The 56,295-nt window shown below is 35.6% G+C and overlaps 7 protein-coding genes and 1 pseudogene across 8 annotated transcripts; 5 read left to right on the top strand and 3 right to left on the bottom strand.

Annotated features, from left to right (window-relative positions):
* Positions 1-521: 521 nt before the first annotated feature.
* On the top strand, positions 522-4,316 carry LOC145638371 (uncharacterized). The gene is made up of 3 exons (XM_081689338.1): positions 522-2,437; positions 3,649-3,796; positions 3,902-4,316. The coding sequence occupies exon 1, from the start codon at positions 946-948 to the stop codon at positions 2,233-2,235; it is 1,290 nt and encodes a 429-aa protein (XP_081545464.1). The 5' UTR covers positions 522-945; the 3' UTR covers positions 2,236-2,437; positions 3,649-3,796; positions 3,902-4,316.
* Positions 4,317-6,170: 1,854 nt separating this feature from the next.
* On the top strand, positions 6,171-7,869 carry LOC145638370 (heavy metal-associated isoprenylated plant protein 4-like). The gene is made up of 4 exons (XM_081689337.1): positions 6,171-6,337; positions 6,829-7,010; positions 7,190-7,277; positions 7,369-7,869. The coding sequence occupies exons 1-4, from the start codon at positions 6,241-6,243 to the stop codon at positions 7,692-7,694; spliced, it is 693 nt and encodes a 230-aa protein (XP_081545463.1). The 5' UTR covers positions 6,171-6,240; the 3' UTR covers positions 7,695-7,869.
* Positions 7,870-8,145: 276 nt separating this feature from the next.
* On the bottom strand, positions 8,146-12,037 carry LOC145639417 (SEC12-like protein 2). Its single transcript, XM_081690658.1, has 10 exons — positions 11,717-12,037; positions 11,422-11,516; positions 10,780-10,930; positions 10,305-10,396; positions 10,109-10,208; positions 9,728-9,803; positions 9,501-9,621; positions 8,822-8,938; positions 8,667-8,734; positions 8,146-8,541 (listed from the first exon to the last, which is right to left on the bottom strand). The coding sequence occupies exons 1-10, from the start codon at positions 11,963-11,965 to the stop codon at positions 8,441-8,443; spliced, it is 1,170 nt and encodes a 389-aa protein (XP_081546784.1). The 5' UTR covers positions 11,966-12,037; the 3' UTR covers positions 8,146-8,440.
* Positions 12,038-16,030: 3,993 nt separating this feature from the next.
* LOC145639419 (large ribosomal subunit protein uL3c) lies at positions 16,031-18,940 on the top strand. The gene is made up of 3 exons (XM_081690659.1): positions 16,031-16,140; positions 16,779-17,407; positions 18,387-18,940. The coding sequence occupies exons 2-3, from the start codon at positions 16,786-16,788 to the stop codon at positions 18,674-18,676; spliced, it is 912 nt and encodes a 303-aa protein (XP_081546785.1). The 5' UTR covers positions 16,031-16,140; positions 16,779-16,785; the 3' UTR covers positions 18,677-18,940.
* Positions 18,941-19,339: 399 nt separating this feature from the next.
* LOC145640624 (agamous-like MADS-box protein AGL62 pseudogene) lies at positions 19,340-20,020 on the bottom strand (annotated as a pseudogene).
* A 1,772-nt stretch (positions 20,021-21,792) lies between these two features.
* On the top strand, positions 21,793-22,800 carry LOC145638368 (17.3 kDa class II heat shock protein-like). Its single transcript, XM_081689336.1, has 2 exons — positions 21,793-22,023; positions 22,427-22,800. The coding sequence occupies exons 1-2, from the start codon at positions 21,796-21,798 to the stop codon at positions 22,718-22,720; spliced, it is 522 nt and encodes a 173-aa protein (XP_081545462.1). The 5' UTR covers positions 21,793-21,795; the 3' UTR covers positions 22,721-22,800.
* Positions 22,801-24,274: 1,474 nt separating this feature from the next.
* LOC145638367 (uncharacterized) lies at positions 24,275-33,372 on the bottom strand. The gene is made up of 10 exons (XM_081689334.1): positions 33,094-33,372; positions 30,525-30,912; positions 28,963-29,169; positions 28,558-28,776; positions 28,320-28,380; positions 28,009-28,215; positions 27,109-27,200; positions 25,880-26,062; positions 25,658-25,794; positions 24,275-25,082 (listed from the first exon to the last, which is right to left on the bottom strand). The coding sequence occupies exons 1-10, from the start codon at positions 33,204-33,206 to the stop codon at positions 24,860-24,862; spliced, it is 1,830 nt and encodes a 609-aa protein (XP_081545460.1). The 5' UTR covers positions 33,207-33,372; the 3' UTR covers positions 24,275-24,859.
* A 1,181-nt stretch (positions 33,373-34,553) lies between these two features.
* On the top strand, positions 34,554-52,881 carry LOC145638366 (uncharacterized). 2 transcript variants are annotated; one of them, XM_081689332.1, is made up of 20 exons: positions 34,554-34,671; positions 34,830-34,889; positions 36,367-36,507; positions 36,762-36,834; positions 36,928-37,005; positions 37,098-37,157; positions 37,261-37,365; positions 37,588-37,698; positions 38,361-38,393; positions 45,157-45,255; positions 45,816-45,912; positions 46,850-46,959; positions 47,056-47,098; positions 47,244-47,335; positions 48,391-48,439; positions 48,529-48,599; positions 49,518-49,637; positions 50,890-50,978; positions 51,559-51,604; positions 52,555-52,881. In XM_081689332.1, the coding sequence occupies exons 3-20, from the start codon at positions 36,473-36,475 to the stop codon at positions 52,591-52,593; spliced, it is 1,350 nt and encodes a 449-aa protein (XP_081545458.1). In that variant the 5' UTR covers positions 34,554-34,671; positions 34,830-34,889; positions 36,367-36,472; the 3' UTR covers positions 52,594-52,881. The 2 variants fall into 2 exon arrangements, with proteins under 2 accessions (XP_081545458.1, XP_081545459.1); XM_081689333.1 differs by lacking the exon at positions 37,588-37,698.
* Positions 52,882-56,295: the final 3,414 nt, after the last annotated feature.

The following is a 56,295-nucleotide window of genomic DNA, read 5'->3' as shown; positions in this document are numbered from 1 at the left end:
ACAAGCGTCTTATTTTGTGGAATGCTCTCTCAAACACTCTCTCCTTGAAACCCAATAATAGTAGAAAACGGGTTTGAATTTGTTGAGATTGCCATTATAACCTATAAGTCTTATAACCAGCATTAATAAATTGGAGGATTCACAAAGTATGCATGTCAATTAGGGTCGTTACGGGCACGTTAAAAACTCAAAACTGACTCGAGCAAGTTAATTTCCAAAAGGTTTTGAAATCTGAATACTAAAGTGACATGAACAAATTGGCAGAATAACATATCCTTGCCAAACACAAACACGAACTTGTTGCTCATAATCATCCAATGATTGGTTTTTGCCTTCTTATTTTCCATTCATCACTAACAAACTTCTTTCGACACAGATGTCGTGCGTCTTATGACTTCACGATATCATTCCACTTACTAAACAAATCCAAATTTTAAACCCAAACATAATACATATATGACCTTAAATTCTCAATTTATACTATCGTTTAAAAAACTTGCATACAATGAGTCTATTCGGCATCAAGCCGATTTAATTTCTTCTCCTCTTGCTTGGGTAAGGGAACAAAGTTGATAGTTGGATTGTCTTGATTCAATTTTTAGGGGTTTAAACCAAAACAACGTCATCCACCTCCCTAAACGAGCGTTCTTCCGCTCCCAAAACCCCCCACGTCTCAGTCTTCCCCGATAATGGCCCACCGCCGCCATTAACAACCCCACCTCCACTACCTTCTTCAGAAATACATTCACTCCAAATTTGGGTTTCAAGGTATGCTCCCAATAATCTATGTTAATCCCATTAAATACATGATTTTTTACTTATAATTTCTGCCAATTTTCAAGTTTCAATCGAAAAATTTGATCCCCATTTTCCCCAAATTAGCATGAACTAACAAGATTGTGAATAACCCTTTTTGGATTTTGAATTCAAGAGCTTATATTAGCAATGATTCAAAGATTTTGTCTTTCATTTCGACCCATTCGTCGGTTTTCTGTAGTTGGTCGTAATCTTTCTTGTTCATCCTTTAACGCGGTTGATACGCCAATAATTAGCAATTCAAGTAGTTGTGTTAGCAGTAATCATGATATTAATCGTGGTAGTAATTGTAGTGTTAATGCTAATTCAAGGATTAAACCTAAGCTGGAAGAACCAGCTCTTATTAAGCTTAAGAAAGAGAGAGACCCAGATAAGCTATTTAAACTGTTCAAAGATAATGCCCACAATCGTCTTGTTATTGAAAACAAGTATGCTTTCGAGGATACGGTTTCGAGGTTGGCAGGTGCTAAGAGATATGATTACATTGAGCATTTGCTTGAGCATCAGAAGTCCTTACCTCAAGGTAGGAGGGAGGGATTTATTGTTAGGATTATAATGTTGTATGGAAGGGCGGGTATGGTTAAACAAGCCGTCGATACGTTCTATAATATGCATTTGTTTGGTTCTAAAAGGACTGTAAAATCTGTCAATGCTGCCCTGAAAGTATTGAGTCAGACCTGTGATTTGGAGGCTATTAATTCGTTCCTTATGAAGGTACCTTGGGAGTTTGGGGTTCAGCTTGATGTGATTTCAGTTAATATTGTGATTAATGCTTTTTGTGGGATGGGAATATTGGATAAGGCTTATTTAGTGATGGTAGAGATGGAAAAGGCAGGGATAAAGCCTGATGTTGTTTCGTATACGACTCTTATATCAGCTTTCTACAAGTATGGTCGTTGGGAGATTGGAAATGGACTGTGGAATCTCATGGTTTATAAGGGATGTTATCCTAACATTGCTACGTTTAATGCTAGAATCCAATTTTTAGTAAGTAGAGGACGAGCATGGGAAGCAAATGACTTGCTGGGTCTGATGGAAAATCTAGAGATGCAACCAGATGAAGTTACTTATAATTTGGTAATCAAAGGGTTTTGTCGGGCTGGGTTTTTTGATATGGCCAAAAGGATTTTCTCGGCCTTACATGGTCGGGGTTATAAAGCTAATGCTAAAATTTATCAGACTATGGTACATTACTTATGCATGGCAGGGGATTTTAATTGTGCATATTTCATGTGCAAAGAATGCATGAAGAAAAACTGGACTCTGAATGTAGACACCATTTGTACATTACTTCAGGGTTTAAAGAGTATTGGAGAAGTAGATAAGGCTGCAATGATATATTATTTGGCTCAAAGAAGACATCCTCCTTTTCCTGCGAGGCAGTTGGATGTTTTTAAAGCTATATTAGCAAGAAGTTGACATTTGATGGGTTGAAGTGCTCATATCATATCATCTTCCTAAGCTACATTGGCTGGTTGGTGTTATTTACTATCTTTGGTATTGAGAATTTGAACGGCATGAGACATTGTATGGGTCAGGCATCCAAGGGACAATAAAATTATGTTCTTTCGTGTCCTATAGCTTTTGATGAACTGGCTGTAAATGTTGCCTCCCAATTGTGGTAAGTTGCTCCTTTTCTTTTAATTAACAAATTTTTCTCCCTTTCTTTTTTGCTGCATTTATAAATGATTGCATGACATACACATAATTTGCTAGCTTTCCTCTTTTCAAATAGGATAAAACAGTCCATGTAATGCATATTGTGAAATTCTTTCATCTTTATTGTATATTTACACATGTGATTACGGGTCCTAAGATGAATCTTGTGTAATGACTTTTTTTATGTTTTGCTGGCTAAGAGGAAAGTTGCCGCTTATTTTTGCACTAGAAAGTGGCTTCTTTCTTGTGAAATTGGGTTTTCAGTGTGGCTGGGGTGCATTTTCTATGCTCTTAGACTCTTTTAATACACTGGCAAAATTTATGAGTGATTTTTGAAATAAAAAGGTGACAAAAGGTATTGCTGATGCCGTTCTTACTTTGGTCTCCTATGGGTGATTTGGTTGATAAGTAATCAAGGATTGATTAAACCATCTGTAATCAGGTGACTTATTAAGATTTCTTTGTTAGGTTGTGGAATTAGTTGCATATTAATGTACAAAGGGACACTTGAGTGCTTTTTTTTTTTTTTTTTTTGGTTAAAAATTGACCACCTTCAAATAGGTTAAATTGCTCCTTGTGTTCCAAAGACATTGCCCTAGTTTGATTTTCAGGGATGTAATCAGAAATGTTGACCTAGAATTTATGTAGAAAACTGGAGTGGAAAGTTGCAGCACTTACTAGAGAAGTCCAAGTCTGAGAGAAAACATAGGTTAAATGATGCATGTTAGAGACTTCAAAAACTTGGCTTGGATAAAATCTTTGAAGAAGACTCAGAGGAGGTATAAGAAACCACTTTGTAAGATACTTATAAATCATTGTAACCCCATATTGTTGCAGACTTACACTAGTCCAGCCATCTTAGGCTCTTAGCCACCTAAGTGAACATCAATGATGTCTCTTGTTTTTTCTGGATAGCATGATCTGTTTTCTAGGTTTTCAGTAAGATTTGTCTTCATATGCTAGTTGTCAATTTTCTTTATCCGGAGCTGTTTATTATGAATGACTGCTTCTTTGAATCTATGTGTAGTCTTTTGTTTAATGAACCTTTAATTAGTGCTGTGTAAATTGATTGGAGCATTACACTTATCTGTTGTGGAGTGTCAATGCTTTCGTTTTGCAAAACGTCCAAGTCCCTATAAGACTTTTTATAAAAACTGCTTTTCTCTATTGCAGCATGAGGGAAGTATATAGACAGGAGTAACTTCAGAGGGTGTAAAGTGATTCCAGAAAACCCTCTGTCAGTCCAAGAATGAAGTTGATAATTAGGATATCATTGTCAAATTGCTGCCATTGTTCTGCTTTTGGTATTAACAGGAAGAAAGTGAGTATGAAAATGTAATTAGGGTTCATTATTTTTTTTTTATTCCTATTTAATGCTAAGGATTTTAAGATTACAACTGATACAGATAGCTACACTGTCTTTCAGGAAATCCCAGTTATGCAGAAGTCTAAGCTGCCTGTGGCATTAGTCTCTCATTTTTCTCCCGTGGGAAGTTTTGGCTTTCCTTTTTTGGCTTTTTTCGGGCAAGTTTTCCTGCAAGCCTCATATGGATAGGGTATTTGAGCACAACTTTGAGAAGCTTCAAAGTTATTGATTCTTTAATTCATTTATAGATCAATTGTTCTTAGAAATTGGTATACAATGGGAAAATACGATACGCCTCTCTGTAATTCTTTCCACTCTATAGCTGATTTTTCAAGCAATAAAAAAAGTTGCATTTGGCCTAAGAATTTCTATCTCCATTTCACTTCCCTCTTCTGCGGTGTTACTGTCTCTTCTTGTCTGTTGTCACCCCACTGAATATTCATTATGACAATATCAAAGGTTTGGATTTGATGTTTCTGAGGTAATTGGATAGATGTTCATAGTCAATTAGTCAAATGTGTTTTATCTTCTCCATGTGTATGTTCAGGTTTGGAAGTTTGTCTTCATGTTATCATCAATTTTTTGTGTTCCTTCTAGACATGCGATGCATCAGAAACTCCATTAGGTGAAAATTATTTCTGTTACAGGCCCTTGGAAATCCTATTGCCACTTGCAAGTTACTTCATACACACAAATTAACTAAATGAGTGTGAGCATATGCTTAATTAAGTTTCTTGATGTTTCATGCTGTTGTTCCAAACACGACTGCTTACACTGTAACATGCCCAAAGATTGACTCATGTTCTTTTTATGGTGATTTTGATTTCTGAGTTCTGTAACAAAAAGAAGGACGTGCTACCACATCCCTTTATTTTTACATCTGGAAGATGGACATATCGAATATTTACTATATTTAGATATGGGTCTGTATTGTTTATGTGTGCCTGATCAAGCTGGACATGCTGGGCAGCTGGAGTCTGAACTGTGTTTAATTCTACTAGTCAGGATTTTTAGAGCACTTATCACTTGATCAGCTTCCAATGCATTGATCTGTTCATTCAATATATTATGATACATCCTTTCTGTTTAGCTATATTAATATCTGCCATGCTTTTCTTCAGAAGCTCAGAGTGTGCCACCACATCGTACTTCAATTGTTCTAAAAGGTTATGGTTGGCTCGTAGTTTTTTGTCCGTCCAAGACTAGTTCTATACTTGGTTTTCTCATTGTCTATTTGCATATTGAACAGTTTTGTGACATTATGTTTAAGATCAAGGGATGACTTTGCTCTTTCTGGTAGTAGGTATGTCGGCTTTGACGTGACTGTTTCCCTGGTTTTACGAGACTCATTCTCTAACATGTGGCCCTTCATTGATCATCGCTTTTTATCTTTGTAAATGGATCGGGCTCTTTTATCAGAAAGTTAAGTTGTAGCAGGTCGAGTTACCAAAATGGATCACTCATAAATTATGCTGTCATTGGGTTGATAGTTGCAATAGCACAAGCGAGGTGGTTTGTTGGTAGGTTTGTTACTGCTACTGTTGACATATCATTTTCAATTTATTTGGTGTATTCTTTGTTGCAATTATTGGTTGGACTTGAGAACGTCAATGTTTTTCCAATGTAATAAATGTTGACTATGTTATACAATTCCAAGGAAAAGTTAGTTCCTTTTCCTTACATTTTTTTTGGTGAATTTATTTAAAAATTAAAATTTTGTGTAACACAATTTTCTGAACAAGCTGAAGTGTATGCAAAAACTAAGCACAGATGTATTCGTTCATTAGCCTTGCTCTGTACTTGTTTGCGATTTTTCTCAAGTGTTGAGATGCTTTGTTCTTGATCTCGATTTAGCTTATGATCATTCCATGGACGGACTGTCATGTTGGTTCGTGGTCATTGACCTGGTTGGCCCGTGTTGACTAAACCATATGGTTGCCTCTACCTTTTGTTTAGTTCACCACATTAATTAATCTCTTAAAGACCCTAGTGACAGGAAATTCAAATGTAAGTTGCCCACAACCAACTACTTCTGATTCTCACAGTTAGCCACTTTGACAAACTTAAAGTGGTTAATATTTTGACCAAGTGTGTTAATGTATGGTGTAAAACAAATTTTTGGGTTTGTAAGAATGTTCTGGTACTAGTTTTGTTTACAGAAGCCATTGTTGCTGTAAGTTTAAGTTTCCAGAAGCAAGTGAGCTACCCACAGCAAATTCCCACCCACCGTTTTCCCAAACATTGCTAACATTTTGAGTATCTGTCTACTAAGGTGGCAACAAAATCAGGAATAGTCTTCTGCAATTGTTATCTATACATAGGATCACTGTGTTTTCATTTACTAATTATCCCTGATTATCATAAATCGCCAGGGCCTGTTCTGTGCAGAGCAAACGTAAATGGCGAAAGGAGGTGTCTCTGCAGCCTTCTATAAACTTAATCTGCATTGTCCTGAATGTGCTCATAAGATCAGGAGCCCCCTTTTGAAAATCCAAGGTACATGTTGCTGTTCCCTTGTGATTTAAAGGTAAGAAATTATGAATAGATATCCAAAGTAGTGTTGTGTATCAAATAAAAGCAATGTAGATTTGTAGAACTGATGCCATATGGTCTAGCCTGATTAGAATTCGACAGCCTATTTGCCAACCCGATTGGTTAAGCCATCTGGTACGGGCCAGCCTGATTTACCAGGTTTGGGTGCACCTCCTTTGCCATGAGGTGTCGGCTAAATGGTCCAGACTTCTTTTGGCTATGGCCTGCCCTTACGGCTTTACCATGCTGAGATCAATGAAGCACCAAGGCCAATTTTACAGTAATATGTAGTCTTCAAAACTAATGAGCACTTACCAAATATTGCAACCTGCATCACAAATTCCACCACAACAGCCTGTGCCATTTTCCTTTGCATTTTTAGTAATTAAATGCCACGATGTGTCATTCAATGCTCTTTTTTCTGAACCAATTGCCATGTATTGATGAACATGCAGGAGTTCGTGCTGTGGATGTGAACTTCGAGAAAAGTGAACTAAAGATTGTTGGAGCATTCGATTCGAAGAAGATCCATCAGAAGCTAGAGAGGTTGAGCAAGAGGAAGGTGGAGGTACTAAAAGTTGAAGAAAACTACAAACACACAGTTGTGGTAGAGAAAGTTGTCAAGGAGACCAAAGAAGTAAGTAATTTGTAGGTTTTATTCTGAGGCATATCTAAAGTAGTCCTAATTAATTAGAAATTTCATATTCTATACATATGTATTTTATGCAAAATATATTATAATAGTGATAACTATGAACTCCCTTTGCACCGCGAAAAAAAAAAACACTAAGAACTTCCTCCTTGTGGATTTTGCAGGTGGCTGTATTCACCCATACTGTGAAGGTACATCTGCATTGTGAGCAGTGCGAGGCTGATCTTCGTAGGAAGCTATTAAGACATAAAGGTATAACGCGGACTATTTTTGGATGAAAGCAATATAAACGTCCCTTGTAATCTTGTATAGTTTTATTTATCTTTTCCTGTGTTATTAACAGGGATCTATAATGTTAAATCTGATATGAAAGCTCAGACTCTTGCTGTTGAGGGTACAATTGAAAGTGAGAAGTTGGTTAAACACATACGAAGTAAATTCCACAAACATGCAGAACTCGTAACTGCCAAGGAAATAAAGAAGGAAGAGAAGAAAGAAGAGATCAAGAAGGTAGAGGAAACGAAAACCACAAAAAAAGTCATTGACGTTGAAGAAGTGAAAGATGTGCAAGAGAAGCTTAAAGCAAGTAATACTCCTTACATTATTCACTACGTCTATGCTCCTCAGTGGTTCAGCGACGAAGATCCAAATGCTTGCTCTATAATGTAAGAACACACTCCTACACGATGTGTGTAATTTCATGATTAACGCGATATATTCTTAAATCATTTACACCATGATTATACTTGTAAAATGCCCCCAGTATGTTTTTGTATATAATACCAAAGGCTATATAAGGGTTCAATTTCCACTCCCTTGCCCAGTTTATGTTTATTTTAGGTTTAATTGGCAAAACCGTACATTTCATGAGGGGAAAAAAATCATAAATATCATTTGTCACAACCTGTATAAAAACGGAACTTTTTTTTTTGGGGTTATATTAGTATTATACTCGAAATTGCACCAAAACAATTAAAGAAAAGAATACTCTAAGATTGAAGGATTAATTCATATGCCAAGTTTATAATTTTGATTGGAACATAAATAGAGTATGCATATATATTCACCCTTGACTCTCATCAGCTATATGAAAACTTGTATGTACTTGTCAAAAAATAAATAAAATAAAAAATTATATGTAAACTTGTTTAGGAATAAGGACATATCATGTTTTACTTATTATGTTTTTTTTCTGTCACAAAAATTCAATTGTCTAATAGAATAATATAAATACATTATCGAGGTTTGTCTGTGCCACGCTTCCATCCTTCAGAATTCTTAAACAACATATAAAGCAGTTCGTACAAAGCAATCTTGGATGAATTCTAGACATGTTCTACATGAAAGTGAGGCTTCAATGTATCTCAACCATGATGCATCATTGTGAAACTTTTTCGACTTGTCAAAAAAATCCATTAGTCAGACTTGGTTACGTATCCTGGAATCAATCCTTGACTCATCAAGTAGTACATGGCAATAGCTAGTAAAATGAAGATGATGATCCAATAGTTGAAACCTGCATCCACCAAAATAAAGTTCAGGGCTCGAACATATTAGAGTGATTTTGATGAAGGAAAAATTTCAATGCACTTTTGATGAATAGAGGTGTAATTTAAGCTTTGAATCAGAGTAAGGACAAACCATTGGTGCTTTTGTCTTGAACCAGTGTCACTCTGACACTTGAATCCATGGAAGCAGAACCCAAAGCCCTGGACATAGAGCAATAACTTCAATATTAACTCTAAACTCGTAAAAACAGATGATTTAAATAGGATGAAAGGCAAATGGTTCCTAACCTTGAATCATGTGAGAATGTCAAAGCAGTTACCAGACCCAAGTGTGCTTTCTTTACATTCATCTGGACTTGCATCTTTGACAAATTTATAACCAGAAGGTCCCCTTCATTGGTCCCACTACAAGTATACATCAAATGGAAAGTCTTAAGCAAACATACAATATATACACATACAATTATACAAGCATATGTTGTAGGACCTTCAACCAGCCCAAAATTTCCCAACTTGCCCTCTACCAGTACACCAACCTAGCTTCATTCAAAAGAGCACAAGTGCATAACCACATAACAAATTACTGTATTCAATTCAGTGCTTCAAAAAAAGGTTGATCCAAATATTTCAGTAGTAATCTCATTTTTGGACAGCTGATACACACACACACACAAAAGCAAGAACACAAAGGCAGAACAGTCTTTGACTCCTTAGAGGAGTTTTAATTTCATAATGACAGTATATATTATATTAAGAAGAGAATGGATCCAAAAGTTCTCAAATTAATCAATCAGACACAGGGGTCTTCACAAACGATTAGCCCTACACATTCTACAAATATGTATTCCAAATTATAACACAGAGAAACTGATCAATAGTGCAAAAGCTCAGTGAGTCTACAGGGAAGGGAAATAATAGGGGAGGTTGGGGAGGAAGAAAAATGAAAGAACAAAAATTTAACAATTACATGGCAAGGAGCTTTCCATCAACTGAGACATTAAATGCTGTAACTGCATCCCGGACAATATGCTTCGAAGTTATTCTTTTCCAGGATTTGGTGTTCCAGGATATAATACTCCCACCTTTACCTACATTTTAAAAGAAAAGTCTGCTAACCATTAAAAGATATCTCTTCTGGAAGATCACAAGAGTACAGTGGTAAATGCCAAAATAAAATAAATAAATAAACATTACCTCGCATAGCAAGTGTGTAAAGAACCTGGTCCCTTTCACTACTTTGAGAAAATCTACAAAACCTAAAAATTTCGTCCTGCACCAAACATTACCAACTCAGAAACAAATGCAGGTTAAAGTGCTAGAACCATATTGAAAACCTAAATTATAAACCAAGAGAAACATATATGAGGTACTTGACACCATTATTCAAAAAAAAAAAAAAAAGGGGGGGGGGGGGGGGGGGGTACTTGACATCATTATTCAAAAAAAAAAAAAAAAGGGGTACAGGCCCACATGCAGGTCTGAATCAACAGTCTTATAGTTGAATATATAAGACACAAGTGCTACTACAACTTACAAAGAGAATTGAAACATAATAAAAAGGGTTACAATTCTCACATTCTCCTTGGCTAAAGAAGCTACGGCTTTTGATGAGGTTACATCCCAAACCTTGCAAGGACCACCACTTCCTATAGAGACCAAATACTTTCCATCTATACTGCAAAATAGAAATGCAACAAAATATAAAGTTCACATACATGATTTATAGTTCTAAGATTTGACCATATATAATTAAAGCAGCAAGAATATAAACCTGAAATGTAGATCCTTCACAGAAGTATATGCTTTCTCCTCAATAAATAGAACTTCCAAGCTAGGCCACTTGAAGACCCTTATTTTGCCATCCTGTACTGCAAAAAAATCGGAAAATCATATCATTTTGTATCATAAGAACTCTTGACATACGAAAACCATGAAGTTAAAATATCGATTCTTTCTGCACATTTAAAATGGTTACATATCCCAATGCAATGATAAGCGAGACTCCTTACACTCAATAATCATGAAACTTTTCTTTAATTAGCAATACACTAAAGGAACCGAGGAGGTGAGGAGAAGAAGAACAGCAGAATATTTTCATGAAGAATAAAGAGAGCTCGCTAATAAAGAAGCATAAACAGTACTACGTACATGAACAAAGAAGTTACCAATTTAAGCAAAGAAAATCAGAGTACATACTACTCAATTATTTATTCAACATGAGCAGAAATGTAAAGAATCATATTTACCTCACCGCCAGCAGCAAGTAAAGAGCCATCCTCACTGAATGTTAAAGCCAATTGTTGGCCAACATCTTCCAACTTAGTACTCACTTTGTTGGATGAGACTAAACCCAGTTTTCCATTTTCATTATCATTAGTCATGTCCCAATCAAACCACCTATGGAAATCAAAGCAGGTTTAGATTAGCTATCTGTTGGACACACAAGATTAATCCACCCTTTTACATATAGTTGCAAAGAGACAGCACTGTGCAATTCTTTATGTACACAAAAACGGATAAGCTGCGAGTACAACTCATATGAAAATGACCAATGTCATCTCGAAAACCAAAGGTCACAGCTATGACTAAATGTAAATGTAAGTTAGATAATACTTCCCAAGTTTTGATTGCCTCACTTCTTCAAAGAAATTTGATTTAATATACAAATGATGTCGTAACAACATAATCAAATTGCAAATACAAAACTTTTTTTAAATCAAATTGAAACTGTCCAACATAAATTGCTCACAATGAGTCTAATGTACAACTTCATTGATCCACTTTTTCAAACAAATGATCAAAAGTTCATCCAAATTCAAGATCTTTACATCAAATAATTCAAAATAAATCTTCTAAATAGCAAAATTAGGCCTCGGATATTAGATTACCTGCAACTATTAGGAAAGGAACAAATAAGACCGTCGCCTCGAGGATGAACAGCCATTCTGTAAGGCAATTCATTAGCAGTTCCAACTCTGAAAACCTAAATCACACACAAAAATACCAAAATCAACCACCTCCACATCACACTAAAACCCCTAAACCATAAATTCAATCAATTAATCATCTAATTCAGAATCCAATCACACGAATTCACAATTTCCAGATGAAAACACGATCAATTCCAATCCTTCACAAACAAAATTTCGAAAATCGTGATTCAGAAAATGGCGATAATCTTACAGGTTCCGGGGAGAGAGAATTAGCAGCGAAGTCGAATTCGGAAAGGAGAACAGCATTGGGAATACCACTACGGCCTTCACCGCCGCCGCCGGCGAGGACGAGAAATTCCGACGGATTGTCGACGGGTTTATCGGCGTCGGAGTCGTCGGATTTAGGGTCGGCGGAATTGGTGGATCTGATGGAGTGGGATGGGACCCAGGAAGCTCCGTAGAGAGGAACACCGTATCTCTGGGTGTTGGGAAGCTCCATTATTTTCTCTCTCTACTTTCTCGCTCTGCTAGTCTGCTTTGTGGAGTCGATTTTTTAGCTTTCAAGTCTTTCAACGCAATTCAAGCTCGAGTATTCAACTTAAACTGTAGTTTTTTTTTTTTTTTTTTTTTTTTTTTTGGTAATATTAAAAGAAATTTTTTAGGACTTCTTTTCTTTGACATCGTTTTTGGGTTTTTGTTTTTTTTTTTTTTTTTTTTTTGTGTGTGTTTTTTAACTTTTTAGATTTCAGTTTCCAAATTTATCATGAATTTAACTTTAAACGATCAATTTACAGATTTACAACTTGCACCGATTTCATTAATATAAGCCTACCACGAAAATTTATAACAACATACGTAATATAATGATTATATATGATTCCAAACGGCATTATATAACCCCAAGATGTGTCCCCTAAAATCTCGAGTCTTTTAGTCAACGAGCCCCGAAACCTCCAAAATTTCTCAAAAACCGTGGAATAGATTTCAATTTAAAATTTTTTTTTACTTTTTATCACCCGAAAATAAAAATTGACGTAACGTTTACCATGGTCCCTAATACCCTATGAGAGTCCAATTGGGTGGGTTGTGAGTGAAACCATCCAATTTGCCTTTAAACGACCAATTTACCGGTTTACAACTTGCACCGATAATTCAAGTCTACCACGAACATTTATGACAACAAATAATGATCATATATTGTTCCAAATGGCATTATATGACGCCGAGATATATCCCCTAGAATTTCAAGACTTTTTGACACCGGTCCCGAAACCTCCAAAATTTCTCAAAAAGTGTGGATATTAACCTTCAATTGTGGAATTTTTTGACCTTTTTTCGCTCGGAAATAAAAATTGCTTAATTCTTTACCATGGTCTCTAATACTCTCCGGGTGTCCAATTGGATGGATGGAACCATCCAATTTGCCTTTAAACGACTAATTTATCAGTATACAACTTGCACCGATTTCATTAACTCAAGCCTACCACGAACATTTATGACAACATATAATGATTATATATAATTCCAAACGGCATTATATGACCCCCATATGTATTCCCAAAAGTCTCAAGACTTTTTGACACCGGGTTCCAAAACCTCCAAATTTCTCAAAAAGCGTGGACATTAACCTTCAATTTTGGAAATTTTTTACTTTTTTTCGCCCAAAAATAAAAATTGCCGAAATGTTTACCATGGTCCTTAATACCCTCCGATAGTCCAATTGGGTGGGTGGAACCATCCAATTTGCCTTTAAACGGCCAACTTACCGGTTTACAACTTGCACCGATTTTATTAATTCAAGCATACCACGAACATTTATGACAACATATAATGATCATATATGGTTCCAAACGTCATTATATGACCCTGAAATGTATTCCCTAAAATCTCAAGGATTTTCGACACCGTGCCCCGAAACCTCCAAAATTTCTCAAAAAGCGTGTATATAAGTCTTCAATTTTGGAATTTTATGACTTATTTTCGCCCGGAAATAAAAATTGCCGAAATTTTTACCATGATTCCTAATATCGTCCGGGAGTCCCATTGGGTGGGTGGAACCTTCCAATTTGCCTTTAAATGACCAATTTACCGGTTTACAACTTGCACCGATTTCAGTAATTCAAGCCTACCACGAACATTTATGACAACAAATAATGATCATATATGGTTCCAAACGGCATTATATGACCCCAATATATACCCCCTAAAATTTCAAGACTTTTCGACACCGGCCCCGAAACCTCCAAAATTCCTTAAAAAGCGTGGATATTAGTCTTCAATTTTGGAATTTTTGGACTTTTTTTCGCCCGGAAATAAAAATTGCCGAAATTTTTACCGTGGTCCCTAATGTCGTTCGAGAGTCCAATTGGGTTAGTGGAACCATCCAATTTACCTTTAAACGACCAATTTACCGATTTACAACTTGCACGGATTTCATTAACTCAAGCATACTACGAACATTTATGACAACATGTAATGATCATATATGGTTCCAAACGGCATTATATGACCCCGAGATTTATCTCCTAAAATATCAAGACTTTTCTACACTGGTCCCTGAAACCTCCAAACTTTCTCAAAAAATGTAGATATATTAGCCTTCAATTTTGGATTTTTTTGACTTTTTTCCGTCCAGAAATAAAAATTGCCGATCTGTTTACCATGATCCCTAATACATTCTGGGAGTCCAATTGGGTGGGTGCAACCATCCAATTTGCCTTTAAACGACCTATTTACCGGTTTATAACTTGCACAGATTTCATTAAGTCAAGCCTACCAGGAACATTTATGACAACATATAATAATCATATATGGTTCCAAACGTCATTATATGACCCCGAGATGTATTCCCCTAAAATCTCAAGGCTTTTCGACACCGGGCCCTGAAACCTCAAAAGTTTCTAAAAAAGCGTGGATATTTAGGTTTCAATTTTGAAATTTTTTGACTTTTTTTTGCCCGAAAATAAAAATTGTCAAAATGTTTACCAAGGTCATTAATACCATACGAGAGTCTAGTTGGGTGTGTGGAACCATTCAATTTGCTGTTAAACGACCAATTTACCGGTTTACAACTTGCACCGATTTACCGGTTTACAACAGCCAATTTAATTAACTTGCACCGAACTCGGCTTGAACCAAAATTGACCCTAACCCGTTTTAACCCGTCAAAACCTGAATTTAACCCTACTTGTTACAAACCTGACCTGTATTCAGCCCGACCCATTCCTAACCCAACCCGAATTCAACACAACATGTTACAAACTCGACTCGAAATCAACCCAAATTGTTATTGGCCTGACCCAAATTCAACCCGATTTGTTATTGACCCGACCCGAATTTTACCAGACCTACTTGTATTACTTACCCGACCCAAAAAATCAATCCGACCTGTTACTAACCCGACTCGAAATTAACACGACTTGTTATTGACTCGACCTAAATTCAACCCCAATTGTTCCTGACCCGATTTCAAATCACCTTAATTAAATGCAATTTAGACCACCTTATTATTGTTGATCAAAGCATTTTGTCTAGCTTAGGGAGACCAAGTCGGTTTAGGCCAGCAAAAGAAAGGAGCATCATCTTCAAATTTAAGAGTTAAATATAATATATTATTTGTTGTATGGTCAAAGGAGATAATTATCTTCCTAAATTATAGACTATAGTTCCCTAGTATATTGTCATATATATTACAATCAAAGGAAATAATTAGTTTGGTAAAAATGATAATTATCTATTTATAGTTAGTTGAACCCGAATATGACCTGACTTAGAAATGATCCGACCTATTGTAACCCGCAAATTATTGACTTGAACATAACCCGACTTGAATCCGAGAATGACCTGACTTGAAAATGACCCAACTTGATTATAACCCGCAAATTATTGACTTGAACCGAGCCCAACTTGAACCCGAGAATGACCCGAATTGAAAATGACCCGATCTGATTATAATCCGCAAATTATTGACTTGAACCGAACCCGACTCAAACCCGAGAATGACCCGACCTGATTCTAACCCGCAAATTATTGACTTGAACCGAGCCCGAGAATTACCCTAACCTGTTTTAACCCGTGAAAACCCGAATTAAACCCGACCTGAATGTAACCCGACCTGTTATTTACCAGACCTAAACCCGACCCAAACTCGGTAAGAAGTATGACCCGACGTGACCCGACTCAAGCATGACTCGACCCAAACCCGAACCGCATAGGTTATGGAATTAATCTGAATTGACCCGACCCGACCCACTCTTACCCGACCCAACCCAACCCGTTTACCCGAATTGACAGCTCTACCTGGGTGTACGGTACACTCGGATAATTTGTTCATCAGTTTTTGCTCATTTAATAAATAAGCATAAAAATGCTCATTTATTAAATGAGCAACAATTAATGAGTAAATTACCCGGATATACCGTACACCCGAATGTACAAAACAGGTTCTCCTCTTCCCAAGTTAAGTTCACCAATACCTTTCAAAATGACAAAATTATAATTCAACCACTAGCCCAATACAAATAACCAAAAGTCCAAAACACAAAGTAAAGTAATTGGGCTAGACCGATACAAAACCACGTGCAAATCACGAGACATATTATTCCTTATCTATCTTCATTATCCTCTTCCTTCTCTCATTTCTCTTCAACTTCCAAAGTTGCTCACTGCAGAAAGGTATGCCTCCTCCATTTCTTCCTGCTTTCTGCATTTTTTTTCTTGCTTTTTTTCTCTCTCCTACTTCCCATTTTTGATTTTTTACTTCTAGAATTATAATTTGTAAGCTCTAAATTTTCAATTTCTTGTTAATGTAATTCTCTATTGGGTCATTAAAATTTATAGTTACTGGCAAAATTTCTCGAATTTGGGATCTTTTTAATTGATTCTATCATTCTATGCTTGAATTTTTTATCTGGGTGTTACGAAATTTTCTTTTATCTTTTTAGAACATGGGTAATTCTATATATTTTTAGTGGGAGTTGTTGAAATTGTGCATATTTCACCTAATTGATGGGGTAGTTTGTATTAATTTCCTGAAAATTTGTTATTTCTATCAGCTCAGATGATTATTAAGGTTCAATTTAGTTTGAAATGTGGGATAACTATTGTTTGTTTGAATAATTTTGTTAAGTAGTTTGGTTTTCTAATTATAATTTACCCATTTTGTTGTTCTATATACTTGTATACAGTTTGTGATATTGTCTGCTTCAAGACTTAGATTTTCGTGTTCAAATCGAATTTGACATCTTGCTGCATTTTCCTTGGAACATTAATTGATTTGGGTTCAATTTTTGTGGGTTTTTCTGTGTTTACAGTGCCATCATGGCAGCAATCTCACCCACATTGTCTGTAAAAAGTAGTAGCTGCACTTATTCAAGCAGTAAACGGAGCTTGTACAATTCAAAATCTGTATCTTCGTCATGTTCGGTCATGGGTACTCCTAAGTTTCAGTCCTTGCGTCTGTCTTCGTCGTTTCTTTGCTCCCCCAATCAGATTATCAAACTAAAATCTGTCAGCCCTAGGTCTACACCACTAAGAAGAGCAATTGGGGGTTTGGAGATTAAGATGAGTGTGGAGGCTGGGGTTGGTGTCATGGGTACTAAGCTAGGAATGATGAGTTTTTTCGAGGAGGATGGTACTGTAGTTCCTGTCACTGTGGTAGGGTTCAAGGAGGGAAACATAGTGACTCAGGTGAAGACGGAGTCGACAGATGGGTACAATGCAGTGCAAGTGGGTTACGAGAGGGTTAGGGATCGTAAGCTCACCATGCCTGAGCTTGGGCACCTGAACAAGTCTGGTATCATTCCCATGCGTCATCTTCAGGAGTTTCGGCTTGTATCTGTAGATGACTTCACTCCTAGTCAGAAAATATTGTTTGAGGATCTCTTCAAGGAAGGTGATCTGGTGGATGTTTCTGGTACAACCATCGGAAAAGGGTTCCAAGGTTCTCTCTCTCTCTCACTCATGCTCTCTCCAATATATTTATCTTGTTGCCAATTGTCTTTAGTATGTTTTACAATTGCTGATAAGGTTAATTGATGAGTGCAAGTAATTACTGGTCTACCTTTAAAACTTGTTGAACATTTTGACATTTGTCTGAAATTTACCTTCAACAAGGAAGTCTGTTTTATAGGTTTTTCAGTCCAAAGATGGGCTTCAGAATGTAACAACATAGCCTATACATGTTTTTGTCTTCGAGTGGTTCTTAGGGCTTTGATGCGACTAGGACGCGTCTAGTCTAGGAATAATGATAACTCTTTTCTGATTCAAAAAATGGAGCTAGGTACTTAGAATGTAACAACAAGGAAGGCTTTATATTCTCCCCTCATGAATTTCCTAGGAAGGACACCAAACACAAATAACTTACCTGATACTGATGCCACTTATATTTCACAATATATAGCAATAGCATACCATAGCAACTGTTGAAGATTCAATACACCTGGGTGCAATGGTGCACCCAAGGCTATTTTTTGATCATCTGATGATGAAATGTGTAAACCAGTGTGCTCTAAAGTAACAGCATTAGCAGCTTGTTCTTCCACACAAGCAGCTTAAACACTCAACCAAACCTTCTAGTTTACCTACATGTAGCAGCTGGCAACAGAACCTCCTAAATCTGCATACACGCTGTCTGCTTTGTTCCCAGATCCAAGTTGCATCTGTACACAATATCGTCAAATACCAAAAACCAGAAACCAAAAGACTTGATAGATAATAGATTTTCTGTACGTAGTACTTGGTTTGGCGTCGTTGGTAATTGTTGACTTGATATCTCATGTATCTCTTATCAGTTAATCAGTTATCATATTGTCTCTCTGCCTGTGTATTAGCTGTCTATTATTGATATGAGTTCATCATGCTACCCTGGTCACAAAGATGCAGAGTAAATTTGCATTGCTCTGAATATGTTATGTACACAGGTGGAATCAAAAGGCACAACTTCAAGAGAGGTCTTATGACTCACGGATCGAAAAGTCATAGAGCCTTAGGATCCATTGGAGCTGGAACAACTCCAGGTCACGTATACAAAGGCAAGAAAATGCCTGGAAGGATGGGAGGAACAAAAACAAAGATCCGTAAGCTGAAGATCATGAAGGTTGACACTGATCTTCGTGTTGTCATGATCAAAGGGGCCTTACCTGGTAAACCAGGAAACCTCTTGCGGCTAGCACCAGCAAAGATTGTCGGCAAAAACATTCCAAAGAATTAGACCATGTAGAAGGTTATTTTTTTTAGTTATGTTTTTTACGGCTGTAGATCTTTTGCTGATCTTATGTTAAAACAAAGAGCATGCTGTAATTTTCGCTGTATATCTCATGAGTCTTGTCTGTTAACATTGGTTTATTGTCATTCCCGTTTTCTGTATTTATTGATCTTCTTCATTTAGCAATATCAGTTAAACACATGAAATTCGGAGATTCAAACAATTTCGATGACAGTAAGATATTTTTATGACACTACTTTTCTGATTGCACATGCCATTAGCTTGTATATTTAAGTTTCAATACTTTATGGCCTTGATATAAATCATTGCAATAATAATCATAGCAAAATAAGGTGACCGAAAAATGGTAATTAATATGAGTAGCTGTCAGTAAATGATAGATTTAGGCAAAATGTAACAGTAGGAGTGATATATAGACAGCCAAAACCAAATAGAAGAATCTCTGCTACTTTTATTGCATGAAGAAAATTTATTACATACTGAACTTGTAGATAGTTTCCTGATATGAAATTATTTCAACATGGAAGAACAAAAAAAAACATCCATAGCATAAGAGAGGAAAAAACAACCATAGCGAAAATGAGGAAACAAAACCAGTAGGTAGGACTAGTGAGATTCTAGTCAATAAACAGAAAAACAGAGGCAATATCAGAAGAATTTTGGTGCATGAAAGGTGCCAATTAGATGATCAGGAAGAGCAAACCCTTCAATTTTGGCCTCAATAGATTTAAGGTCAAAATGTTGTTGATCAGAAACTCCGGCGCCATTACCTTTATTCATGCCTAAAGCTGATGAAGAAGAAAGTGTTTTCTCAAGAAACATAGATTGATTAGCTATATTTTTCTTAAGATCTTCCATTGAAGCACTCAAAATTTCGAGTTCATGCAAGCCAAGTTTATCGATAGGCGCCTCCCACCAACATTGGTTAGGCTTCCTCTTTAAGTTGTTAAACACATCTCCCCTACTCTTTTCAGTCTCTAGGAGATCAAGAATTTTGGTTAACTGCAAGTTGAGTTCGCGCATAGTAGAGCTTTGTTGACCACCAACGCCTTCAGATTTGGTACCATTGCTCGATGTTTGTCGACTTGTAGGGTTACGACTAAGGTAACGATCAACTATAGAATCAACATTTGGGTATCCAAAAGAGAAAATTTTTTGGCCAGGGGAAAAAACAATTATAATGGCTTCTACACCACAAAGAGTGCATATTTCACTAGCCTTCTTAAACAACCCTAGACGGCGTTTTGAGAAGGTAACTTGTCTATGACTCGGGTTTTTAATCCTAGCCATTTTTATCTTTTGGCGACCTCTTGATTCCTTCTTTGCCATGTTAGAAGAATTGGAAAGAATAGACATGACAAAGCTAATTTGTGTAAGTGGTAAGAAATGAGGTTAACTTGAAGGGGTATTTAAAGGGTAATGTGTGGTTCTTAATGAGGCTTTAAAATTAATTTCATTACTTCTTTACCAATTATTGCAGATTTAGGAGTTTAAAATATCTTATCTAATTAATATTTTTCTCATTATGGAGATTTAATAATATCATTTAGTCTGTAAGCATTGTGCATCAAATGTTCACTGTGAATTAAACCAGATAGATTTAATCATAAAACAACCAAAACACATAGAGAAGCATTTGACCTTTAAAAGTCAATTATGTTTCAATTATGTGTGTATTTATTTCAGTTATTAGAAATAACATATTACTATGTTTGAACTTGGGATTCCCCTTAATTCTAGTATTATAAATACTTTTTTTTTCCCCCCTTCGTTACCTTGTAAATTCTTTATTGCTTTTATTGTATGTAGGTGTTACTACATGACTATATGAGACATATTCAACTTTTAATTTTGGTTTTTGTGTAAAACAACATAGTTACATTTGTACAACTAAGCCATGAAAGTTTCATATTTAGACAATGACATTGAATTTGAAGTTATTAGAATCCTATGTTAGGATCTATCGGCTAAACTATGCTTTATATATGTATATACAAGTAATTCATTTTGGGTAATAATATATGTAGCCTTAAGGGTGAATGTACATTAATATTGATTAATTATTCAAACAATTTCTAAGGTTTTTTTTAAGGCGTGTGTGTTTTAAGCCATTAAAAGTGGTTCAATTTTTTTTTACTATAAATCTCGTATCTTGTTAATATGTTTCTTATTGTGTTGAGATAATAAATATTCGCTAGCTTAGATTTTACTCGGTACGTAAAACTTTGGGAGTTAATATTCTAACCGTGCAATTGTATTTCATCTTATTCATTACCTATCCTTTACAACCCTCTAAACAACTTCCGTCGTTGGATTGTGGTCTATACTCTATACCATTGCCGGTTGACTTCAATAGAAACATTTTTCCAATTGCTTTAAATGTATTCCCATCCTTGTTTTAGAGATCGCACCTTCTTAATACAATGATACGATAAATAAAATATTACTCTGTATTACATATGTAAGCGAATAATATTTATAGGAATTATATGATGTGAAAACATACATAAATCGCGGTTCACATTGAATAGTACAAGAGAAAGATGATTAAAAATTTTAAACGAGTAAAATCATTTTTTTTTTTTTTGGTGGACATTGAACTTGGATAATATAGCATCAAAATTAAAATTTTCTTTTTCATTTAATTATTGGCCCGTCTAATATTAACCCGCTCCAACCCACCCAATAAGCTGACTTTGCATTATTGCAATGCTAAGGCCCGCCTGTTTAGGAAAAATAAATTCTAATAATGATGATATATAAGAGATACACGAGTTGCAACTAAAATAAATTCTAATAAGGTCTAACGGATTCTAACACAAGTTCATATAAAATAAATTCTAATAAGTTAAGTAAAAATCAAATACATAAAAAAGTGATGATATTTTGGAGAAAAATGCTTTTCAAAAACCAAGTCTTCACAAAGGTGAAAGCTAAGCATAGAACATGGCAGCATATCACAATTTGATGTAACATTATTTAGAAGCATATATAGAACAGGCCAACTTATAAAATAATATATTCTAGATACCTCTATTAAACTTGCCTATATATGATGATGATGTTGTACACTAATCCTAAGTCAAATAATAATAATAAGATTAATGGAGGAAGTGGCAAAAGAAATGGAGAAAATAGGATTAGTGAATGATAATCATGATTATGTAAGGGAAGATAATGAAGCAGAAGGAGATAATCAAGGGAAGATGAATGGTGGAAAGAAGAATGATCAACAGAAGACAACATTGAGAACACCAGCTGATATTTATGAACACCCTTCTTTTTACTCCTTTATTCTTGATATGCCTGGTCTTGATGCTCACAACATTAAGGTATGTAACCACTCTTGTTACATTAATTATTATTACCCGTTTTCGATCTCGTTTTTTTGTTCATGTAATAGGATATATTCATTCCTTGATTTCTCAAATGTATCAAGTATAAAAACATATGCATGACAATTTACGCGTGTCTATTTGGAGACATCTGATAGATAAAATTGAAACGATACACGTTACTTTCTGTAAAGTCACAAAGATATTATATAGGTTGTAGAATTGGTCCACTTCAATAATTCATCAATAGAATTCTGTACTTAACTATAGAGCAATAGATCACCCCATCAAAAATATAATCAAAATATAGATTATGTTGTGTTGAAATTATTATTAAGCCAAGAATTACTTGGGCACATATTTGACAAATGTAAATATCAACACATATTTGCATTGACAGGTGAAGGTAGAAAAAGGGATACTTCATGTATCAGGAAAGAAGAAAAAGAAGCAGATCATCGGCGAACCGACGACAACGGGGAACGAGGGGGTGAAGGTGATAAGGATAGAAAGGAGGAGAGCAAGGTACATGAGGAAGTTTACATTGTCAGCAGATGCTAACCATGAAGATATCAAGGCAGCTTACAAAGATGGAGTGCTTTCCATTATTGTTGCCAAGACTAACAAGCAGCTGTCTTTTGCTGATGTTGAACAGTCCAATCCCAACTCTCTTACAAATATTACCATTACTTGATAAATTGACATAACATTCTTTGTTTATGTATACAACAGTATTCTTGAAATCATTGAATTATTGGTTTTGTAATGTATGTATTGTGTTTTATTACATGGATGTATTTTATTGATGTAACATGTTGTGGATTGATAATAGACGATAGTACATCTTATTACAATAGTACATGCTTTAGGGGCGAATTCCATGCTTTTTATTTGGACTTGATTATTATGGACTCCATCTCAACGGGTTAATTTCTTCCTTTATGACATAAAAACTCTAATAAAAAAAATACTGTAAAAAATAAAAAAAATTCGAAGTATATCTTTTGTATAATTATAGGAAATTAAATCTAATGTATGGTTTTAAGGAAAATATTAATATTTCCTTTTTTAAGTGAAGGGTTTAGGGTAAAAGTCTTATATATAGGAGTTTATTACATAACATGTAAACAATTTGTACCTCTTAATTATCTCACTACTCAAGAAAAGAAAAAAAAAAAAAACCAATATTTTAAGGTGGTAATCGTGAAAAATGTCTGTATTTATACTTATGCTTGCCGTAGTGGTGGCATGTCTAATATTTGTGCCGGTGATCTTGCCAAAACTGCTGTCGCCGGTGATATTTCTCCTTGTTCCTTTTATTATCTATGTCTTGGTATTATATGCGGCTTACATGTAGCCTAAGATGTATGTACCCAATTTTTTTTTTTTTTTTTATTTTTATTTTTTTTTGGTAGTAACTAGTCCCGTATTTGCATCAACTTTCCTGCCCCCGGCTTTGCATCAAAAACTAGTCCCGTATTGAATAAACAATTTATCAAAATACAATAAGTATTGCAATTTGTTACTTTTAAAGATATATATATATATATATATATATATATATATATATATATATATATATATATTATTTTTTATTTATTATTATTTAGTTCTTATTGTATTGATGCACATTTTCTCTTCATTCTAATTAATCAATGTACGTTCCTTAAAGTTTATGAATGACACTACTGAATTTAATTGATACTTTTCTTCTACTCAAGTATGTTATGTTTTAAGGCGAAAAACTCCCAAACCTAAAGAGTAATACGGAAGCATATGCAAACAAAAGTAAAAGTCCAAGAGCACAATTAATTAATTAATTAATATTTTTATGGATTCTAACTAATACTTCGTACATTACTCTATACTATTAATCTATTACCGACATGAAAATTTTAAACCAGTTAAGCTTATGTCAAAAAAAAAAAGAGGAAAATTTTAAACCAGAAAATATACCCTACCTATTCAATTACATAAATTGATAAAAGTCTTCAATAAATAATATAGAATATGTTTTAAATAAGGGCAAGTTTCACAATTTTCCTAATTTATGTTTTTATAGGGCACCAAGTCACAAAACTTCGGTAAATAACTCTATCACTCTATGGCAATAGAAAAAAAAATATCATGGAATCACAAAAGTTGCCATAAACTCTGCTAAATAAATATTGCAATAAAGATCATAATTTCATTATAAATTATTTAGTACTATAATAACATGCTTATCAATCTTAGAAATACCAGAATATCATGAAGATCATTAAGAAAACCACGCCATAAAAAATCATTTATACGGAGTATATACATTTTGAATAAAGCGACTAAAAATATAGAAGTTTTGGAGGGGAAAAAAAAAAGAGCAGATTCATCAATACTGTTAAAAAAAATGAGGCTTTACATTTCAATACCTAAAACCGAAGCACTAGAACTTTGAAAGTTGCCAACGGCCAACACGAATTTTAAGTAGGAGCTAAATGAAGCAATAACCTGGTTGTCAAGCTAAGTACAAATGAGTGTATGAGACTGGTTTAGAGTCATTCCCTGAGTTCGACCCCTTGGGCAGCAAATTATCATCCTAAGGGAATTGTGGCGATCCATTCTGAACCTATTATTTACCAAACATTGTCCTTGACATAGAAGGCTCGATTCTGACCTTAGACAAAACCAGAACGAAACAGAACAGAAGACAAAGGCCAAAAGAAGTGCTTCATAATTGTAATGACAGACAAGAGGAGACAGTTGCAGAAGATGTCAGCATCTTAAGCATAAAGAATGGTGCTCTAGTTACCATGTTATAACCTAGATGAGCAGTTTAAAGTGCTTCATAATTACCTTATTCTTGAGAAATGTGACTGTTTTCTTGAGGTATTAAATCCTCTGAAAAGATGAAACTGCTTCTGGCATCAAACACATTTGCAATTTGCAGAATTGTAGATTGAATTGCACGTGATGAGGGATGAACAAATTCAGGGAGAGAAGGCAGGCACTGGGGAATGAATTCAGCCTTCTCATGTGAAGGAGCATAGAGGGCAAGCACGGCACGGCAAAATATGAATCTGCAATGTGACAAAGAAACACTTCAGTCAGCTGAATTGAACAACAGTAATCATAATGATTGCAATCAGAGACCAGGGTGAATGAGTTTCTTGTGCAGCAGATATCATCTATAGTCAGGTACACAATGGATAGAAAAGGCTCAAAAAAAAAAAAAAAAAAGAAAAAAGAAAAAAGGAGCAAGATATGGAATGAAAGAAGGATTTGACTCATTTGAGCCTATAACCAAACCAGGGTGAAGGATCTAGGACAGTTTCTTACATATGCCTTGCAATAATATTAAATCGTGAACAAATATGAGTTCAAAAAACTGTCAAGTATCTTCAACATATGTCTAGGTTAATGTCACTCTTTGCTGAAGACAAAAAACCACATTGTCACAGCAACAATAACAACAACAATCTAGTATATATCAGGGTCTGAATCATCTGAAATCTGAATGTAGGTAGCCTTACAAGATTAGATATCCTTTTATGAAGACTGAATCGATAAGGTTTAACTCAGTTTAGTGCAAATGCATCAATCCACATATATATGTCATTTGAGTAACAAAAGAATGGACAAATTCAAACCGTACCTAAGTAGGAGTCGCCTGAGGAATGGATCGCAGAAAACTTGGGACCAAACAGGATCAAGAGAACCTGATGTAGCTAAAGTCAACCCCCAGTCATTTAGAGAAGAAGAAAGAAGCTTGTCGGCAGTATCATACAAATCCTGGCGATAACAATTTCATAAGTCTACATAACAATACAAATTTTAATTCAAGAAAAGCAACGAGCAGAGAAGTTTACACACCCACCGTTTGAATATCAAACCCAGAAGATCCCAGCAGGAGGCAGAAAGCTTGGATGGGAGCTGTGAGAAAGATGGTAAACAGGCTCCCGTTCAAATGCCGAGACCATTCACCAGTGGAAGTAGAGGGTGAAGACTTTGGAGACAAAAGCATAGCAGCTGATTCTCCTTTTTCTGATCCACTTATAATCTACACATAGTTAACAGAACACATGGAGAACAAGTCATCCATCAGTGAGGACTACTGAAAGTAATTGCTGCAGCATTTAGGAATTAAACCCTAGCAGAACAGAAAACCGTGCAAAAGAAGTCTGAAATCAGATTAACTATAAAAGTACAAATATGAACCAGAGCAAAAAATGTCAGCGACTGAGAATAAAGATATTGTAAGTTAACCATACAATGTTTAAAGCACACTATATGACAAGAGAAGATGTTATGTTTCTCTTTGCACAAACCTATTTCAAGTTGGTGAACCCAAAAAACTATTAACCTATAATTTGGCAGGTCCTGGTATAAGTCATTGCTCTGATCATAAGGCAATAACCAGAAACAAGCGTGAGGTATCAGCCTTAAAAACACAGTTTAAACTTTAAAGTGCTAAATTTACGTTTAATAGTCAGCACAGACGAAATCAGATAAAGGCAAAGTCCACATACATTCCTATATTAGTTATCACAAAGACCAATGCGATCATATGCAAGACCACAGCATCACACATATCTATATTCCACTTATCATACATTTTTCAATTTAAAACTTATACAATCAGTTCTGCTATCACTTTAAAATTGTGTGATTCACCAATAATGAAACAATCATAAGAAATTATACTTTCCTTTTTTTATCTTGCAAACAAATCTCTCATCAACAACAGGTCAGTAAAGTTGTGTGAACACATCAAGTAGATTTTCTATGCAAAAGTGAAGTGTAAAGAATAGAAAAGGTCAAAGGCAGAACAAGAAAATGGGAAGTCTGCTTGTCAGTGCTACATAAAAACTATTATGAAGCAAATTTATAGAATTGTTATCACACATCCTCAAATGCCTAATGAATTGAGAATCCCTCCAGCCCCTTTACAAGAAATGGAAACAAGATTACCATGGACCTCTGTTAAATCCCTGTAATAACATGTGACTTCAGGAAAATTACCAATTTAGAGCTATGCATCTGAACTGTTTCAGGATAAAATGCAAATCATTGGATCCATCAATAAGTAGAAGCTTAGAGACTTGCCTTGAATGACCCACTGCTCTCACTGTCAATGACAATGAAGAGCGGCCTTCTTGTAAATGGAAGCAAGTCAGAAGGGTAAATGTAACTGGAACCTGAAAAGGAATGTTGACAACTAATGAATAAAATTATGCTTGAAGGACAAAAGAAAACAATCAATAACCAATTTGCATTTCATTAAAGTGATGCTAATTTTAGTTATTCAGTGTTCTTCTAATAATAATACATACAAGTAATTGACTTGTGTGAATGTACAAAAGAAGCACATGCACACAAACTAACTTGGAGACAGTTTGTCTTGAAAGAGGCAGGACAGATATGACAGGCAAATTGAATTCCAGAAAGATGGAATAGGCAACATGGAAGTCATGCGGAGAAAAAAAATTGAATCCACTATCCATAGATTCCAGCCATACACGCTTAAAAATAAAAATGAAAAAAAATTATAAAAAAATAAAAAAAATTTACCAATTCAAAAGGTATACGCATCGACTGAAAGTTATAATATAATATCTATCTGGTTAGTGTCTTCCAAAATGGGTGAAAAAATTGAAATATCTGCAGGGCACAAAGGGGATTTTGAGGATTTGCAATGCTAACAATAACATCCTCTAGTACCTCTACTTTTAGCATAGCAGTCACTTAGGTTGGCAACTACATTGACCTAAATGACTTGGGCTCGGGATTTGGTAAAGGTATTGTCGTGTATCAGTGATGACCACATTAATCCTGACCCTCAAAGTTATAGAGGCTAAAAGATTCATCTTCCACAGACGAAAGTATGACATGAACAGACACCGGAGAGAAAGAGAGCGAAACAAACCTATACAGGTTTATATTTTCAAATCTATCTGGGAGTAGCTACTTAATTCACATGGGGTTTAAAAACAGGATTTATTATACCTTCATTTCCACGGCACCCAATATGTATGCAGTCTAGGGGGCTATTTGATAAAGCTTCTTCACTTTGTCCGCATAAAGGGCTGTGACCATCAGTCATGGATGTTGCATGCAAGGCGGCGGTCTGAGATTGGAGGATCTTGACACTGCTCTCAGGACCAAGACGACTGCCCGCACCAGAAGAAGGTGAGAAAACTGACCCACTTTTTCCTGATAGATTTTGAATTACATAAGAGACAGCACGAACCAGACCTTTTTAAGCATGGAAAACTAACATAGCCAGGAATATTATGTCCCCAGAAGGCCAAAGCTACCTGATAGATAGATGAAGAGAACACCATCAGCAGGAAGCTCATCGCAAGCTGTTGCCAGAACCTGCCACAAGTAGTGCAAGATTAGATAGCTCATCGCAAGCTGTTGCCAGAACCTGCCACAAATTTTTTTAAAATTTAAGCAGGCGTTTGCAGCTCAACAAGCATGAGAAAACCTACTATCAAATCAATACAGTAAATTCTGCACACTATCCAATTATTCATTCTTAGATTAGCATACCGCAATGAAATGTGTAACTGAAGGACGATAAAGGACAGCTTTCCGTGGATTACGAGGCAGGGTTGGATCAGTAATATCTTGTGTGTGGTTACTGCCACTATTTTTTGTTGTTCCATCTTGGCCTGCACCACTTCCTGAATGGTAAAATGCACCAGAAGGTTCCCATTCTAGACTCTGGAGCATTCTGTACGTGTCAAGGGTAAGCTCTGAATATTTAACCTGCATAATTATTTGAAGCCCAAGTGAGTCAAAAGATCATAAGGGGATCCTTGATATCCATAATCAAGAGTTTCATAAACCACACTTAGAGTATAACACCTAATAGCCTCTACACTATTCTGCCTTTAGGATAACATTTACTGAACAAATATAGTACTTGAACAAAGTCAAGAAAGTAGGCCTTACCTCATTAGGATGGTAGCTACTTAGTACTGCATCCCGTAATTTCAGATTTCTCTTAGGGTTATATGAGGAAACATGTGGTAGAGTGTCTGGATGAGGATCAAGAACAAGACTGTATCTCAAAGGCCTGATGTTCATAAAATTGGTGTCAGCTTTTAGAAATTTAGCTACTTCTTGGACCACCACCTTCCATTCTCTGAAGTTAGCTTCCTAGAAAAAGAATGTGGACATCATGCAAATTATCAGTTACCTGCTATAAGGTACATCCTTTGACAAAGTGATAATAAAGTAAAAAGAAAAAACCAAAAGAAATTGAGAAGAGTAGAGGAGTACATAATTGTAAAAGATTATCTAACTTGACAAGTAAACAATAAAAGTTGATGGAGGCTTTATGAGATCATTGTTAACGGCACACAAGATACCAAGAAAAAGTCACTTGAACAGTTGAACTTCCATAACTTGGATACAAATCAGACATGAAACTGAAGAACTGACCAATCAATACAGCAGTGAAATAACATCCATCCTTCTTAAGTCAAAGCAACAACTTCCTCTGGTTCCAATTTGCTGCTATTAAAAATTACAACTATCTCTTCCCCACAACCTCTTCTTAATATAATGGTATGATAGATCTTGAAACTTCAGCTAACATGTTTTCATAAATCACCTCTAAGTCTCTAAAATAGTTAATTATCTCACAGCATCATCCCAGGAACCACAGCATAGTGGTTGACAGCCGAATTATACATACCGATGGAATACCTCTCAAACTAATCAAAACTTTGGAAAGCATTATTTAAGATAAATTTCCAATATTTACATGATCTGTGTTTTAATCTTCCTGCTCCACCATGAAACTTTCTGCTTCATACTCTGTCCTCTGGTGATATTTGCATCATGGTTAGAGCTATAAGACAGACCTATTCCAAATTATCACAAGATTTACAATGGAAACACCGAAACATAAAGCATTATCTTCCTGTCCCACCACTCCACATTCCAACAGCATCCACATTTCACCAAACACTCCACTAGTCCTTCAAACTCTAATTTGTCACTTAATCAAAATTTAATGATATAATAGAAAATGAAATAAAATACAATTTCTTTGGATAGAACCACCTTATCCATTACTTTAATCACGTCAAACACCCTTTGACTCCTGTCTTGAGGAGTTGCGACTTAAAGTGCCTAAAATGCCATCGTATGCTGTATGGTTTAAGCAGTAATGACTGGAGCATTCATAACTCCACTAGGATCACACTTTCAACTCATACTACGAATCAAAATGCTCAAAATACCAACTTTTTGCAAATATAAAGATAAAATAAAAACAAAGAAAATTTTGTTGGGTGGTTTTCTACAAAGTGTATATTCTATTCGGTTATTCCTTGTAAATTTCCCTGGGTGGTTTTCTACAAAGTGCTTATTATATTCAGTTATTCCTTGTAAATTTCCCTATCAATGCTAAACATTTTTCTAAGGAGATCGATTTCATCAATGTTTATCAAGATTAGCATAAGACCACAGAAATAAAGTATCAGAAGAAATTAATAGTAAATAACCTGAAAAGCCCGCTTGCATTCATCAAGCAAAATCTTTAAGTGATTAACCAACTGATGAACCATATGTCGACGGTTAAGCACTAGACATACTGTAATGAATCTTGCAATAAATCTCAATTGTTTATTTGCAAGATTAATATCTTGAAACATGCCCTCCTTAAAATACTCCCTTGTCAGTAGAGCTTCGTAGAATACATATGATTCTGACAAATAGCTTGCGTCACTTGTGCGTGTATACTGTCCAAAATAAAGCTGACCAATCCGAGATGCAATCTCACCAATTTCCCATCTCTTTAGCCCACCATCTACCAACTTCTGCCGATTTGCTTGTTGAAATTTCCATAACTCTGTATATACTTTGAATACTTTGCAAAAATAAGTGTCAAACCTGCATTATTTATATATACTATTGCATATCAAAAACCAAACCAATGACTGAGGGTCCAAATAGGCAAATAGCCCTCAGCCCCTCACTCTTCTTACATAAAGTTTCATCAGAAATTTACTCATTCTTAAAATTTTGATTAATTGCCAGAAAAAGATGTAAGATCTAGCAAAGAATAGCAGAATTTGTGAATTTTTCCCCTCCAACCTGCTGTAGGCTTAGTGTTCTAATCCTTGCCAATTAGTGCTTTAAAAGGACAAACATGATAGAGAGGAATACTGAATATCTAACACAGCCATACAAAGGGAAAATAAAAGTCTAAAATCTAAACCAACATTTCTAGCCACCAGCCACAATATCCTTCAATTGTACAAATAGAAAAACATCTTAATAAAGCACATTGAATTTTACATAAAGATCAAATTCCAGTTCAATATATAACAAATCAAATTACAAGAATATAAGGAATAATAGAAACTGTTTCTTTTCTCTCTTGGATATTTGTTGTAATTATTCATTTGGCAAAAATGTTATCAAACTCCACAGAGGAGGGGTGTATCCAAGTATAGTATCTCTAACAAAACCCTCATTCCTTAAAATTTCTTCTTAATCAAATCGTCTCTTGTGTCCAATTGTTCCCCCCTTCTCATAAATGATACTATCTTCGTCTTTCAGTCAGCATATAATCCTCCATAGTGAGTCCAGCATCTAAGACAACTATGATATAATTGCAAATATCAACCTTTGTAACAAGCCCTACCAGGATGTCGAGGGAAGACTTTGTAAGTACAAGTTCTAACCTCTTTAGAAAAAATTTTCTACAGCATCTCACACTTTAGTGTAATATACTAATTTATGTTCCCAGCGGTAACCCCAAAAGGTTTCTAGTACCCTTTCTGATTTTCCACAAGGGTGAGGAAGGTCAAACAAGCACAAGTTGTTATCCTCCAAAAGTCCAAAATGAGTCTTTCCCAGCCAAGGCAATTACAGTTTTGAGGCTGACAATGGACTGTAAACAACCCCTAAAGGCTTCTAACAAACTTTGATAGAGGAAAAGTATTATCCAGAGCAATGAAAGAGGATACATTAGTAGAAAAGATGCATTCCTGTACATTAAAAATAATGAAGAAATATATTGTCTATCACATTTCACGTCAATAAACCTGAAATATAGCCGAGCATGTTGATCTATAATTACTCTTGCATTAAAATATAAAATATTTGTTGGCAACATCCTTAGCTGTGAGATAAAAGAAACTTGATAGAAATATATGTTTCCAAGAGGCCAAAAAGAGACTAAGCCCCAAGACAATCCCATGAAGCTGCTAACCCAAATCAATCCCAACAGCCTATGCCCAAACTGAGCCTCCAAGACCAAGGGCTTCCCCTCAACTTCAACTAAGATCCAAGGGGTCTAAGAAGATCTCATTGGCACAAGTCATAGCATCAAATTTGCTAGTAGCATTGTGAGGCACAATATGGCTTATTCTCCTAAAGAATGTTAGGGACTAAGTTCTATTAAAAAAAAAAAAAATGTTAGGGACTAAGAGGCAACTCTAGTCTCTAGGAATAGGTTTTGCAGTTTTGCTACATGGACAAAAATCTCTTTCAAGTGAGGCCAACAGCATTTGGGATTGGCTTACTAATTTACGAGTGCCATCTCAAGGCATGGTGCAATTTATGGCCCTCGCGTCTAATGTAGACAACAGCCTCTCTAATATAGCAAACATAACACTATTTATCTAACTGCCGGCTAAGCTCCCTACCCCTTACCGGCAGACGCCTTACAACAACTAGTAACTACACATCAATGGTAGCCGCCTTATCACAACATGAGAGAGCATTAGTCCACAACGTTACAACAATCACACCCACCTAAGGCGAAAACCTCATGTAGGCAATCAAGCTAATGTTGATGTTAAACCTCAAATGAAAACCAGTAACACCCTACATTTCTTACTTTCTTCCAATCATCAAAATATCCACTTTAACCAAATCAAAACTCCAACAATTCACAAATATCAAATTATAATTATGCTATAATTCAACACACAAATGATCAAATTCTCCCAGATTAACACATTAAATAACAAGAAAAACCCAATTCAAACACAAAACCCATTTCTATAAAATACTAAAATCAGGAATTCAGCAATCGAGAAAAAGAGAAAAGAAGAATTGTACCTGTTGCGCTCATAAAGGGGCAAGTCCCTGATCTTAGCAAATTTCTTATCAGCCTTATCAACCAAAGACCAGTAGATTTCAATCGTGGGTATCCCACTATTATGCTGCGCCATTTTTAGAGTAAAATTCAATTCTTTCTCTCTCTTCTTCAGACTCAATTGACCACCCAGAAAAGGGTCTGAGAGACAGGGGAAGAAGAAGCCTGAAAATGGGTAATTCTTTATTCTTGAATTGGGGTTAATAATTGTTGTTTGTAGCAGTAATTTGGTAAAGTGACGACCCTAATTGGATGTGCTGATCACTACTTAATACTTAATTCACAGCATCTTAATTGGAAGCACGAGGACCCAATTTGCTTACTCCGTAAATAGGTCGGTGTAATTGACATAATCTAATCCGCTCTAATCAGGTTTGGAGTTTTGCTTCTAATAGCATATAAAAGTTACTCCCTTTGTATCAAAGGGTCAAAGGATGGATGAGATATTCGATTTGCTTTTTATGAAAAATCACTTTTGATTTCAGATTGTTACTAAGTCGTAAGTATCTATACTTAAGATGGGTATTAAACAATTGTTTATTATTAAAAATTGGGGGGGGGGGGGGAAGGGAGGTGACGTGTTAGATCAAGTAAGGGACCCTCATCCCACCCTCTATTTAAGAGATACATTGGCCAACACGATCTGACCCAAACTCGGCTCATTGAACATTTCAATATATAGGCACAAATGCACAATGATGAACCAAATAATGTCAATTTTGCTCTAAATACAATGACTAAAGATGACACGTTGCAATCAAACACATGGATTGTCACGTGATTATGCCAACTTCCAAATCTTTTGGGATGAAAATTTATGTTATGTCATCAATTGCACTTAGTTTATTTGGAAGCACAAGCACTTGACACAAGTTGTAATCCACTTCCAAACTTATTATTTACCTCATGATACCTAAAATTATCATGCTCTAAGTAAAAAAATCTAATTTGCAAAGTCTTACCAATTTTCCATTCATAACCGCTTTCATATTTCATTTATAATAGCTTTCATTTTGCATTTAGGAATTAGCTCAATATCAATAGAATATACGTTTGTTTACGGGTGAAATTAAGAATTTGATCTAACAATTTCGTTCAGTATAATATAGATCAATGTGCGAATTATGTAGCCTTTTTAGAGGCCATCTCAGCGACAATCATCAAGAAATCAATCCTTCCATTAACAATTTTTTTTATAAGTTTAACTATGTATACTATTGTCTTGAAAAAAGACGAACCTTATTTCTCGTAAATCTTTTTTTGAGAAAAAAAAAAAAGAAAAAAAAAAGTGAGAGTATATGCAGGTGTCTAAGGGCACTTCATGCGAGGGTCATTTGGGTACAATTGTAGTATTGTACAAATGTACAATACAGTACACCTTTTGTTTTCTACTTTAGATATACTTCGTATATATTTCTTGGTCTACTCCTCCTTTGACAATTGGAACAACGATAAACTGAGTGTTGAGAGTCAGCAGTCAGCAAAGATCAGCAGCATTCAACGGTTTCAACCCGCTCCTCTACTCCGTATTACAAATTCAGGTTTTCTAACTCACAAACTTGAAACTCCCCATTTCATTGATTTCAATTTTTAATCATATTCATTCAATTTTTTGATTTCTGGGTTTATATCTCCTTAATTTGTTTGAATATTTTTTCACTCTTAATTTTCTTCTTTAATACATTGGTTGTAATTACAGATAAACAGTATAAAATTGCTTCCTTTGAGGTTCTATATATTATTGGAAGATTGAATTGAGGTAAAGATTAAACCCTTTATTTTTGTGTAATTTTTTTTTGTATAGATATTGGACTTTGTTGATTCTATTCTTCATTTTCAGTGAAAAGTTTGATTTTTTTGTGCTTAATTTAATGTAAATGGATGTGGGTTTGTTGGGAAATTTGGTCAAAATCCGATTTGGGATTGGTTTGTGGAGAGATTATTTGATTAGAACTCCACCATAAAGTAGGAAACTGATGAAGTGGTTCGGATTTCGAATGTGAAGATTTAATCAGATAGTTCTGTATTGATTTCTGAAGTTTTGTTGCAATGAGGAAAAAAAATACTTAAATTCTGATGTATTTCAGTTTTTAGGTCTTTAGAATGTCATTTATTGTGCTCTTGGATGTTGGTAGCAATTGATGAATGGCATTCTAGTTAGGAAATTTGGTCATTAAGGAATTATAATCTTGTTGTCAGTGATGCTTTCTTGTAGTTGATGTATTTTCACTCCGTATAAAGTGTCATCAATAACGTGCAACACGAGTTAGGTATGTAAGATAAGTAATGTAAAAGAAATTAATGACATCCGAGTGACACTTTGTAATCCAAAACTATATGTAATTTTTCTTTTTCTTTATTTTTTTATGCGAAAGAGTGATGGATTGGTGTTTTTGGACTGTATCACTTGGATATGTTTGGTTGTATATGGAGCCTCCTAACTTTAAGCTTCTTGGTTCTGTTTTGGACAATTCTTATAAAAGTGATCTTCCTTATAAACAATTCATTGAATATTATTCACACGTGTGACATATACAAGGGCCCCAGTAATACATAGATACAAAGGTTTTGAAAAAGAGAAACAGTTTTTTCAATGAGTGATTAAAACGGAATATATTGGTGACTATGCATTCCATCTGGATGAATCATTTAGAACTTGGAAAAGTGACTGTTATTTCGTGTTAAATCACAGATGGATTATCCTTCTTTTTAATACACATATATACCTGCATTGATACTAGATTAGTGTATGACCCTAGCTATTTCAGATTTCAAATACAATGCAATGACAAATATTAAACCCTAGCTATATATCTGAATTGTTGGTGTTGTTTCTGTTAGTAATGTATTTTTAAGGAAATATCTCCATAAATGGATTTTTATTTTGATCTTTCAGTAGGAACTTAATCGTTTCTTCTCCAGACTTTAGTTTCCTCTATTAATGGGGATAAGGGTTGGCTGGGTTGGGGTGAGAGGATGAGGCACAAAGAAACAGATTCTTACAAGTAATGGGTGGCCAAGTGGTTAAAGTGACAGATTGTAAATCTATATGGGTTGCTATAACTATCCCAGAAGACACTCAAAACTGCTAAGAGAAATCAATTTCATCATGTAGGCTGTTCTGGGGACTGATTATATGATTCCTTGTAGCTCATTCACTTCTGTTTTGCTGGTCTTTTATGGATAAATAATGTTGATTGGGCCTTTCTCACTGTGAGTTGTGTGTATGGCAATAGATTGTGACCAGACAGAAATTATGCAGCATGTACCTTACCACCAATAATAATCTACTCTCTAGCATTTGGATGTTGCTTGCTTGAGAATTGGGGGAAGTCCAGTGTGATGTCTACTGATAATAGTACAACAAATTCAATCAGGTATTCATTTTAGACCTATCCAACCTGTTAGTATTTTTACATCCATGTTATACAGTAGCTTTTGCTCAGTATTTTTTCTCGTTTTTTTTTTTCCCACTTTCGTTTTATCACTTTCCTTTCTTTGCTCCATTTTTTTGCGGATGATTTCTTATGACAATTCATTTTAGCTTACCCCATTTCATTTTGGGACTAAGGCTTGTTGTTGTTGTGTTTTGGTCTTTGCTCCTCTTGTATAAATACTCTTTGTTTCCCAGGCATGACATTGGAAATTCTGCTTCAAGGGATTTGAAAGGAGATGGAAGTCTTAAAACTTCCGAGGAACATAAGGTTTGGTTGCTTGTAGCTTTACTTATGTATGTAATTCTTTCCATCTATTTTTGTCTAATCTTATAGAATCCACTTCTTAAAATCAATGAGCAGGAACTTTTTGGGCAATCCAGGACACAAGAACATGAGATCTTTTCTCTTAGGGAAAAAATTACTCAAGCCTATATTAAGGTAGTGCTAAGAATATGGTTACTCGATAATTTGTTGTTTTCTGGTGCTTCTCTTTTACATGGGAATGAGCTTGTATCTCCTTTAAATGACAGGAGATGCAGATGCTCAATGAGAAGTATGCTTTGGAGCGAAAGTTTTCAGATCTGCGTATGGTCCGTTATCTAGAAAACTCTTATTCCCTGTCATTTTCTTGTATTTGTGAAATTGCTTTGCTTTGAATGATGGTGATTGCTCATCCAATACCTGATATGATAGGCCATGGATGAGAAGCAAAAAGAATCGATAGCTGCAGCCTTAAATGAGTTGGCTGTCAGAAAAGCTGACCTTGATGAGAATGTAAGACTAACCAATGATTTAAAGGTAAAGAGAGTCTTTCCCTCCTAGTTTATCAACTTTACTTACCCAACTGATTCATCCACCACCCTCTAAAAGAAAGATATTCATGAAGTAACCCCATGGTATAATTAAGTGATAATACTTGTACCAGACAATTGTGAGGAATAAGATAGGCTAAATTAACTCTAGAAACAAGTGCTTTGTCCTCTTTGCCAATTTTTTTTTTAAAAAAAATTCCTCTTTTAGGATGCAGAAGAGCAGAGATATTATTTCATGACATCTTTGCTTGGATTATTGGCTGAATTTGGCACACGGCCGAGCGTCACAAATGCTTCTTCTATTTGCATGAATCTCAAGGTATGGATATTGGATAGTTGTAAAAAAGGGAAGTATTGTCTTTTTATCTATTGATGCTGGTGTAAGAGTTTTGCTTTATTATTTGTTTTATATGCTGTGGTGATAACTTGGTCTTAAAACCTTCAGTCCTACTAAGCCGGCAATGTTAGGTTGATTGGAGCTTAAAGTTACTGCAGATTTTAAACACGAGGAGATAGGAAACTTTGGAAGGAAATTTAAATGACAATGTTTTTGTATTGAATTGAAATATTATTTGTAGTTTTCTTTTCAGTTCAATGCTTCACTTACTCAAAACTAATGCCTTTTCAGCAGATCTCCCCCTACCTCTGGAAAGTTGCAAGGTTGTGAAAAAAATTGGTAGTTTCTTGTCATGTTATCAAAGGCCCTTCCTCCTAGAAAAAATAAATTCCTCCAGTTTTGGTAAAAGGCATATTTCTCTAACCGTCTATCCAACAGCCAACATCCGTTACGTCAAGATTCTTGTTTCTGATCATCTGAAATGAGCTCAGATTCTGTCTGATTACCTGATGAGAGATTAGTTGCTAATATCTGATTTTGTATTCACTTTGGTTTGTTTTAAATTTGTTTAAGTCTGAGGCTCTGATTGTGTTTTTGACCCTGTTCTTTTTTCTGTGTCTTTTGTTTGGGAAATGAAATTGCAGCACTTGTATGATCAACTGCACCAGAAACTACAGGTAAGCCTTTCATTGGGCATCACTGATGCTTCTTTTAATTCTGTATTCTCTGTTTAGCTTTCCTTGTTATGTAAAAAAATATAATATTTTTTGCAAGTTCCAAAATTATGTGCAAGATCTGATGTCTTGTTTAAATATAGTTATGCAGACATGGCTGCATTTTCATGTTTGTTTCAGTAGAGGTGCTTTTTATGGAGAAAAAAATAAATTCCAACATGGTTTGAGGATATAATATACTTAGTAATTGGCAAACAAAGCTGATATCATGTAGGTAGAGCAAAGGCACCATGAATGGGGTCAATGTATAAAAAAGCTCAAGGCGCGCTGAGGCAATAAGGGATATGCAGCGCCTTGGTGCGCCTAAGGCGCGCCTCATTGAAGTGAGGCGCACTATATAAATACTTGAAAAAAATTGGCAGAATTTTGCTTCAGGTGTGCCTCATGTGCGCCTTGGGTGCGCCTCGGGCGCCTGGTGCGCCTAATCAAAATCGCCTCGCCCAGGCCAAAAAAAGCGCTTACCCCCTATCGCCTTGCTGAATAAGAATAAGATATTGCCTTTTCCTCTTCTTTTCATATCATATTTGTTGAATAATTTTGAGAATTGGAGACAAATTTCAAGTAACTAATTGAATTACTTAGGTTATGGTGTTGTAATTTAATAAGCAAAGAATATTAAAGCAATTAACCTTGATTAAAGGTTGATAAAGAACAACTCAAAACTCTGGTTTGCTGCCCCTGTTCATCGCCCACGCCCGATCGTGGTGGTGCACGCCCGATCGGGCGCGAGGGTAGTCTAGAATTTGTAATCTTCGCCGCCCGATCGGGCAGTTGCCGCCCGATCGGGCGCGAGAAGACTTCTGGATTTGACGTCAATTTTCGCCCGATCGGGCGGGAGCGGGCCCGATCGGGCGCGTGTCAGAGAGGAAGTTGAAACTGACGGTTTCGTCAGTTTTGCTTGGAGAAATCAGTTATTTTCGTGGCTTTTGGAGGAGATTAGGCTTTAATATATATATGTTCTTGGAACATATGTTGATATTAACTTGAGAAAAATCAGAAACTAATTTTTCTTGAAACCTCTTTGCATCATTTTATCATCATCATAAATCCAAAGGCTTACTTACATTGTTTTGTAATCATCCTACTTGTGATTGCAATTGTTTCTTCGTTGTATCTCCTAAGTAAATTTCCGTGAAAACCCGGTTGTAGTTTAGGGTCGGAATTATACTTTTGGGAAAGTGATTCCGTTCACGCCTCGAAGTTTTCCGGTTTAATTGTTTGCTGTTTTGAGACCCTTGTTCATACACAAATTCCCCAACAATCCAAAAGTATAATCTACAAAGATGGCAAATGTTAAGGAATTGATGGCCAACATTCAAAAGTTGGACAAGTTCGAAGGTGTTGATTTCCGAAGGTGGCAAAGGAAGATGCATTTCTTCTTGACTACAGTTGGAGTGGCTTATGTTCTTGCTACTCCAAAACCTGAGGAAAAGGAGGAGGAAACAATGGATGAAGTGAGGAAACGCAACAAGTCTGATGAACTCTTTGATATCTATCAATTTATTGATTCTGCTAAGTCTCTATGGGATGATTTAGAGGCTAAATATATGGCTGAATATGCTTCTAGCAAAAAGTTTCTTGTTAGTAAATTTAATAATTATAAAATTATTGATAGTAGGCCTGTTATGGAGCAGTTTCATGAGATACAAAGAATTTTAGGAAGTCTTAGACAGCATAACATAGTTCTTGATGAGACTTTTGTAGTGTCATCTATAATAGACAAGTTACCTTTTTCTTGGAAAGACTTTAAAAGTGGTTTAAAGCATAGGAAGGATGATGTTAACCTTGAGAGTTTGGCTTCTCACATCCGGATTGAGGAAGAAATCCGTTTGCAAGAGGGAAATAAGGATGGAAATCCTAGTTCTACTACGGTAAATGTAGTGGAGGATGCCAAACAAAATGTGAGGAAAAGGGGTAATGACTCAAACAAAAATAAAGGCAAGAAGCCTAAGTTAAGCGGTGATGGTTCAAAGTCACGTGCTTGTTGGTTTTGTGGAAAACCTGGTCACTTCAAGAAAGATTGCACAATCTGGAAGAAAAAGATGAGCAAAAAGAAGGCTCAAGATGGGAATGGCAATGCTAGCCAATCCCAAGACAAACAAGGCTGATTGTTCGTGGTATATCGATTCGGGAGCATCGAGGCATGTGTGCAAGGATAGGTCATTGTTCAAGACCTTCTTGGAGGTTGATGATGGAGAAATTCTCTATATGGGCAATGATTCTACATCTAAGGTGCTTGGCAAAGGACAAGTGGAGCTAGTCTTTAGTTCGGGAAAATCTCTTATTTTAAGGGATGTGTTGTATTCTCCCGAACTTAGGAGGAATCTTGTATCCGGTGCGGTCTTGAATCGATTAGGTTTTAAGATGGTGTTTGAGTCAGATAAATTTATTTTGTCTAAAGGAGGTCAATTTGTAGGACTTGGTTATTTGTGTAATGGTATGTTTAAATTAAGTATTTCAAATACTTTGAATGATGTTGTGTATGTTGTTAATGATAATTCTTCTCTATGGCATTTGCGACTTGGTCATGTTAATTATAAAAAGTTATATTTTATGTCAAAGCATGATATGATACCTATGTTTGATCCAAGAATAGAGAAGTGTAGAACATGCATGTTAACCAAAATCACAAGGAAACCATTTCCTCAAGTTGTTGAGAAAAATAATTCATTGCTTGATTTAGTGCATAGTGATTTGTGTGATTTTCATAACACACCTTCTTTAGGGAATAAGAAATTTTTGGTAACTTTTATCGATGATTATTCAAGGTTTTGTTACATTTATTTGTTATTCACTAAGGATGAAGCCCTTGATAAATTTAAAATTTACAAAAATGAAGTAGAGTTGCAAACTAATGAAAAGATTAAAAAGTTAAGAACTGATAAAGGAGGTGAATACTATGATCCAAGTTATTTCCAATCTTTAGGTTTAGTACATGAAACTACCGCAGCATATACACCACAACAAAATGGTGTAGCGGAAAGGAAGAATAGGACACTAGAAGAAATGGTAAATTCTATGTTGTCATATTCAGGTTTAAGTGATGGTTTTTGGGGTGAAGCCGTTTTAACGGCTTGTTACGTGTTAAATCGTGTTCCCATGAAAGGGAAAGATGTAACCCCATATGAGCTTTGGTATAAAAGAAAACCAAACTTGAGTCATCTCAAAGTTTGGGGTTGTAGGGCAATTGTAAAAGTGCCAGAACCTAAACGTAAAAAGTTAGGTGAAAGAGGAGTTGAATGCATTTTTATAGGATATGCGGATCATAGAAAATCCCATAGGTTCTATGTAATAGAACAAAATGACTTTTGGTCGGTTCACACCACCATTGAGTCAAGGGATGCATTGTTTGATGAAAATCGTTTTTCTTCAATTCCTAGACCAAAGGACATAACTCCAAATACCGATGCTCAAAGTCTTGATCAAATTGACATTGATCAAGAGGTGGATGACCAAACTCATTTAGAGGAGGCATCTACACCATCATCACAACCTAGGAGAAGTAAGAGGGCAAGGAAAGAAAAATCTTTTGGCCCGGACTTTCATGTGTACTTAGTTGAAGGATCAAGGGAATCTGTTTCAACACAATTTCCATACATATTTAATGTAGAAGATGATCCTTTGACCTATGATGAGGCTATGAGGTCTCGTGATGCTCCATTTTGGAAGGAAGCTATTAATGATGAGATGGAATCCATCATGGGAAACAATACTTGGGTTTTAGCTACTTTACCACCAAAATGTAAACCAATTGGGTGCAAATGGATCTTCAAAAAGAAATTGAGGATTGATGGAACGGTTGAAAAGTTCAAAGCCCGGTTAGTGGCACAAGGTTTTACACAAAAACCTGGTATCGATTATTTCGATACATATGCACCTGTTGCTAGAATCTCAACTATAAGTATGTTGATAGCACTTGCGGCTACCCACAATCTTGTGATCCATCAAATGGATGTCAAGACAGCGTTCTTGAATGGAGATCTAGAAGAAGAAGTTTACATGCGACAACCGGAAGGGTTTGTTGTGGAAGGTCAGGAAGGAAAGGTTTGCAAGTTGATTAAATCTTTATATGGGCTAAAGCAAGCACCTAAGCAATGGCATCAAAAATTTGATGAGGTTGTGTTGTCTAATGGTTTTAAGTTGAACAATTCAGACAAGTGTATTTATAGCAAATTTGATGACAACGGTCAAGGTGTCATAATTTGTCTATATGTAGATGACATGTTGATCTTCGGAACTGATTTGTCACAAGTTGAAAAGACAAAGTCATTCCTTAGTTCAAAGTTTTCCATGAAGGACATGGGGGAAGCGGATGTCATCTTGGGCATAAGAATAAAGAGGGAAAAAGGAAAGTTGATCTTGTCACAATCTCATTACATTGAGAAAGTGCTCAAGAAATTCAATGTGAGTGAAGACACTACTTCTCTTTATTCAACACCTATGGATCCTAGCATAAAGTTGATACCTAATGAAGGTTATGCGGTTTCACAACTTGAATATGCTAAAGTAATAGGTTGTTTGATGTATGCCATGACAAGTACTAGACCTGATATTGCTTATGCAGTTGGTCAACTGAGCACGTACACTAGCAAGCCTAGTATGCAACATTGGCAAGCGGTTCGACGCTTGTTGAAGTACTTGAAGAAAACCAAGGAATTTGGTTTGTCCTATAGTGGATATCCTTCTTGTAGAAGGGTATTCGGATGCAAGTTGGATCTCTAACAAAGATCATTCCTCCACAAGTGGATGGGTTTTCCGGTATGGGGGAGGTGCCATTTCATGGGCTTCAAAGGAACAAACTTGCATTGCGGACTCCACAATGACATCGGAGTTCATTGCTTTGCATTCGGCCGGTAAAGAAGCCGAATGGTCGAAGGATCTCATGTTTGAGATTCCTTTGTTGCCAAAACCGATATCACCAATAGTGATACATTGTGATAATAATGCTACCTTGGCAAGGGCTTATAGCCAAGTTTATAATGGTAGGTCAAGACACATTGGAGTACGGCACAGTTACATCCAAGGACTTATCAAGGATAGTGTGATCACTATTGATTATGTTCGAACGGATTTAAATCTCGCCGACTGTTTTACAAAGGCATTGGCTAGAGATGTTAACAGTAGGATGGCAATCGGTTTAGGATTGGAACCCTAAATAATCACAATTAGGAGAATCTCAACTTAACGCCCAATAAGACGTTGGGTCTTAAGTTCAATGAGATTAATTCTCTTAATTGTTGATTGGGAACTTGTTTATTCATCCAAGGTAAAGTTCCGGTTTTTTCTGTGATGGAAAGAGGTTGTTTTAAACTTAATAGAATTCCTGATAAAAGTGCTTTGTCACAGGAGCATGTTGGAACTCTACCTATATAAGTACGAGGTTTTGCCGCTTCAAGAAGCTATTTAGGGTGTAGCTTTGAAGTACTTATGAATAGATATGGACACATGGCTTATAGTGTCAAGTTAATATGTATTTAAGTAATTAATCTTGTGTGTGTAATATCTTCGAGTTTCCAAATGTGTTGCTTTTGGTTCAAACGTTTTACGATACCAAATCGATACGGATTCTTGAATTGTATATTCCACTAAGTGGGAGTTCAAGTCTATGTACACTTTCATTTATGCATAAGATTGTTTTGTGATGATGATGTTTTGCAATGTGTCTAGTTTAATTCTCAAAATGGGGGAGGATTGTTGAATAATTTTGAGAATTGGAGACAAATTTCAAGTAACTAATTGAATTACTTAGGTTATGGTGTTGTAATTTAATTAGCAAAGAATATTAAAGCAATTAACCTTGATTAAAGGTTGATAAAGAACAACTCAAAACTCTGGTTTGCTGCCCCTGTTCATCGCCCGGTCAGACTCCCGATCGTGGTGGTGCACGCCCGATCGGGCGCGAGGGTAGTCTAGAATTTGTAATCTTCGCCGCCCGATCGGGCGCGAGAATGGACTTCTGGAATTTGGGGCAGCCGCCCGATCGGGCCACCACCGCCCGATCGGGCGCGAGAAGACGCCTGGATTTGACGTCAATTTCCGCCCGATCGGGCGGGAGCGGGCCCGATCGGGCGCGTTTCAGAGAGGAAGTTGAAACTGACGGTTTCGTCAGTTTTGCTTGGAGAAATCAGTTATTTTCGTGGCTTTTGGAGGAGATTAGGCTTTAATATATATATGTTCTTGGAACATATGTTGATATTAACTTGAGAAAAATCAGAAACTAATTTTTCTTGAAACCTCTTTGCATCATTTTATCATCATCATAAATCCAAAGGCTTACTTACATTGTTTTGTAATCATCCTACTTGTGATTGCAATTGTTTCTTCGTTGTATCTCCTAAGTAAATTTCCGTGAAAACCCGGTTGTAGTTTAGGGTCGGAATTATACTTTTGGGAAAGTGATTCCGTTCACGCCTCGAAGTTTTCCGGTTTAATTGTTTGCTGTTTTGAGACCCTTGTTCATACACAAATTCCCCAACAATATTAACCCCCAGCCATGATTTTTTTCCCGACTTAATTCTTCATACTCCAAGAGCATGCCCAATTAAAAATATTTTATTATTTCTCCTGCTAATGTTTATTACTGTTTGGCAAATTATCAGGGGAAATTTTCAGAATTCAGTTTCCATCAATTATGTTCACAATATTAGCTTTTAGACTATTTATAACAGGGACTAAAGTTTAAAACAAATTTCTCTTATTGTTGTAGGAAAAAACAAGGGAATTGAGGAATCTCACTCAGGATCCATATTATGAGATCGGTTCTCAACCTAGCAATTTACATGTTGGGTCTCCTTACCAACAAATGGTAATGTTCTAACTCACAGGTGTGTGCTGCATTGTATGGTGATTTTCTGACTAACTTATAAAGGATGGACTGTTGTAACTAGGCCTTCTCCTTTTGGTATTAAGTAGACCTCTTTATGGGAGCATTCGGGTTTGCCTCAATTTTCTATCTAGATATTAGTAACAATTGCTTTTGTAGTATGCGGTCCCTATTGGAGCCTATTATGTAGCCTCTGTGACTCTTGATCCCGTGAAATAGTGGTTCATGGCCTGGAGGCTGATGCCAATGATTTGGTTGGCAATTGGCATATGTCTCTAGTAATCTACCTTGCCTAGGGAGGACTTGTGAACATTTTCCTAGGTGAGGGAGTTTGCAATATCCTGCTCATACCATTTAGGTTTAAGTTATGACTAGCTAACAAAAATATTAGAATTGTTACCAAAGTGATAAAGGCTTTCCTTTTGGGGCTTGTGGGCTCATTTAGTATTTTTCTCACCACAGTGTTGCTGAGATATGCATCTTGATTGTTTCAAATGTAATTTTCCAATTCAATTTTAATATTTCCTTATTTGTTCACGTAGAAAGAAGAATCATCTCTATCAAGTCGAGCTGAAGAATATTTACCAGCAACCAATAGGGCGTGGCCTGATGAGCAGACTGGGCACTCGCTAATCTATGGTGAGATGCATTTCCATTCTTTAATAGATACATAATTAGAAAGCCCTTACCAAAATAATTTTGCTCTTTGCTTCTTCCTTAACAAGTGAGTTTTATTTTTTGTGCTTAATGTGTAAAATAGCAACTTGGTTATAGCAACTTAGTTGCTACTCATTGTGATTATAAAACCGTGTGTTGGTGCTGAAGTATACCTTTTCTGTTAAAATTAAATCAATCAATAAATGTGGACGGGCCGTTAACCCCAATTCCTTGTTATAGCATTTTGATAAAATAATAATGGTGATGACTGCATACCAGCCAAAATGGATATTGCCAAGGGTGGTGTCTTTGGAGGTCTGGGTATATATGCAGTGTGACCTTTGACTTCTTTGATTGACCTATTTTCTGATTGTTCAACTTATAGTCTTTGCAGAATAACCAATAATGGTACTTCGTATGTGTTGAATCTGTTTTCACTATTGGCTCTTATAGGTATGGTGAAAGAGGATGTATCATGTGTTTCAATATATAATGTTTAGAAACTAAAGTAGGCTTCAAGGTTTTTTACAAGTCACTGGCTGGCAATCTCTAGTCACTGTATTTGTCTTTCTTGGTTGAAGTAATTTTTTCTTTATTAATCTCTTCTCTTTTCCCCATTCTGATTCCCCCCCCCCCAAAAAAAAAAAAAAAAAAAAAATCCTTCCATTGTTGGAAAAGTGTGATATCTCTGACTGATCCATTTTATTTTTAGAATCCATTATCCTTTCTGCTTCTTAATATCATGTTTTATCAAAAAAATCTTTTTATAAAAAACGATATGGTGTTGGAATAATGGGTCACACACTTGCTCACTTGTGTGCTATAAATTGATGAAAGATGTTCGTGTTAATTTTCCTAACTTCATGGATTTACGCAATGAGTCTGACTATTTGTAAATTTTCACACTAATTTTCTTTAGATGAGGGTCCTGGAATAGAAGGTTTCCAAATAATTGGTGAAGCTAAATTGGGAGCCAAGCTTCTTGGGTGTGGCTATCCTGTACGAGGCACTTCACTTTGCATGTTTCAGGTAAAATAGAACAAGTTCTTCCTATTGCCATGTTGGATATTATTACTTCTTTCAGTATTGATCAATTTTTTATCTTTTCTCTCGTTCGAATAACAGTGGGTTCGTCATCTCCAAGATGGAACTAGACACTACATTGAAGGTAAATGGTGTACATCCATACTTCTATGCTATTTGCCTCAAGCTGGACTCATGATTATATAATCCTGTGCAGGTAGATTACATCAATATGTTTTGTCATGTGACAGTTTATGCTGCAGTTTGATCAACCTATGTCCATTATTCAGGTGCTACCAATCCAGAGTATGTAGTTACAGCTGATGATGTTGACAAGTGTATTGCTGTTGAGTGCATCCCAATGGATGAGAATGGTCGTCAGGTACGCTCTTGAGTTATCAATTTGATGAGTTTTCTACTGCATATAACTCTCAGTTGAAGTAAAAATGTTCTTGAAAGTTGAAGCAAAACAAGCCTGAGCCGAGTAGGGCTGTAGGTATGATCAGGATGTAAGACAGAATTCATGTGGGTTGCCTCCATACGTTATTCTGATTGTCATTGTATGTGTCTGATTAAATGAGAATTAATCATTTGCAAAACTATAAGATTTTTCATCTATAGAGGTTTATATCCGCAGTAGTTGCTCTGAGTTGATGGCATGTAGCTTTCAACTGAAGAAAAGATAAGTGATGCGATGCAAATACTATGGACTATGGTTGTCTTCCATATGAAAAATTACTCTTATATATTATGCGCATTTAAGAAGTTAATTTGCATGGCCAATATCCCATTGTATGTGTCATTGATCTTACCTTTCCACCTGATACATTAGAACATCTGTCCCAGATGATGTTTTGGACCTTAATATTATTTCAATTTGATGTCTTACACTTGATTGAGAGCACTTTGCTACTCACACTGATCCAGAGTTTTAAGTAGCTCTTAGAAATTTTTACACATCATGAAATTGGTTGAATTTGTTAAAAGCTTTATTTGTCTTATGAAGTGGCATATAATATGAAGTATTGAAATTTTAAATGATTAATTTGATAAATGACCGGTAGTGCAAGACTATATTTTTTACATTATGTCATTGATATTATAGATGACCTGCATTTGGGTCAAAATAGATTGCCAACGCGACTTATAATTTAGACCAGAGGGATGATATTATTCTACATTGTTTTTCATTGGTATATATCAACTTTCCTTTATTGGGTAAAACCGTAAAACATGAAACCAATATGGTGAAGCCAACTTAGTTAAAGTCTTGGGGGTGGTTGTTACCCAAGAATCCCATCAACATCAGTGCTCATTCAGGGCTCCCTAAGCCCCTATGTGCCAAAATAAATAAAAGATACCAATGTAATACTTTTTTTGTAATCACATGTTTGACAAATCGGAAATGTAGCTAATTTCTTTTGTTACAATAATCAGGGTGAATTAGTAAGACGCTTTGCCAAAGACCAGAATAAGATAACATGTGGTATGTCTATTTTCACTAAATCCCTTTGTTTATCTAGTTCCTAATAAGCATTGTTGGTCAGTTCTTGAATATTTTTTTTCTTTCACTAGACCCAGATATGCAGGCAGAGATTGACTCGTATATTAATAAAGGCCAAGCTGATTTCGGTGTATTAGTTCTGGTAAGTTTACTAGTGACAGTATTTATTTTCTTTGCATGCTTCTGATCAAAGTTGACATCATTCAAACAATCATTGGTGAACAGTTAACTACCCTAACTTCGAAATAAGTAAGTGAAAGGAAAATTCATACCAGAAAATGACTATCTTTCACCTTAATTCTCTTTTCACGACCCAAGAACATTGCCTCTTGTTTTAAGATCTTTGCATAATCCATTTTATGAGATATTGACTTTAGACTAGATTGCCAGCCACCTTAAAGCTTTAAACAAGGGGAAAGAGAATGAAATGTTAGATATCTTGGTCCCTAGGGATAGCTGACCTGATTTGAGGGTTGATTTCTCAGGCTTTATAATTGCTGATAAAATTATATAACTGTTCCTTGTTTGGATTGAAACTATACATAAGTATTGGAAGGGAAGGAAAATACTCATATGAAAGTCCCTGTAAAATTCTTGTTTCACTTTTTCCGTTGCATTGGTGAAATTTGGAAGACACGAGTGATTTGAATTCCATTTTTCTTTTTCTTCTTATTTTAAATAAAGGCTTCTGTGCAGAACATTCATATATTTGTAGAGATTGATTATTTTTGCTGGAAAACCAAATAACTACGATAGAGAAAATTTTGAAAAATCAGGGTTGGTTAAGTTTTATTGGACATGAGGTAATTTGTTCAAGTGACCATTTAGGTAAGGGGTGGCTTCTATTTGGGTTGCTTTTAAATAGGATCTGAGGTGATTTAGCCATTTTAATATATTAATATACCCAATGTATACAATAAAGGAAACGAAATTACTTTAAATACATTGTCTATGCCTTCTAAATCATATCATACCAATTCATTTTGTATTATACAGAGTAACATTTATAAGGCTTATAGACTGTGAAGTGATACATATTTTTGTATTGCTTGTCAAGCAGTTGGATTCATTTAATCACTGGGAACCAGCAACTTTTATTTTACGGCGCTCAGGTTTTCAAGTGAAGATCAATAAAACAGGAGCTCTTCAAATTGCTGATGAATTCTCAGATAACTTATCGGTATGTTGGATGAGTGCCTTTTTCATAGACCTCCTCCTAAGAAAAGAGAACTCCTGTTGTTTACAAGGCTAGATAGGCAGATGAGCTTGCGGTTCACGTCAAACTAAAAGCTGTGTATCTGCAATCCAGTCATTGTATATGACTTGTTACCAATTTTTGCATTTACCTGTGTGGCTGTGTCCAACTTGTGAATTATAGCTGCAACATTTTAATTTTCTTGCCCCTTGCTGTTCTCTCTTGAGACCAGCACAAATTTAGGACAGAACATATCTGTAGTCTGGGGGCTCTAGCACTCTGGAGATTTTTCATTCTTTATTTATTTAGGTAGGGATTTAGATTGCGTTTATACAATAAATGATTTACGAAAGAAACTATCTCAGCTGTACCTTCCTTTGAGTCTAACAGTCTAACTCTCTAACAACACTGATTCTTCCCTAAGCTACTCACTCAAGAGCAGCCTCCCCAACTTCCTGCTCTTGAGAATGTTTATGCTGTACCTTTGAGTCATTTCTTGCGTGAGGTATGAACACAAATCATTACCAAAAGTCTTGCATGCCATGCCAAAAGTGATTTTAACTGGCCAGAATATCAATGTTCATTATTGGGTTTTATGACTTGTTTTACCTTAGCCTTTCAGTGCTCAGTTATGTTTTCCTTTAGTAATCCATAGCCCTTTCAAACATTGAGGTGAACGTCACCATGTTTGTTTCCTAAATTCCAGGCATTACTTTTCTGAACTGTACCTCTCAAAGTCTCAAGTTAAACAAGCTCCACCTTGGTAAAGATCTCTTTGGCCCATTTAGCTGTATTACGAGTTTATTGGGTTGTCTTTCAGTATTCACATTAAAGTAGCATTTGTCCAAAGTTTCATGTTGCTTACATCTTGAACAATTAGTATCCATTAGACCAGTACCATAGCCAACTCCCATTACATCATGAGCAACCCTCCAAAAGAAATTACAGTACCATAGGATGACTTATCAGTTCATATTTTCTTCCAGAAATCTTCATGCTCCTTCAAGGACCTTTCCAAATTCACATCTTTTGCAGCGTTATAGCCTCCTGGGTTCATGAGCTAATTGGAGCTGAAATTCCTACCTAGACTTGTGATGTTACTGTATGCTAAAAAAATTTAACTTACCAGTACCTATATATTCTGACTACCTTGCTGCTATAAGTTATGGTTTTTATGGTTTTGTCTTTGTTCTTATATGTAACTCTATGTATAACTTCACTGTTGTTGCTCCTGCAGATCAAGATTCCTGGTGGATTGTCAACACAGTTTGTTTTAACATGTTCGGATGTAACTTCACACCCTTTAAGCACATACAATGATATTAGGTAATATAAAATTCTTGAAGTTTGATTTTCTTAATTGATGTCAGAATATCTGAGTTACCTATCTTATTTGCAATTTGCATGCCGTTAATTTGGTTTTAATGTTTGTTCCTCATAATAAGATTGTCTTTAAAGCCATAGTGGACCAAAATGGCAAATTGAGACGTGTCAACTGGGTGTGAATCTTATCATACTAGCTATCTCTGTTAATCTTAATTGGATGAGTGTTATTTCTACCTATTTCTCAAAGTAATGACAAGTTAGGAAATCCAATTATAAATCATTACTAATGATAACGTGCTCTAAATTCCTATAATAGTATGCTAGTCACGAGGCTCTTGATTCCAGGGAGAGGGAGTAATTGCTTTTATAAAAATCATGAACTTGTGATTATAGAGTTCACAACTGAGGTGCAGAATGTCCTCTGCTTCTCTCTATCCTTCCTAAAAATTTTACAGTCTGAAACATCTCGTTAAGCAGTATGCGTTTTACTGCGAAACAGAAGTTACTTGTATAAGAATGTGTGATTTCCTAAAAAATTTACATAGTCTGATTTCATTTATAAATTTCTGATTTCCTACAGAATGCGTGACACTCTTGTGTTGACTATAAGAATGTTCCAGAACAAGGTAATCTTTTTTTTCTTTCATTTACGAGGATGATGTAGAATTGATGTGTCAATTTGCTGCACTGCTAATTCGGTGTTTTGTTTATGTTTGCTGCTTTGTTATCTTCACATAGCTTTGATGTACCTAAAATTATTATTGAAACTTGAGGAAATTCAGGAGAAATTTATTCTCTAAATCACTAGCAAGCTTTCCCCTTCATAATTCTGTAAAGCCTAAATTAATATTATTTTTTTTCTTTTCTTTTCAGTATACTCCAGTAAACACAAATTAGTAGTGTCGTTTATGAGGTTAGTTTATGAGAATGTTAGTTTATGAGGTTGGTTTCCCAACATAGTAATTTCAGTGCTGACTACTTAGGTTCCGCCAGTACAGATTAGTCGCTTTATTAGAGCCTTGGAGAATCCTAATCCAAAATGAAGTGTCAAGTGACTATAACGAACCTGTACCCATGTCGAAATGTTGAGTTTTCGACATACGTACTTGACTATGCTGTCCTAAATACCCTATAGGAAAAGCTATATTGGAAATGTGCTAGTGAACTTCTATCCTGACTCCTGTCATCCTGTGTGATTGTTCTGTATAAAGAATAGAACAGAATATAGACAGAAAGTAGCTTTTCCTTTTCTTATCTGTTGCTGGAAATAACTCACTGAATCACTTTTCAAACCATGATTACTACTTCTCTATCACTTTAATGTTATAAATTAATTAGTATAACTAACAAAATTAAATATTAGGATAGAAAGATTATGTGAATAATGACAGATCACTAGGATTTGCTGGCTTGCTTGCTTTTCTTAAAAATAAACTTCCAAATGTACTAGCTTGCAGCTTTTAGATTTCTGTACCAGTAATTTTTAATTTTGAAGTAGTATTTATTTAATTTAATTTCAACATAGTTTTCGCTGTATATAATTATATATTTTCTAAAATTATTTACATTATTGTAGGCTCGCGATGATCGAAGAAAAGGGAAAGGACCATTATAATAAGTCACAAATTTGAAAATATACAAATCAAGAGCCAATTACAGCAGTTTGTGCATCAAAAATTGGTATTTCATGTGAATGCTTGTATTTTTATGTAACTCTAGTCAAAATTTTGCATTTATTATTTACTATTTTGTCCAATTATTTTAGAGAAAAAAAAAAGGAATAATCATATTGAATTTACATTTGTAGATTAATGTTCTGTATCATTAAAACCACATTTATACTATCCCGTACATATTTGAGAGGAAAAAAAAAAAAAAAAGAAAGCGATGTTTAATTTTGATATCTTATGTCGTCATTTTTCCTATGGGGTTAAATTTAAATTTTTATTATTCTTTCAATCTTTCCTATGATTTTCATTATAATATATTAACTAGTTTTTGGCGCGGGCGATGCCCCGGTTCATTGTTTTTAATACAATTTTATCATCATAAGATGTCATTGGAGCGGTGGTTAGTTAAAGTTAAATTTTATGAATATGAGGTTATGGGTTCAAATATTAATGCTAATAAATGTTAAATTTTTATGAGAAAACATTGATGTATAATTATTAATAATAAGTGACATGACAACACGTGGCGAGATTGGCGACACGTGGCAAGATTACAATCCTTGCCATTGAGTTTTAATATATATATACTCCCTCCGTTACATTTTACTCGCAACAAAAGGGTATTATTTGTTATACATAAAATATTCCTTTGTTGCGAGTAATATGTAATGGAGGGAGTATATTGATTAATTGATATGTTTATGTAATTTCTTACATGATAACGCATTTTTGTATTCTACTTATGTTAAATGTCATGTGCAAACATTTAACGAAGTAGTAATCAATATAAATTCATCTATTATCAAACAAACAAGATTCTTGAAACCAAAATTTCACACCCAAGTCCAAAATTCCTGCCCAATGCTCAGTTGCTCACCAACCAAATTCCATATTCAGTCACGAATTAACCTTATATGCTCCATTTTATTATTTTCACCCAATTTTGTATTGCACGTGCATTTCTCTTTCTGTGTCCTGTGCACTGAAAATATGTCGGATTTCAGCAGCAAAAACAATTCATGTCGGTGTACGAATTATATCTTCTTCGTAAAGAATGTACACAAATTTCAGTAACACCAAAACTTGATCGATATTAGTGGGAATTTAACCCTACATATTACAAGTGGATTTTCAATGGAGGGTTTTTTTGGTTTTCATTGTTCTTGTTATTGTCATTTGTCAATGCTATTTACAAGTTGGGAAGTCGGTTTCTGTTTTGATCATAGATTCATAGGGCTTCATCACTACTTTTACGACACTAAGACTTTTTTTCGATTAAATTAGTTAGCATTCACATACGACAATATTTCTATAGAATCTTTGGTACAACTTATCAGAGTGAAATAAAACTTACTACTTTCCGTTAATGCCTATGGCTAGCAACATGTTGAGAGTCAAGTTGATTTTGTGCTCGTTTCTAAAACTTCTTGAAAGGTAAAATAACAATACTCTTAATGTATTTCTTTTTTGAAAGTGCATTTCTTACATCTAGCTAGATTATGGATATTAAGACAATCAAAGATCTAGGGTCTAACTCTAACAAGAACAATACTTGTATTTCTATCATCACAAAAGTGACAAATGTAACCTCCTTCATCCGACTTAACACTAGAGCCTCAAGAACCGAGTATCTAACTAGCTCCACTTGGTTCGGAGGGATATAGCTCAGTTGGTAGAGTGCCGCTCTCACAGCTAGGTCGCGGCTGGTTGCGAGACACAAGTTTTATAGTATCAAATTAAGATCAACTAATGGATTCTCAGTACAAACAAAAGTAAATGATAAAGTAAGAGCACCTAATTCTTTCTTTAATAAAGAAAAGAGAGAAAGAAGCTTACAAAAGGAAGTAAACACCATTAAACTATGGACAAATGTATGTAAGTATATCATCATCTATGAAAAATTATTTTGCAACAACCTCCCCAACTATCCATGTGACTTATTTTGACTTTTTAAGCAGTAATTTAAGCATTCCAATCATTAAATCTCACCCCCATTTACATTATTTTCTAATTAATATCAATAATAATCCAACCAACTCTCATAATTTAGATGCTTCCATTTCACAATCACAATGCTAACTATAAAGACCAGACTATCACCTTCGTTTAGAGTGAATAGGTCACGTTATAGTGTAATTCGAACTAGCAACATGTCAATTGGACTAAACCCGAATATAATCAGCAATCACAAATTCAAAATGTAAATCATAAACATATAGCAATAGTCACATTGATAGTGTAATCAAATATAGAAACACCCTAATTAAATATAAACGAAACCAAGATGAAGATTCAAGAACAAATCCTTCAAATTCGCCTTCATTTGTAGCAAAATTTACAACAAACAAACTCTATATTTAACTCAACTCATAAGTTTATGATATGAGTTCATAAATCTAATCACCAATAAGGCAATAATAATAATAATAATAATAATCATATCAATATACAAAATTAAAAAAAATAAAATAAAAATCTACCTTTTTTCGTGGTAACTGTATTCATCTTGAATTATCATTATTATTACCTGTATTATTATTAATAGTAATAATATCATCATTAATTTCTAATTTTGTATCTACCTCATCACCTTGCGTAGTCTCCAAAACTTGAACCCTCCCTTCCAACTCCCGGATCATCAAAACGGCATCGTTACTCCTCCTCTCAACCCGCAACGCCGCAACACCAGCCCCGTTGACACCACCCGTGCTGGTGTTGGAGCTGGGGTTGGGGTTGGGAGGAGGAGGATTCGAACCCGAGGAGCATCGAAGGGGTGGACCTATGTTCATTGTAGACCGACAGAGCGGGCAATTAGAGTGAGTCTTAAGCCAAGTATCAATACAAGGCAAATGAAAGGCATGCTCACAATTAGGCATCAACCGAAGATTCTCATTCTCATTGAACTCAGTTAGACAAACAGCGCATTCAGTGCCATCAACTAAGTTATCCTCTCTCCGATACTTGAACACCGTGATCTGACGGATAAACGCATCGTCGAGACCAGAGGCGGAGGAGTTGGGTCGGGTCGGGTCGTGGATCAGCGAGTCCACTCTTGAGAGAGGGTCGGAGGTTTCGGAGTCGAGGAATCGGTTGATTCTGCGACGGTTGCGAGAGCGGCGGCAGAGCTTGGAGATGACGGTGAAGTAGAAGAGGAGGAGGAAGGCGGCGGCGAGGACGGCGATGAGAGCGGCCATTAATGGGGAGATGCGAGAAGAGGAGGAATCGTCGGAGTCGTCGGAGGAGATGATGTTGGGGTTGAGGAGGAGGGGAGGAGGTGGGGGGAAGATGCATAATTGGGGGCAGTTGAGGGAGCAACCTTGAGAGCAGAAATTGTAGGTTTTGGAGGTTGAGGGCCATGGTTGTGGAGCTCCAATTGAGATGGGGGAAGCCATTGATGGGGTAATGATGAAGGTTTGAAGGGAGTTTAGTTCATTGGAAATGGTGGTGGGTGTAATTTGGAGGGAAGTTGGGTGGGGGAGAGAGGAGAGAGGAGAGAGAAAGAAAAGGGAAAGTAGAAATGGGGAAAAGGGGGATGAAATTTTTTTGTGTATTATATTCTTTTGATTAATTATGATGTTGATTAGTGGAGAATTGGGGATGGAGTGGTATGTGTATGAGCACATGAGTGTATCATTCATTATAACTTT

Source organism: Chenopodium album, chromosome 7, assembly GCF_948465745.1.
Source record: "Chenopodium album chromosome 7, dcCheAlbu1.1, whole genome shotgun sequence".
Taxonomy (NCBI): domain Eukaryota; kingdom Viridiplantae; phylum Streptophyta; class Magnoliopsida; order Caryophyllales; family Amaranthaceae; genus Chenopodium; species Chenopodium album.
Note: the sequence above shows the minus strand (reverse complement) of the source record. Positions and strands in the feature narration are given on the sequence as shown.

Coding starts and splice junctions, on each gene's coding strand:
- LOC145638367 (XM_081689334.1), bottom strand. CDS start 33,206: ATGGCGCAGCATAATAGTGGGATACCCACGATTGAAATCTACTGGTCT. Junction 26,063..27,108: donor AGAGCAGTGGGTCATTCAAG/GCAAGTCTCTAA, acceptor AACTATGTGTAG/ATTATAAGTGGATCAGAAAA. Junction 25,795..25,879: donor CTGGGTTTGATATTCAAACG/GTGGGTGTGTAA, acceptor TGTTATCGCCAG/GATTTGTATGATACTGCCGA.
- LOC145639417 (XM_081690658.1), bottom strand. CDS start 11,965: ATGGAGCTTCCCAACACCCAGAGATACGGTGTTCCTCTCTACGGAGCT. Junction 10,397..10,779: donor TACTTGCTGCTGGCGGTGAG/GTAAATATGATT, acceptor TTTGCAGTACAG/GATGGCAAAATAAGGGTCTT. Junction 10,209..10,304: donor GTGAAGGATCTACATTTCAG/GTTTATATTCTT, acceptor TCTATTTTGCAG/TATAGATGGAAAGTATTTGG.
- LOC145639419 (XM_081690659.1), top strand. CDS start 16,786: ATGGCAGCAATCTCACCCACATTGTCTGTAAAAAGTAGTAGCTGCACT. Junction 17,408..18,386: donor CATCGGAAAAGGGTTCCAAG/GTTCTCTCTCTC, acceptor TTATGTACACAG/GTGGAATCAAAAGGCACAAC.
- LOC145638368 (XM_081689336.1), top strand. CDS start 21,796: ATGGAGGAAGTGGCAAAAGAAATGGAGAAAATAGGATTAGTGAATGAT. Junction 22,024..22,426: donor TTGATGCTCACAACATTAAG/GTATGTAACCAC, acceptor TTGCATTGACAG/GTGAAGGTAGAAAAAGGGAT.
- LOC145638366 (XM_081689332.1), top strand. CDS start 36,473: ATGTCTACTGATAATAGTACAACAAATTCAATCAG. Junction 38,394..45,156: donor AACTGCACCAGAAACTACAG/GTAAGCCTTTCA, acceptor TTATTGTTGTAG/GAAAAAACAAGGGAATTGAG. Junction 46,960..47,055: donor CTTCACTTTGCATGTTTCAG/GTAAAATAGAAC, acceptor TTCGAATAACAG/TGGGTTCGTCATCTCCAAGA.
- LOC145638370 (XM_081689337.1), top strand. CDS start 6,241: ATGGCGAAAGGAGGTGTCTCTGCAGCCTTCTATAAACTTAATCTGCAT. Junction 6,338..6,828: donor CCCCCTTTTGAAAATCCAAG/GTACATGTTGCT, acceptor ATGAACATGCAG/GAGTTCGTGCTGTGGATGTG. Junction 7,011..7,189: donor TTGTCAAGGAGACCAAAGAA/GTAAGTAATTTG, acceptor TGGATTTTGCAG/GTGGCTGTATTCACCCATAC.
- LOC145638371 (XM_081689338.1), top strand. CDS start 946: ATGATTCAAAGATTTTGTCTTTCATTTCGACCCATTCGTCGGTTTTCT.